Source organism: Somniosus microcephalus, unplaced genomic scaffold (assembly GCF_052327205.1).
Source record: "Somniosus microcephalus isolate GS21.2 unplaced genomic scaffold, FLI_Smic_1.0 unresolved_chr1, whole genome shotgun sequence".
Lineage (NCBI taxonomy): Eukaryota > Metazoa > Chordata > Chondrichthyes > Squaliformes > Somniosidae > Somniosus > Somniosus microcephalus.
Window position 1 is genome coordinate 91671947 of NW_028225179.1, and position 72089 is coordinate 91744035.

At 46.2% G+C, this 72089-nt stretch overlaps 1 pseudogene; it reads left to right on the forward strand.

Annotated features, from left to right (window-relative positions):
* Positions 1–14901: 14901 nt before the first annotated feature.
* LOC147095593 (zinc-binding protein A33-like) lies at positions 14902–44981 on the forward strand (annotated as a pseudogene).
* The last annotated feature ends 27108 nt before the right edge of the window (positions 44982–72089 follow it).

Below are 72089 nucleotides of genomic sequence, written 5' to 3' on the forward strand. Positions count from 1 at the left end.
GGATTGGAGTGAAAGGGTCCCAGTTACTGAGCTAGAAGGGTACAATGGACCGAGTGGCCTCCTGATGTGCTAGAATTTCTTTGAGTTTCTTGTAAGGGAAGAAGTTATGCTGCAGCTATACAGGGCACTGGATAGATCACACCTGGGGCTCTTTGAGCAGTTCTGGGCACCACACCTTAGGAAGGATATAGAGCCCTTGGAGGGAGTGCAGAGTAGATTTACCACAATGATTCCTGGAATCCAAGGGTTAAATTATGAGGAGAGATTACACAATCTTTGGTTGTATTTCTGGAATTTAGAAGGTTCAGGAGTGATTTGATCGAACTTTTCAAGATATTAAGGGGAAGCGAGAGGCAATGTTCCACCTAATTTTTTGGGTGCACGGCCCAGTCTCTGTTTCGCGCACATGCTAAATTTATCACTGAAGAAACCAGTCCCAGGCTGTCGGGACTGAGGGAGCGTTGCTGATCGGGGAGAGAGAGAGAAACCATTTCCATTGCTTGGGGAGGATTTCAGGAGCGAAGTCAGGAAATACTTCGACACACAAAGGGTGGCAGAAGGTTGGAACTCTCTTCCACAAACGGCTATTAATTCTAGATCAATTGTTAAATTTAAATCAGAGATTGACATGGTTTTGTTCACTAAATGTATTATGGGATATTGGCAAAGGCGGGTATATGGAGTTTGGTCACAGATCAGCCAGGATCTCACTCAATGGTGGAACAGGCTCGAGGGGCTAAGTGGCCTCCTCCTGTTCCTATGTTCCGATAATTACACTCTCCCTTGTGGAAATACAATGATTTTAGCCGACACTTATTCTGTACTTCTCAGAAAGTGAAAGGGAGAAAGTGCAGTATTGTGCCTTGAGATTGTGAGCAGTGATATAATCAACTTCATTGGCACAGTTACCACAGCAAAGGAGGCCATTCTAAACATCAAATTACTGAAACCTTAGTGCTTATAGTTGGTTTCACTCTGTAAAAGACAGTTGTGAATCCAGTGAATTCAACAGTTTCCCTCTGGTGTTAATTCACTGGCGTGGCAGCTAACCAAATGTGTCAAATTACATTTCACACACATTACATCTCAAGTGGCTTGCCCAGGGTGGATTTGCTGATGTCGCAACAAACAGCAGGATGAATTAAGCCACTTCGCACAATGTGCATCTGAATCACTTCTCCCCGGTGTGAGTTCGCTGGTGTGCTGTAAAGTGACACGATTGGCTAAACGGCTTCCCACACACCATGCCTTCGAATGGTTTCTCTCTGGTGTGGGTCCACTGGTGCCGCAGGGAGTGCAGACTCCAAAATTACCCCTTATAAATTCTCCCTCCCATCCCCAAACTGTGAGGACCCACTATTCAATGGCCCCCATGTCCACCTCTTGCTTGATACACCTCAGTCTCCCTTCTCTTTATATCAGGCAGTGAGTCTCCCTCCTGCTTCCGTGGTGAGTGGTAGCTTCAGGCAATGGTTTTGGGATATGGCAGGGATATTACAATCCTCTCTGTTCTGAAACCAGTCTATTCCCTGTAATAGGAAGGGGTGTCAGCAGCAATAATCAGTGGTATCATCAGGGGTATCAGGTTCAGGGACCATCGGAGCAATAATTGGAGGGGACATCATGGGTAATAATGGGTTAAAGCTCCCTCTACCCTGCACCATCAAACATTCCCAGACCAGGTACAGCTCAGTTTAGATATAGAGTAGAGCTCTCTCTCAATTGGTTCACCAAGCACAGCCAACTCAGACACAGAATGTGTTAAATGCAGCGCACAGCTCCCTTTACACTACCCAATGAAGCACACCAGCTCAGGTACAGCATGGGATCATTAAGAATAAAAATCCCTCTACACGGAGGTGTCCAGCGCTCCCAGGTGAGGTCTGGGCAAGGTTTTTATACGAGTTGAGCTCCGGTCAACTTCCCGTATCAAAGGCGGAACGGGAATGCAGATGTTGAACAGCTCCCAGTAGCTGGTTAGACTCTAACATTGACAAAATCCTGGACTGATGGGATTCTCAGTTGAGTTCCTTACCTTTCCAATCATTGTTGAAACTTCCCGTTTTATCCCATCTCCAACACTGGGGATCTTGTCCCACCCGATCTGTTCTGTGAACCCAGTGACATTTCTCCAGTCCCAGTTAGTGTGGTGATGATTCGACTTCTCTCTCTCCACCTTCCTGAGGTATTGCTCACTCCAAGAAACTGGTGATATAAAAATGATTAATATTAATTCTAGAATCTGTAACTGGAATACAGTGGGACTGTTTTTGTGACTATGATTAATTCAATATATTTGCAATTAATGACATTTTGCTGAATTACTTATTTTTCTACTAAATTGTTCTTTTCTTTCCTTTCCCTATTTATAGATACTAAATTCACTCTCCATATCTGCTGCCCACTCCAGCTCCTCCCACAGTGACATCCCACTGACGGCGTTTAACCAGGGGCGTAAACCTGTCTCCAGGTGACATCACAAAAGGGCCACAAGCCAATCACAACAGCAGCCAGGAACTATGTCATTTAGCAGCCCAAGCCCCTCCCACTCCAGGTATTACCAGTTCACATGACCAGACACTGCTCCTGCTGTGCAGTCTCACTGGGCATGAGCATAGGTTGTACAATCAGTCCTGTCTCCCAACCCCGCTCCCATGTACTGAGACTCCAGGCAGGGAGCACAGACTCCCAAAATTACCCCTTGCGAGTTCTCCCTCCCATCCTCCAAATATGAGGACCTGTTCCCTCTGGTAGGCGAGTCCACAGCAAGGGGGCATAACCTTAAAGTTAGAGCTAGGCCATTCGGTGGTGATGTCAGGAAGCACTTCATCACAGAAAGGGTAGTAGCAATCTGGAACTCTCTCCCAAAAAGCTGTTGATACTGCAGATCAATTGGAAATTACAAAGCTGAGATTGATAGATTTTTGTTAGTTAAGGATATTAAGGGATACAGAACCAAGGCAGGTAAATGAGGTTAAGATTCAGATTGAAAAAAGGCTGAGGGGTGACCTAATAGTGCTCTTTAAAATTATGAAACTTTTTGATGGAGTGGATACAGAATGTTTCCACTTGTGGTGAAGAGCATAACTAGAGGCCATCAATATAAGACAGTCACCAAGAAATCCAATAGGGAATTCAGAAGAAACTTCTTTACCCAAAGAGTGGTGAGAATATGGAACTCGCTACCACAGGGAGTGGTTGAAGCGAATAGTATAGATGCATTTAAGGGGAGGATAGATTAGCATATGAGGGAGAAAGGAATAGAGGGTTACGCTGATAGATTTAGTTGAGGAAAGACGGGAGGAGGCTCGAGTGGAACATAAACGCAGGCGTGGACTGGTTGGGCCGAATGGCCTGTTTCTGTGCCGTATATCCTATGTAATCCGATGCTCAATCACAGCCTCACCTCCACCTCTGCTGCACTTGTCCCCAATAAAACCATTACTCACACCCTAGTCATTCCCTCTAGTTCGGCCCTCATCTCTGCTCACTTCAGTCCAAGGGACGCAGAGTTGAATGTTTATGACAGAGAACTGGTTCAGATATTCTTTGCCACACGAAGCACGATTGCATCCTGCTCTCCTCTGCCAAAACTGCTCACTATTCCAGGATCATCCGGGAATGCAAATTTAACCTCTGCCTTCTCTTCTTCACTACAAACCGTCTTCTTAAATTCCTCTCCCCAGCCTCCTCCACCCTCACCTCCAATATCAAGTATGAGGAGCTCATGGACTTCTTTGTCACCAAGTTTGAGACCATCCATTCAGCTGCCTCTGCCGCTTCCCTCCCTCCCCCAGTCCACCATGTCAAACTTTCCCTATGGTTCTCCCCTGCTCTTGCCCTGAACTCACATCTTTATCTAGTTTCTCTCCTAACTCCCCTCATGCTCTTTTCGAGCTCATCCTGTCCATGAGACCCACCTCCTGCTTCCTCGACGCTATTCCCAACGAACTGCTGACCATCCAACTTCCCTTCCTGGCTCCAGCTGATATTGTTAATGGTTTCCTCTCCGCAGGTATTGTCCTCCTCCTCTTGAAATCTGCCGTAATCACCACCCTCCTCAAAAAACCCACCCTTGACCCCTCTGTCCTTGAAAACTACTGTCCCATCTCCAAACTCCTTTCCTCTATAAAGTCTTTGAATGTGCTGTCGCCGCTCAAATCAGTGCCCATCTTTCCGGCAACTCTATGTTTGAATCTCTCCAGGTTTCTGCCCCGCCACAGTAGTGAAACGGCCCTTATCAAAATCACAAACAACATCCTATGTGTCTGTGATAAACTATCCCTCATCCTGGTCGACGTGTCTGCAGCCTTTGAGATGGTTGAGCACATCATTCTACTCCAACGCCTCTCCACCATTGTCCAGCTGGCTGTGACTGCACTTGCCTGGTTCCATTCTTACCTATCTAGTCGTAACCAGAGAATCACCTGCAACCTGGAATCGGCTCTGGGGGAGGTGGGACCAGTTCAAACCGGACGGTTTGCACCTGGGCAGGACTGTGACCGATGTCCTAGGGGGGAGAGTTTGCTAGTGCTCTGGGGGAGATTTTATACTAAAATGGCAGGTGGTTGGGAACCTGAGCGGGGAAACAGAGGAAAGGGAAACAAGGATAAAAGCAAAAGGCAGGAAGGAGAAAAACAAAAGTGACAGGCAGAGAAATCAAGGGTTTAAATCAAACATGGCCACAGTAAATAATAATAATAAAAGATCTAAGAGCGTTAAAAAAACAAGCCTGAAGGCTTTGTGTCTTAATGCGAGGAGCATTCATAATAAGGTGGATGAATTAGCTGCGCAAATAGAGATAAACAAATATGATATGATTGGGATTACGGAAACATGGCTCCAGGGTTGCCAAGGCTGGGAAATCAACATCCAGGTGTATTCAATATTCAGGAAAGATAGGCAGAAAGGAAAAGGAGGAGGGGTAGCATTGCTGGTTAAAGAGTGGATTAACACAATTGAAAGGAAGGATATTAGCTCTGATGATGTGGAATCTGTATGGGTAGAACTGAGGAATACCAAGGGACAGAAAACGTTAGTGTGATTGGTATATAGACCTCCAAACAGTTAGCGGAGGTCGGGGATGGCATTAAACGGGAAATTAGAGAAGCGTGCAATAAGGGCACAGCAGTTATCATGGGTGACTTTAATCTACATATAGATTGGACTAACAAAATTAGTAACAATACTGTGGAGGAGGAATTCCTGTATTGTGTACAAAATGGTTTCCTGGACCAATATGTCGAGGAACCAACTAGAGATCAGGCCATCTTAGACTGGGTATTATGTAATGAGAAAGGATTAATTAGCAATCTTGTTGTGTGAGGCCCCTTGGGTCGGAGCGATCATAATATGATAGAATTCTTCATTAAGATGGAGAGTGAAATAGTTGACTCAGAGACTAGGGTCCTGAAATTAAATAAAGGAAACTACGATGGTATGAGGTGCGAGTTGGGTAGGATTGATTGGGGAATGTCACTCAAGGGGTTGACGGTGGATGGGCAATGGCAAACATTCAAAGATCGCATGGATGAACTACAGAACTTGTTCATCCCAGTTTGGCATTAAAATAAAACAAAAAAGGTGACACAACCGTGGCTAACAAGGAAATTAGGGACAGCATAAGATCCAAGGAGAGGACATATAAATTGGCCAGAAAAAGCAGTAAACCTGAGGACTGGGAGCATTTTAGGATCCAACAAAGGAGGACAAAGGAATTAATTAAGAGGGGGAAAATAGAGTATGAGAGTAAGCTTTCAGGTAACATAAAAACTGACTGTAAAAGCTTTTATAGATGCGTGAAGAAAAAAAGATTGGTGAAGTCAAGCGTAGGTCCCTTGCAGTCAGAATCAGGGGAATTTATAATGGGGAACAAAGAAATGGTGGACCAATTAAATACATACTTTGGTTCTCTCTTCACAAAGGAGGACACAAATAACCTCCCAAAGATGTCGGGGAACATAGGGTCTAATGAAAGGGAGGAAATGATAGAAATCAGTATTTGTAGGGAAGTGGTGTTACGGAAATTGAAGGGATTGAGGGCCAATAAATCCCCAGGGCCTGATAATCTACATCCTAGGGTACTTAAGGAAGTGGCCCTAGAAATAGTAGATGCATTGCTGGTCATCTTCCAAAATTCTATATACTCTGGAACAGTACCCATGGATTGAAGGGTAGCTAATGTTACCCCACTGTTCAAAAAGGGTGGTAGAGAAAAACCGGGGAATTACAGACTGGTAAGCCTGACATCGGTAGTGGGGAAAATGCTAGAGTCCATTATAAAGGATGTAATAGCAGAGCACTTGGAAAAAAGTGACCGGATTGGAAAAAGTCAACATGGCTTTACAAAAGGTAAATCGTGCTTGACTAATCTACTGGAATTTTTTAAGGATGTGACTAGTAAAATAGATAAGGGAGAACCAGTGGATGTGGTGTTTTTGGATTTTCAAAAGTCTTTCAATAAGGTCCCGCATAAGAGATTAGCGTGTAACATTAAGGCACATGGGATTGGGGGCAAGGTATTGACTTGGATAGAGAACTGGTTGGCAGACAGAGAGCAAAGAGTTGGAATAAACGGCTTTTTCCGAGTGGCAGGCAGTGACTAGTGGGGTACCGCAGAGATCGGTCCTTGGACCCCAGCTATTCACAATGTATATTAATGATCTGGACGAGGGAACTAGATGTAATATCTCCAAGTTTGCAGACGACACAAAGCTGGGTGGACGTGTGTGCTGTGAGGATGCCGAGAAACTCCAGGATGATTTGGACAGGTTGGGTGATTGGGCAGAAGCATGGCAGATGCAATATAACGTGGATAAATGTGAGGTTATCCACTTTGGTGTCAAAAACGGGAAGGCAGATTATTATCTAAATGGCAATAGATTGGGAGAAGGGGAAGTGCAACGAGACCTGGGTGTCCTTGTGCACCAGTCGCTGAAGGCAAGCATGCAGGTGCAGCAGGCGGTTAAGAAGGAAAATGGTATGTTGGCCTTCGTAGCGAGGGGGTTTGAGTACAGGAATAAGGATGTCTTGCTGCAGTTGTGCAGGGCCTTGGTGAAACCACACCTTGAGTATTGTGTGCAGTTTTGGTCGCCTTATCTGAGGAAGGATGTTTTTGCCATGGAAGGAGTGCAGCGAAGATTCACCAGGCTGATACCTGGGATGGCAGGAGTGATGTATGAGGAGAGATTGGGTCAATTGGGGTTGTACTCGCTGGAGTTTAGAAGAATGAGAGGGGATCTCATTGAAACTTATAAAATTCTAACCGGACTAGACAGACTAGATGCTGGTAGGATGTTCCCGATGGTCGGGGAGTCCAGAACCAGGGGTCACATTCTAAGGTAAGGGGTAAGCCATTTAGGCCAGAGATGAGGAGGAATTTTTTCCCCCAGAGAGTGGTGAACCTGTGGAATTCTCTAATACAGAAGGGAGTAAAGGCCAATTCATTAAATATATTCAAGAAGGAGTTGGATATATTTCTTAAGGCTAAAGGGATCAAGGGATATGGAGAGAAGGCAGGGACAGGGTACTGAATTTGGATGATCAGCCATGATCTCATTGAATGGCAGAGCAGGCTCGAGGGGCCGAATGGCCTACTCTTGCTCCTATCTTCTATGTTTCCATGTTTCTAACAGTTTCTCTTTGCGCTCCCACACTGTTACCTCTGGAGTCGCGTAGGGATCTATCCTTGGCCCTCTTCTATTTCTCATCGACATTCTGCCCCTCAGTGACATCATCTGAAAACACGTAAGGTTCCATAAGTACACTGATAACACCAAGCTCTAGTTCTCTCGACCCCTCCATTGTCTCTAAATTTGTCACGCTGCTTGTCCAACATCCAGTCCTGGAGAAGCAGAAATTTCCTGCAAGTAAATATTGGGAAGACCGAAGCCATTGACTTCAGTCCCTGCCACAAACTAGCTACCGACACTACCCCTCTCCTTGGTCAGTGTCTGAGGCTGAACCAGAAAATTTGCAGGCTTGGTATCATATTTGACCCAAAGATGAGCTTCTGACCACATATCCACTCCATCACCAAGGCCGCCTACATTTACCTCCGTAATATCGCCCGGTTTCGCCCCTGCCTGAACTCAACTACTGCTGAAACCCTCATCCATGCCTTTGTTACCTCTAGACTGGACTATTCCAACGCTCTCCTGGCCGGCCTTCCATCTACCAGCTTCTGTATATTCAAGCTCATCCAAAGCTCTGCTGCCCGTGTCCTATCTCCCACCCGTTAACCCATCGTCCCTGCGCTCGCTGACCTACATTGGCTCGCAGTCCGGCAACGCCTCAATTTAAAAATTCTCATCCATGTTTGCAAATCTCTCCATGGCCTCACCCCTCCCTATCTCTGTAATCTCCTCCAGCCCCACAACCCTCTGAGATCTCTGCGCTCCTCGATTTTAATTGCTCCACCATTGGCGGCCATGCCTTCAGCTGCCTGGGCCCAAGCTCTGGAATTCCCTCCCTAAACCTCTTCGCCTCTCTCCTCAAAACCTGCTTCCTGTCCTAATATCTCCTTCTGTGGCTCGGTGTCAGACTCTGTCTGATATTCGCTCCTGTGAATCACGATGGATGCTTTAGTCGTTTAAAAGCGCTCGAGAAATACAAGTAGTTGTTGTTGGCCGAGCCCGGCCCTCACTGACCCCGAGCCCCACCCTCACTGTGACCCGTCACTGACCCCCGCCCTTCCCTTGTGACCAGACATTTTCCCCGCTCTCACACACCGGGCTCTGGGGGTGAAATCCTCGCCCCTCCCCCAGTCCCGCCTCAGCAGCGCCTGCGCCCTCCGCCCCTTTAAACCCGTGGCAGTGGCTCACGCTCTCACCCCGCGTTGCCCTTTCAAAGGAGGAAAGCCCCCGCCCTGGAGCCGCGCACCACCTCCCGGTCACCATCTTCCCCCGGATCCTTCACCAAGATGGCGGTGAGGCACGTGGCAGCCGTTGATTGGCAGGTGGGCGGGTCCTGGTGTGCGCGGGGCCTCCATCGTCACAGGGCCTGCAGTGGGCGGGGCCTCGAATTTCATCAGGCCTTCAGTGGGCGGGGCCAGTTGCGTCACAGGGCCTGGAGTGGGCGGGGCCTGTATAGTCATTGGGCCCGGGAGTGGGCGGGGCCAGTAGCGTCACAGCGCCAAGACTGGGTCCTCTTCCCCCCAAACACAGGGCAATGTTTGCACCCCATATTGGCACATTTATATAGAAGTGGCGCAATTTGCTGCATCTCAGAACATTTTCACACTCCATGGTTTTTAATCCACATTTTTGAACCAATTTATGCGATTTGCATAGAATCTACAGCAGAGAAACAGGCCATTCGGCCCAACTGGTCCATGCCGGAGTTTATGCTCCACGCGAGACTCCTCGCACCCCTCCTCATCTCACCTCATCAGCATAGTCTTCTATTCCTTTCTCCCTCATACCCATGATAGAATAATCACATCCTGACTTTGGATGGACAGGCTTAATGAGTCAAATGGAATTTTTTCACTCTGGACTTTGAGGCTCTTGATATTTGGTGAGTTCAGACTGGGACTGAGAACAGGAGCAGGAGCCCTTCCTGCCCAAACATACTCAAACCTGCATGGCTGCTGGCCGTTCTACTCACCAATCCAAAACTCTACAGCAGATGCCAACGTGGGCACACAGTCACAGCCAGAGTGCTGTCAAAGCTCAGTGTCTTTACAATGAGTAACTAGGGGGCACCACAGCTATCAAAGTGCAAACACGGGGCCGACTGTTCCTCAGTATGAGACTGGCTAGTAAACTGTAGAGTCTGAATGGCTAATGCCCAGTCCACACTCCGCCCCCCACTCACACCCAATCGATTTGAACCTGCAACTCCTTAACATCTGCCATCTCCCAAACAAAAAAACCTTTCTCCCTGAAAAATAGAAACATAGAAGATAGGAGCAGGAATAGGCCATTCGGCCCCTCGAGCCTGCTCCGCCATTCAATGAGATCATGGCTGATCATCCAAACTCCGTACCCTATCCCTGCCTTCTCCCCATATCCCTCGATCCCTTTAGACTTAAGAAATATATCCAACTCTTTCTTGAATATATTTAATGAATTGGCCTCAACTGCCTTTTGTGGTAAATAATTCCACAGGTTCACCACTCTCTGGGTGAAGAAATTCCTCCTCATCTCTGTCCTGAATGGCTTAGCACTTATCATTAGACTGTGACCCCTGGTTCTGGACTCCCCGACCATCGGGAACATCCTTCCTGCATCTAGTCTGTCCAGTCTTGTTAGAATTTTATAAGTTTCAATGAGATCCCCTCTCATTCTTCTAAACTCCAGCGAGTATAAGCCTAATCGACCCAATCTCTCCTCATACGTCATTCCTGCTATCCCAGGTATCAGTCTGGTGAATACTCGCTGCACTCCCTCCATGGCAAGAACATCCTTCCTCAGATAAGCTGACCAAAACTGCACACAATACTAAAGGTATGGTCTCACCAAGGCCCTGTACTACTGCAGCAAGACATCCTTGTTCCTGTACTCGAACCCTCTCGGTACGAACGCCAACATACCATTTGCCTACTTAACCGCCTGCTGCACTTGCATGCTGACCTTCAGCGACTGCTGCACAAGCACACCCAGGTCTCGTTGCACTTCTTCTCCCAATCTATTGCCGTTCAGATAATAATCTGCCTTCCTGTTTTGGCCACCAAAGTTGATAACCTCGCATTTATCCACATTATACTGCATCTGCCATGCATCTGCCCAATCACCCAACCTGTCCAAATCATACTGGAGTTTCTCGGCATCCTCCTCACAGCACACACGCCCACCCAGCTTTGTGTCATCTGCAAACTTGAAGATATTACATCTAGTTCCATCGTCTAGATCATTAATATATATTGTGAATAGCTGGTGTCCTAGGACCGATCCCTGCGGTACCCCACTAGTCACTGCCCGCCACTCGAAAAAAGATCCGTTTATTCCAACACTTTGCTTCCTGTCTGCCAACCAGTACTCTACTCAAATCAGTACCTTGCCCCCAATCTCATGTGCCTTAACGTTACACGCTAACCTCTTATGCAGGACCTTATCGAAAGCCTTCTGAAAGTCCAAATACACCACATCCACTGGTTCTCCCTTATCTATTCTACCAGTTACATCCTCAAAAAATTCAAGTCGATTATTCAAGCACCATTTACCTTTTGTAACTCCATGTTGACTATGTCCTATCCTGTCACTGTTTTCCAAGTGCTCTGCTATTACATCTTTTATAATGGACTCTAGCATTTTCCCCACTACCGATGTCAGGCTTACTGGTCTATAATTCCCCGTTTTCTCTCTACCACCTTTTTTGAATAGTGGGTTAACATTAGCTACCCTCCAATCCATGGGAACTGTTCCAGAGTCTATAGAATTTTGGAAGATGACCAGCAATGCATCGACTATTGCTAGGGCTACTTCCTTAAGTTCCCTAGAATGTAAATTCTCAGGCCCTGGGGATTTATCGGCCTTCAATCTCGTCAATTTCCCTAACACCGTTTCTCTACAAATACTGCTCTCATTCAATTCCTCCCTCTGATGACATCCTATGTTCCCCAACATCCCTGGGAGGTTACTTTTGTCCTCCTTTGTGAAGACAGAACCACAGTATGTATTTAATCTTTTTCTCTTCACACATCTATAGAAGCTTTTACAGTCAGTTTTTATGTTCCCTGCGAGCTTACTCCCAAAAATCTATTTCCCCCCTCTTAATTAATCCCTTTGTCCTCCTTTGCTGAATCCTAAACTGTTCCAATCCTCAGGTTTGCTGCTTTTTCTGGCCTATTTATATGTGCTCTCCTTGTACCTTATGCTATCCCTAATTTCCCTTGTTAGGCACAGTTGAGTCACCTTCTTTGTTTTATTTTTATGCCAAACAGGGATGAACAAATTCTGTAGTTCCTCCATGCGATCTTTAAATGCTTGCCGTTGCCTATCCACCTTCAACCCTTTGAGTAACATTCCCCAATCCATCCTACCCAACTCGCGCCTCATACCATCGTAGTTTCCTTTATTTAGTTTCAGGACCCTCGTCTCTGAGTCAAATACTTCACTCTCCATCTTAATGAAGAAAATCTTTTGTATGTATTCGTGTTGACCTCAGCAGGTATTGGAAGAATACCTACTAAATAACCGAGTTCGACTTCAGGAGAACAATAAATAAGTTCTTTACTGCAGGAAGCAGACAAAATACAGCAGGTAAGTGAGATGGTTGCAGGAGAACTGTAGAATAGGTCTTTCCCCAGCGGGGGCGCCACGAGGACTGAGTCCGCAGTCCTGTGGATTGCGTGATGATGTCATCACGTTCGCATCGCGACGTCATCATGTTGTCCGCATTTCCCGCGTTTGGGGCATCACATGACTCACGCCGTGACTTTGTCGCGTCTACCTGGCACTGAGGCTGGCCATTGCAGCTGAACTCACGAGCGCGCAAGGCACCCGGCATCGAGGCTGGCGGTTGCGGTGGAAGTCGCGGGAGCTGGAGAGGCACCGGGCACTTTGGCTGGCCGTTGCAACGGTCGAGGGAGCAGACGGCCGAACTCGGCCAGCAGCCGACGCGATTAGGTGAGTCACATGATGCGTGACGTGACGTCAGTGCGTTACTTCACGTTCTTAAAGGGGCAACGTCCCAAACAGGTAAGTTAAAGGGGCAACGGCCCAAACAGGTGAGTTATATACATACATAGTAAAGTTAAAGTGAATTATGTATAATATAAGTAAGGGACACTCGGTAGTACCGCCACATACACCCCCCCAGAATTCACTTTAAAGAAAGTCCAAAGATGAGATGGTCTGACGAGCTGCTGGTCTCGGCAGGCGTGCTGTCTCGACTTGGCGGGCCAAGTCTAAAGATGCTGTTCGTGAGCGGATCATTACACACGTCGTGGTGAATAAAATGTATCCATCAGTTGAAGGACTGTGGAGACGGAGCGAAACAGCAGGCCTTAGCAGAGTGACGGGCATGTTGGGTGGAAGCGGACGATTGCTCTGTTGATGTTGGAACAATTCCTTGTTCTGACAAAATCTGCAGTAACACCGAACGGGCGATCCAGAAGGACTTGACGGGCGATGTCGACAGGTGAGCGAAGTCTTCAGGAGACTGGAACGCACGGAACGGCGCCTGCCGTAGTGCTACGACGGTAACACAACAGAGAGTGAACAGTTGCTGCGTTGATCAGTGATCGGTGAGGACAGCAAATTTCACATGGCCGATCACGGCCGCGGGATGCCCGTTGGACCCATCCTCGATGTTTGCAGCGTCAGTAGATGTTTGCGTTTGTTGAGGGGAAAACTGGCGAAAGGGCGGCAATGGTCCGGGTTGTTGCTGATTTTGGTAGGGGTAAACTGCCTGGAGGGCGGCAACGCTTCTAGTTGTTGTAGATTTCGGTAGAGGAAAACTGCCGAGAAGGCGGCACGCTTCTCTTTCTCTCTGAAAAGTGTGGTAGGTAACACAACCAGCAGGCTGATGGGCTGGTTCATCATCGGCGGGGAATGCGTCTTCGTGTTTCATGAGGGATGGGTCCTCATGGTTCGCGAGGGATGGGTCCTTGTGGTTCATGATGGATGGGTCCTCGTGGGTTGCAAGGAGTGCATCCTCGTGCTTTGTGGGGGTGAATCCTCATGGTATCCCCGCGGGGCGTGCTCCGATCTTGTGTGCCCGAAAGTGCTGTACCCCGCGCTTGGACGGATGTATACTTGCTGTTGCATTGGGAGATGTCGTGGAGGCGGACGATCCTTGTGGCGGCAGAAATGTCGAATACGGAGACCGTAAGCAAGTGCGTCGTCTGCACCACATCGATGTTCTCGGTGAACAGGGCTTCTACCTTTATAAAGCACGATGCCGGTTGTTGCTCCCTGAAGTGTGGTAGCGACAGTGAAATGGCTGATGCTTCCATGGCGTGCTTCTTTTGTGAAAAATGTTCACAAAAATTGGGGGCCGGCTGCGTTTCGTCCATGAAAAACGGAATCACCTCCAGGCTGCGCTTCCTTTGCGAATACGTTCGCAAAGACGGGGTCGCCAATGTAGGAACTGGTGTTGGTCGGCTGTTGTAAGTCAGTCATCTTCCGTGAATGGGCAATAAATGGCAGCCTTGCCAGTTTTGCTCAAAACCCGCGAATGATTTTTAAAAATATACACCCGTTTCTGATAATGATCAACTGTGAGTCAACCGCCTTCCTTCTATGGTTCCCAATGACACGCTTTGAATAAGCACAAGACATTTGGTGATGGCGTATATGGAGCAGATTTTTTCATATACAGCACAGGGGAGGGGAGGGTTAATGAACACTCTGCCTATGTTTATTACACTAGCCACTAAAGTTATACATTAATCACTCATGGTTAATGATGTTCCCGTCGCTTATTTCCTTGGACAAGCAATTCTCGTAGATAATACACAGACACTAAAAGCACAAGATAAGCCAGGCTTGTATCTGTCTATCTTGGAACGCCGGCTGTTCCAAGATACAAGGAAGTTTGATTATTAACCCTTAACTCTCCAGGATGTCCATCATACAACTCTCCAGGATGTTCGCCCGCTTCCTGCAGGTGTACTTTCTCCGGGCCGCAGTAAAGGTGGAACTGGAGGGATTTCTGGCAGGGGAGGGCTGGCGATGACATTCCGCTAGTTTTTGAGGGACATCACCATGGAAGGGTTCACAGCCCAATTCCAGCCCTCACCCAGACTTTCATCCTCAATCCACGCCCCCAGGCCCAAGAATGTTGGTGCCTTTGTGTTTTATATGTTTGACATTCAAAGAAATAAAGATTTGCCAGACAATTTTGCCTGATGACAGTGTCCCTTTAAGAGGACATATTGTGAAGTCAGTTCACAATAAACTGAGGGACATGAAACTGAAAGTAAAGTGAGCGACCGAATAAGGAGCAGCAACTGAGATGGCCGTCAGTAAACAGGTCTTCACCCTGACCGAGGATTTAACCTGCTCCGTCAGCCTGTCTCTGTTTGTGGAGCCAGTGCGACTGGACTGTGAGCACAACTTCTGTAAATCCTGTATCCAGAAGTGTTGGGAAAACCAGGAGCAGTCCGTGTCCTGCCCAGAATGTCGGGTGGTTCTTCCCGGGAGAAGCTACACCAGTAATAGGGTGTTGGCCAATCTCTCCAAGAAAGCGCGGCAGCTGGAGCTGAACCTGAAGCAGGAGATGGGTCGGTCTCACTGTGAGGAACACGGCGAGACGCTGAAACGGGACACGGAGAAGGGCCGGTCTCACTGTGAGGAACATGAGGAGAAGCTGAACCGGGACACGGAAAAGGGGCGGTTTCACTGTGAGGAACATGAGGAGAAGCTGAACTGGGACATGGAGAAGGAGCGGTCTCACTGTGAGGAACACGAGGAGAAGCTGAACCGGGACATGGAGAATAAGCGGTCTCACTGTAAGGAACACGGTGAGAAGTGTAATGATCAATAACGTGTCATTCTGTAGTGGATACTAGGTGGAGCCGTAGAGCTGTGTAGAGCTGTATATAGCTGTATGTATATAAGACTACACTTCCCAGCTTTATAGATATTAAGACTACATTGCCCATGAGGCACTAGGCTACCCACAAGGCAACAGTCAAGATGGCAGCCTGCACACAGGAGCACACATGCTGCATCTCTACAGATAATGTACCTAGAGAACATGTACTTAATAAATGACTAGCTAGATGCTAGCTGTGTTCATAATAAGAATGTCTAGTTATTAATGAACATAAGATGGTACCAGGGTGGTGAAGATATGCTGAAAATTGTGAAAAGCGACATGGAGAATTTGAAGCCACCAGAGTGTTTGAATCTCACAGAAAAAATCGACTACAATTGGCAGACTTTTAAACAACAATTCGAACTCTACATTGCAGCCATCGGATTCGATACGAAGCCAGATGCAAGGAAGATAGCATTGCTGCTTACGGTTGCAGGCCCACAGGCGATAGAGGTATTTAATACATTTGTATTCAATCCAGAGGAGAAGAGAGGAAAATTAGAAGATGTGCTAAAAAAATTTGATGCACATTGCCCTCCCAAAAAGAATGAGACCTATGAAAGATATATCTTCCGTTCTCGGACACAGCAACAAAATGAGACTTTTGATAGCTTTATAATTGACCTGAAACTGAAAGCACAGACATGTAATTTCTCTGAGCAGAAATCATCCATGATTCGTGACCAGATTGTGTTTGGTATTCATGACAAAAAAGTCAGGGAACATCTGTTGAGAGAAACTGAACTAAATTTTGAAAATGCAGTGAAAATATTCCAAGCCAGCGAGCTAGCTCGAAAGCACGCGAAGACTTTCACTGAAATCAATAATGATGCGATTGTAATGAGTGAAAATGCTGCTGTCGGTGCTGTGTCCTACAAGGGGATGAAACGTGGGCAGAACAGAAATGAAAAGCAATCAGAGGATGACATTTTTAATTGTAAACGCTGTGGTTACAAACACCAGTTAAGACAATGCCCAGCGTTTGGAAAATGTGCACAAAGTGTAATGGAAAGAATCACTTTGCCAAACAATGCTTTTCAAAAGTAAAAACTATGAAAGGGCAACGAGTTAATGTAATTGAGGACACTGATTTTAGTGAGACATTTTATGTAGGAATGGTGCCATGTGACAATATCAAAAAGGATACAGAAAATGTGCAGCCCTCAGAAATGGACAATGCTGAACATAAAGTTAATGCAGTAAAAGAGGGCAAATGGATGATCCCACTGCAGGTAAATGGAGCATTAGTTACCTTGAAACTAGACACTGGGGCAAAAGCAAACTTAATCAGTATGAGTGACATTAACAATATGAAAGAAAAGCCCAAAATACAGAAAAAGTCAGTACTACTGAAGGACTATAATGGACAAAAAATAGATAGCTTAGGTGTGTGCAGACTTAAAGTGACAGTCAAAGACAAAGTGCATCATCTCATGTTTTCTGTTGTGGCTGAAAGGCTTGATTCACTGCTGGGTGACAAAACTTGTGAGGACTTAGAACTGGTCAAGAGAGTCTACCGTATAAACCTTGCCATAAGCAGACCAGATGACTCGGTGGATTCTGCAGTGAATAATTTCCAGGATGTGTTCAAAGGATTTGGAGTTCTACCATTCACTTACAAGATCCAGCTAAAGCTGAATGCTCAGCCAATGGTACATGCTCCACGAAGAGTTCAAGCACCTCTGCGTGACCGGCTCAAGAATGAACTGGACAGAATGACCACACTACGAGTCATCAAGAAAGTCGAAGAGCCAACAGACTGGGTTAACTCCATGGTATGTGTAAAGAAAAAGAACAATGATCTAAGAATATGTATGGATCCATAGGACTTAAATGCAAACATAAAACGTGAACACTACCAGATTCCCAAGCGAGAAGAAATCACCAGTGAAATGTCAGGTGCCAGGTATTTTACAAAGCTCGATGCCTCACAAGGATTTTGGCAAATAAAACTGGATGAAGAGAGCACCAAATACTGTACCTTCAACACACCATTTGGCAGGCATTGTTTCCTCAGAACGCCTTTCGGGATAATATCTGCATCTGAAATCTTTCATAGAGCAATGGAACACATAATTGAAGGTCTGGAAGGAGTTCGGGTCTATGTTGATGACATCATCATCTGGGGCTCCACAGTGAAAGAACACAATGAGAGACTGACTAAAGTGCTACAGAGCATACGCTGGAATGGACTGAAGCTCAACAAATCCAAGTGTCAGTTTAGCGCCCAGGAAGTCACTTTCCTAGGAGATAATCCATCTGGTAAAGGAATAGAGCCAGATATGGAAAAAGTAAGCGCCATACTCAAAATGCCCCGACCCACTGAAAAAAAGGAGTGCTACACATCATGGGGATGATAAACTTCATTGGAAAGTTCATTCCTAACTTGTCAGCCAAGACAGCCTGTCTGCGAGACCTGCTACATAAAACAAATGAGTTCGCATGGACAGAAAGACATGAACAAGAGTGGATATACCTCAAAACAGTGCTGACAAGCACACCTGTACTCACCTTCTTTGACCCAACAAAAAGAATCAAAGTGTCAACAGATGCATCAAAAGATGGCCTAGGTGCGGTCTTGCTACAAGCAGAGGGTGAAGATTGGAAGCCTTTTGCCTATGCCTCCAGGTTTATGACTGATACTGAGTGTCGATACGCCCAGATTGAAAAGGAATGTCTAGGCTTGGTAGTTGGACTTGAAAAGTTTCATGGCTACATATATGGACTTCCCACCTTCACAGTTGAGACAGACCACAGCCCTCTGGTTGCCATCCTAAAAAAGAACCTGAATGAGATGTCTCCAAGGATTCAACGACTCATGATGAAGCTGAAAAGATATGACTTTGAACTGATCTACACACCAGGCAAATACATAGTGTTAGCAGATGCACTATCCCGAGCACCCACAATGAGTTATGTGAGCTCTATTGAAGAAGACGTGGATGTTCATGTGAGTATGGTCACTGCTGCGCTGCCCGTGTCAGACACAATATCAAAGCATATAGCAGAAGAAACAGTAAAAGATACAGTATTACAAACAGTAATAGAGAACATTCATCATGGTTGGCCAAAAGGTTCCTGTCCAAAATATTTTCACATAAGGTCAGAATTGAGTGTCGCAAGTGGACTATTACTAAAAGAGAACAGAATAGTCATTCCACAGGCTTTATGTCAAGACATGCTCAAAAGGATTCATGAGGGACACCTCGGAATTCAAAAATGCAAAAGGAGGACAAGAGACACTGTTTATTGGCCTGGCATAAATAAGGACATTGAGAGCATGATAGGCAAATGTGAGACATGTCAGAAACACCAAAACAAACAAGCAAAGGAACCAATGATAGGAGCTGACATACCAACAGCACCATGGCAAAAGGTTGGTATGGACCTTTTTCATTTAAATGGCAAAGACTATCTAATAGTGATTGACTACTACTTTAACTATCCTGAGATGGCGCTGCTCTCAAGCACCACAGCAAGCAGTGTCATAATGCATGTGAAATCCATCTACGCCAGACATGGAATTCCCAGGATTGCCGTTAGCGACAACCGTCCGTGCTTCAACTGTAAGGAGTGGCAACAGTTTGCAGCACATTATGACTTTCAGCACATCACATCCAGTCCTTTGTATGCTCAGTCAAATGGTAAGGCAGAGAAAGGTGTTCAAGTTCTCAAGCAGCTACTGAAGAAAGCGACAGAAAGCAAGTCTGATCCTTATCTCGCCCTGCTGAGCTACCGAGCCTCACATTTAGACTGTGGTTCTTCACCTGCTGAACTACTAATGGGTCACAAGTTGCGCACCACGATACCCTGCTGTGCAAAAGAACAGCAAAGTGAGGAACTGAAACAGACACTTCAACTGTTAAAGCTGAAACAGAAATCATACTATGACATGTCATCCAAAACTCTAAAACCATTGACAAGGGATGATGTTGTCAGGATTGGTGATCCAGATGCATGGAACAGGAAAGCTACAGTTCTTAGGAAGTAGGACCAAAGTCATACACTGTTAGAACTGAGGAAGGACAGATTCTCAGGAGGAACCGCCGTTCCCTCCTAAAAACACAAGAGATTATTCAAGACCAGATTGATGAAAATGCCGCAACTGCATCTTGTCATTCACCGCCAGAACAATCTCATGAAGACACATCAGACTTACCCGTGTTGAGAAGATCCACATGTGAAGTAAAAAAGCCTGATAGACTTAATCTTTGAGTACAATGTAATGCTTTGAAAATGTGTTGACTGTTCTGAAAATGTTTATGTTTATAGAGCACTAACAAAAGTGTTACTGATATTATCTTTATTGTTTTCTTGAAAGTTGATTGATACTGATTTTGTTAAACCTCAAAGAAAGGGGGATGTAATGATCAATAACATGTCATTCTATAGTGGACACTAGGTGGAGCCGTAGAGCTGTGTAGAGCTGTATAAAACTGTAAGTATATAAGACTACACTACCCAGCTGGATAGATATTAAGACTACATTGCCCATGAGGCACTAGGCTACCCACAAGGCAACAGCCAAGATGGCAGCCTGCAAACAGGAGCACACATGCTGCATCTCTACAGATACTGTACCTAGAGAACGTGTACTGAGTAAATGACTAGCTAGAAGCTAGCTGTGTTCATAATAAGAATGTGTAGTTATTAATGAACATAAGAAGAATCTGATGCTGTTCTGTGAGGAGGATGAGACTCTGATCTGTGCCAGTTGTGTAGATTCCCCCGCACATTCAAACCACAGGATGCTGCCGGTCCAGGATGCAGTGAGACGGTATAAGGTAAGGGGACACGGGAGGGGCTGTTCCTCAACAATCACCCTGGAGGCTGTGGTGTGGAGCGTGGGATAGAGGGAGTGGAGAGAGGGGAATCAGTTTCATTACAATATTTAAATAAAATAACTACAGGGCAAGAGATTCATTACAATATTTATATTAAATAACAATAGGGAATCGGTTTAATTACAATATTTAGATTAAATAACTGAAGGGAACCAGTTACATTACAAAATTTGTTATATATAACTATGTGGGAATCATATTGCTGGCAGGTGTTCACACCATTTCCGGTATTCCCAGTGTCGTCTCACCCTATGGGAGCCAAACATTTTCCTCCCAGCCTCAGGAATCTCAGGGATTCGATCTGTAGCTCACACTCTCGCCTTTACACACGCACATTCGTTGTTTACAAAATTACTCAATATAAACTTCATAAGAACATAAGAAATAGGAGCAGGAGGCCATTTGGCCCTTCGAGCCTGCTCCGCCACTCAATAAGATCATGGCTGATCTTCTACCTCATCTCCACTTTCCTGCACTATCCCCATATCCCTTGATTCCCTTAATAGCAATAATCTATCTATCTCTCTTTTGAATATACACAACGACTGAGCCTCCACAGTCCTCTGGGGTAGAGAATTCCAAAGATTCACCACCCTCTGAGTGAATAAATTTCTCCACATCTCAGTTCTAAATGGACGACCCCTTATTCTGAGAATGTAACCCCTGGTTCTAGAATTCCCAGCCGGAGGAAACATCCTCCCAGCATCTACTATGCCAAGCCCTGTAAGAATGTTGGATGTTTCAATGAGAACACTTTTCATTCTTCTAAACACTAGAGAATATAGGCCTAGTCTACTCAATCTCTCCTCATAGGGCAATCCCCCCATCCCAGGAACCAGTCTGGAACACATTCGTTGCACTCCCTCTATGGCAAGTATTTCCATCCTTAGGTAAGGAGACCAAAACTGTACACCATACTCCAGGTGTGCTCTCACCAGGGCCCTATATAATTGCAGTAAGACTCATACTCAAATCCTTTTGTAATAAAGGCCAACATACCACATGCTTTCCTAATTGCTTGCTGCACCTGCATGTTAACTTTCAGTGATTTGTGTACAAGGACACCCAAGTCCCTCTAAACAACAACATTTCCAAATCTCTCACCATTTAAAAAATACTCTGCTTTTCTATTTTTCCTACCAAAGTGGATAACTTCACAGTTCTCCACATTATATTCCATTTGCCATGGTCTTGCCCACTCACTTAGCCTGTCTATCTCCCCTTGAAGCCTCCTTGCTTTCTCCTCACAACTTACATTCCCACCCAGTTATGTATCATCGGCAGACTTGGATATATTACATTTGGTCCCCTCATCCAATTCATTGATGTAGATTGTGAATAGCTGAGGCCCAAGCACTGATCCTTATGGTACTGCACCCGTTACAGCCTGTCAATCCAAAATGACCCATTTATTCCTACTCTCGGTTTTCTGTCTGTTAACCAATTCTCAAACAATGCTAGTATATTACGCCCAATCCCATGAGCCCTAATTTTGTTTGATAACCTCCTGTGAGGCAGCTTATCGAATGCCTTCTGAAAATCTAAATACACCACATCTACTGGTTCCCCCTTATCAATTCTGCTAGTTACAACCTCAAAAAACGCCAACAGATTTGTCAATCATGATTTTCCTTTCATAAATCCGTGTTGACTCTGCTTAATCATATTATTCTTTTCTAAGTGCCCTGTAACCATTTCATTAATCATAAATTCTAGCATTTTCCCTACTACTGATGTCAGGCTAGCTGGACTGTAGTTTCCTCTTTTCTCTCTCCCGCCTTTCTTAAATAGTGGGGTTACATTTGCTACATGCCAATCCATGGAAACCGTTCCAGAATCTATGGAATCTTGGAAAATGACAACCAATGCATCCACTATCTCTATAGGCACCTCTTTCAAAACCGTAGGATGTAGGCCATCAGGTCCAGGGATTTATTGGCTTTCACTCCCAAAAATTTCTCCAGGACTATTTTTTTACCAATACTAATTTCTTTCAATTCCTCATTCTCGCCAGAGCCTTGGTTCGCCACTATTTCTGGGAAGTTTTTTGCATCTTCTTCTGTGAAAACAGACACAAAGTATATGTTTGATTTCCAGCCATTTCCTTATTCCCCATTAGAATTTCTCCTGTTTCAGCCTTTAAGGGACCCACATTTATTTTTGCTAACCTTTACCTTCTATTTTCCATTTCTTTATCAATTTCTTGGTCCTCCTTTGCTGAATTCTAAAATCCTCCAAATCGTCAGGCTTATTACTTTTTTTGGCAACATTATAACTTCTTCCATTCATCTAATACTATCTTTAACTTCTCTTGTTAGCCATGGTTGGACCACTTTTCCTGTGGGGCTTTTGTGCCTTAAAGGAATGTATATTTGTTGTAATTTATGTATTCATTCTTTAAATGCTAGCCATTGTTTGTCTATCATCATACATTTTAATGTACTTTCCCGATCAACCGTAGCCACCTCGCCCCTCATACCTACGTAGTTTGCCTTGCTTAGATATAAGATGCTAGTTTCTAATTTAACAAAGTCACTTTCAAACTCAATATAAAATTCTATCATATTATGTTCACTCTTCTCTGAAGACACCTTTAGTAGAAGTTTATTAATTAACACTTTCTCATTGCACAATACTAGATCTAAAATAGCCTGTTCCCTAGTTGGTACCTCAAAATACTGATCTAGAAAGCTATTTTGCATACATACCATGAATTCATCCTCCACACTATTACTGCAAATTTGGTTTGCCCAGTCTATATGTAGATTAAAGACCCCCATGATAACTGTATTACATTTGTTATATGAGCCTCCAATTTCCATTTTGTTAATTCATTCATGGGATCTGGGCATTGCTGGCAAAGCCAGCATTTATTGCCCATCCCTAATTGCCCTTGAAGAGGTGGTGGTGAGCCGCCATCTTGAACTGCTGATTTATACTCTGCCCTACATTACAACTAATGTTTGGGGGGCATTAAGCAACTCCTCTCAATGTTTTCTGCCCCTTGCATTTGCTTAGCTCCAGCCAAACTGATTCTTCTTCTTGATTGTCAGAGCTAAAATCCTTTCTCTCTGCTTCTTTATCCCATCCTTCATTATCAGGGCTACCCCTCCTCCTTTTCCATTTTGCCTATCTGTTCTAAAGCTGAAGTGTCCTGGACTATTTAATTCCCTACCTTGGCCATTTTATACCAATGTCTCCGTTATGCCAATTAGATCAAACCTGTTAATTTCTATCTGCGCTATTAATTCATCTATTTTGTTGCAAATGCTTAGCATATTCAGATATAGTGCCTTTAGCTTTGACTTATTTCTATTTTTCCCTGATGCCACCTTAGTCACTGATGCCGTATTACCTTTGTTACTCTCTCTGTCCCTTCCTGACCAACTCTACTTATTTTTACCCAAAATTCTACTCTGCTCTAGAGCCTTGCCATTTCTCTCGCTGCTTTTACATTTACTCTTTCCTGAATCCTCCCAGCACCCCTCCCCCACTTCATTAGTTTAAAGCCCTAGTCTACTGCCCTTGTTATTCAGTTCGCCAGGACACATGCCCCAGACCGGTTTAACTGTAGCCTGTCCCAATGGAACAGCTCCCTCTTTCCCCAGTACTGGTGCCAGTGCCCCACCAACTGAAACCCCTTCCTCTCACACCACACTTTGAGCCACGCATTTAAACCTCTGATCTGTTTGTCCCTATGCCAATTTGCGCTTGGCTCAGGTAACAATCCAGAGATTATTACCTTTGAGGTACTGCTTTTTAATTTGGATCCTAGCTCCTCAAACTCCCTCAGCAGAACCTCATTCCTAGTTCTACCTATGTCGTTGGTTCCTACGTGGACCACGACAACTGGATCCTCGCCCTCCCACTCCAAGTTCTTCTCCAGCCACGAGGGCACTGGGCAAGCAACACAACCTCCGGAACTCTCAGTCACGGCTGCAGAGAACAGTATCTATCCTCCTGTCTATACTGTCCCCTACCACAGCTACATTCCCTTTCACTCCCCCCACTTGTCCCCCCACTTGAATGGCCTCCTGCACCGTGGTGCCATGGTGAGCTTGCTCATCTATCCTGCAGGCTATTCCCTCATCCACACAGGCAGCAAGAACCTCATACTTATTGGACAAGGGCAAATGCTGAGGCTCCTCCAGCATTGCACCTGGGGTCACCTGACCTGCCTGATTTGCAGTCACACCCTTCTGTCCCTGACCACTAACCAGACCTGTACCAGTACCTAACATATGGTATGTGACTGGATCAAAGTGTCCAGGTAACTCTCCCCATCCCTAATGCCCCGCAATGTCTGCACCTCAGACTCCTGCTCAAAAACTCTGAGCTGAAGTGCCTCAAGATGCAGGCACTTGCTGCAAACCTGGTTGTCCGGGATCACAATGCTCTCCACAACCTCCCACATGCTGCAGTTGCGGTACTCCACTTGCACTGCCATCCCTATATGACCTTGTTTTATTTAATTAAATTTGTAGTTAGATAACTTAGTTTACAGTGTAGTTTCTTGACTACTTACTTGATCTAGATTGTTAACTGTACTGAAATTAACTATCTACCTGCATCACATAGCAATACAAGTAGTGTAGGCAAAAAGCAGCAACTCCTTCCCACTCTTCTCCGAGTTCCCACTCTTTCCAAATTCCCAAATAAAACACACTGTTCTAGTCCAATTGGTTTAATCCCGCTCTGTGCAAACCTTAATAAAACTTCTGAAATTTCTCCTCTTGCTGTTCTTCAATTCATTTGGAAGATATTCCACCCATTGACCTAACTGATTGATGCTCGCTGTGAAATTGGGTTCACTGCGCTTGCGCAGACCGCACGATCTGCATTCAGCGAACAGACTCAAAGCTCCATTCAAAAATATCAACTCTAAGCACAGGCTTTTGGGAGAGGCTGAGGCCTTCAAATAAAAACTTTAATGAATGCATTTAAAGTTTAAAAAAAGAAAATCAATGGATACATGTAATTATGTTATTGTGAACCATGTTTTTTTTAAATTTGTTTTAAACCTATTTTTGGAAATGAGAAATTTCAGTTACTGAGGGGAATATTGCAGCTAAACATTTTTTCAGAAAGCATTTTGAATGAATTGCCGGGAATAAGATAACCAGCACCATGTGGGGCTTTAACATGAAGCCGTGCCAGGCCACTGTTTAGATTGACATTGGAAGTCCTACTAAAGTGTCACTAAGTGGCTGTTCAGAGTCCCGGCAGTAAGTTTGGTCATTTTAAATATTGGAATTCCCACAGGAACATGTTTCTCTAGCAGTTTTCAGTGGTCTGTGTGATCCACATAAGTAATTTAAGACACTACATAAAGACTAGTGTCTGGTTAAAAGCCTGAATAGCTGTCCCCACAGTTTGGGAATAAACAGCAGACATTGCAATGGGTTGTGGTGAGATCTGATTCCATTTTTAGGACCAGCTGAAATCGGCCTTGGATTCCATGGAGGAGGAAAAGAAAAGTAAAGTGAATTAAAACGGCAGCAGGAGGGGAAGCTTTCAGAACTGGGTGTTAGTATTACTGCTGTTATCTTTAAACACTGCCACCCTTTAACAACCCGCTGCTTAAATGATCTCTCTCACCATCTTAGCAACTCACAGGATCCCTGGAGCAAGACATCTCCGCACAATTTGCCAAAATCCTTCGATATCTTGAAGACAAAGAGAAACATTTAATCGACAAGCTGAAGAGATAAAGGAGGAAGATCTGCAACCAATGGAGAAAAACTTGGAAAGAATTGAAGAGGAACTGATGACACTTGAGGAGAACATACTGAACCTTTGTGCAGACATCGAGCAGCAAGAGAGTATCTCTTTTCTCAAGGTTACCCTTTATAACCCAATCCCCAAACTGTTGGTGTAAGTGTAAACAGCACTTTATAATAGGGCTCAAACCCCATCACAACAATGCACAAAGTGCGGTATAACTGAGGACAAACAGGTATCAGTCAGGATGGAGCACTGGGTGTCGAGCAGGCTGTCCCAGACTGTCAGGCCCTCGCACTGGCTGCAGTATAAGTGGAACCAGAGTGAAGGCAACTTATTAAACCTCTTGCTGTTCCCCTTTATGTTTCCAATGTTTGTAAAGAGCTGAGAGGACAGTCCACTCTTCACAGATATTAAGCACTTCACTGGCACTGAGAACTCGACCAATATCTTTAAATACAGGAACACAGTCCTCGGCTCTCCCAAGCTTGACTGTGGTTTGCAGTCGGCAGTATAACTCAGAGCTGTGTTTACAGATGTTACCAGGGTCACCGTCGTACGTGTCTTCACACTGTTCCCTTTGGGGAACTGTATGAATTGGTGGAAGGATTTCTGGCCACAATTAACGCTCCTTCCGTGACCGTAACCATCTTCGTACCAGCCATTAGGGTGGTTAGTCCTATGGCGGGAAGACTTTACGGGCTCCCACAACCCATACGAGGGGGGGTGGCACCCACACCCACGGACGCAAGTATCCTGCTGGATGTCAACCCAGAATTTAGAGCCGGAGCTCCGACTCCACTTGCCGGGACTGTCTGGAGCGGGGTTCAAAACACTATGCCTTCTGGCCCAGCGGCGGGGATGCTACCGCTACGCCAAAGGCCCACTCCATTACCAGGGTTACAGACCATTACTGCTGAAAATCCCTCTGTGTTGCCCGGCACCAGGTTCTGAGAACCTGAGTGAGGGAGAGATATTGATCTTGGCCTTGTCCAATCAGTCAAACCTTTCACTGTGATTACAAGCCGAACAGTGCATACCAACATTGAGCAATATATCATCAATCGACTCACCATCCGAATATCTCCAATAGGTTACAGACATTTCTTTGCTCAGGATAAAGGGTATCTCCTCTCAGATTTCTTCCTTTCTCACTTGTGCTTATATGAGTGACATGTTGGGGTTCAGGTCAATGGCTGCTGGCCCTGAGAGCAGTGAAATGTTGGGGTTCAGCCCTATGGGTGCTGGCCCTGAGAGCAGTGATATGTTGCGGTTCAGTCCCATGGGTACTGGCCCTGAGAGCAGTGACATGTTGGGGTTCAGCCCTATGGGTGCTGGCCCTGAGAGCAGTGACATGTTGGGGTTCAGTCCCATGGGTGCTGGCCCTGAGAGCAGTGACATGTTGGGGTTCAGTCCCATGGGTGCTGGCCCTGAGAGCAGTGACATGTTGGGGTTCAGTCCCATGGGTGCTGGCCCTGAGAGCAGTGACATGTTGGGGTTCAGTCCCATGGGTGCTGGCCCTGAGAGCAGTGACATGTTGGGGTTCAGGTCCATGGCTGCTGGCCCTGAGAGCAGTGACATGTTGGGGTTCAGCCCTATGTGTGCTTGCCCTTAGAGCAGTGACATGTTGGGTTTCAGTCCCATGGGTACTGGCCCTGAGAGCAGTGACATGTTGGGGTTCAGTCTCATCGGTGCTGGCCCTGAGAGCACTGACATGTTGGTGATCCGCCCCATGCGTGCTGTCCCTGAGAGCAATGACCTGTTGTTGCTCAGTCCCATGGATGCTAGCCCTGAGAGGAGTGACATGTTGGGGTTCAGTTCCATGGTTTCTGGCCCTGAGAGCTGTGACATGTTGGGGTTCAGTCCCATGGGTACCGGCCCTGAGAGCAGTGACATGTTGGAGTTCAGTCCCATGGGAACTGGCCCTGAGAGCAGTCTCATATTGGGGTTCAGTCCCATTGGTGCTCTCTCTCAGAGCAGTGACATGTTGGGGTTCAGCACCATGGTTGCTAGCCTTCAGAGCAGTGACATGTTGGGGGTAAGCCCTAAGGTTGCTAGCCTTGAGAGCAGTGACATGTTGGGGTTCAGTCCCATGGGTGCTGGCCCTGCGAGCAGTGACATGTTGGGGTTGAGTCCCATGTGTGCTGGCCCTGATAGCAGTGACATGTTGGGGTTCAGTCCCATGGGTGCTGGCCCTGAGAGCAGGGATATGTTGGGGTCCAGTCCCATGCGTACTGGCCCTGATAGCAGTGACATGTTGGGGTTCAGTCCCATGGGTGCTAGCCCTGAGAGCAGTGACATGTTGGGGTTCAGGCCCATGGGTGCTGGCCCTGAGAGCAGTGACATGTTGGGGTTCTGTCCCATGGGTGCTGGCCCTGATAGCAGTGACATGTTGGGGTTCAGTCCCATGGGTGCTGGCCCTGAGAGCAGGGACATGTTGGGGTTCAGTCGCATGGGTACTGGCCCTGATAGCAGTGACATGTTGGGGTTCAGTCCCATGGGTGCTCTCTCGCAGAGCAGTGAGATGTTGGCATTCAGTCCCATTGGTGCTCTCTCTCAGAGCAGTGACATGTTGGGGTTCAGCACCATGGTTGCTAGCCTTCAGAGCAGTGACATGTTGGGGGTCAGCCCTAAGGTTGCTAGCCTTGAGAGCAGTGACATGTTGGGGTTCAGTCCCATGGGTGCTGGCCCTGAGAGCAGTGACATGTTGGGGTTGAGTCCCATGGGTGCCGGCCCTGATAGCAGTGACATGTTGTGGTTCAGTCCCATGGGTGCCGGGCCTGAGAGCAGTGACATGTTGCGGTTCAGTCCCATGGGTGCCGGCCCTGAGAGCAGTGACATGTTGGGGTTCTGACCCATGGGTGCTGGCCCTGAGAGCTGTGACATGTTGGGGTTCAGTCCCATGGGTGCTGGACCTGAGAGCAGTGACATGTTGGGGTTCAGTCCCATGGGTGCTGGCCCTGAGAGCAGTGACATGTTGGGGTTCAGTCCCATGGGTGTTGGCCCTGAGAGCAGTGACATGTTGGGGTTCAGTCCCATGGGTGCTGACCCTGAGAGCAGTGACATGTTGGGGTTCAGTCCCATGGGTGCTGGCCCTGAGAGCAGTGACATGTTGTGGTTCAGTCCCATGGGTGCTGGCCCTGAGAGCAGTGACATGTTGGGGTTCAGTCCCATGGGTGCTGGCCCTGAGAGCAGTGACATGTTGGGGTTCAGTCCCATGGGTGCTGGCCCTGAGAGCAGTGACATGTTCGGGTTCAGTCCCATGGGTACTGGCCCTGAGAGCAGTGACATGTTGGGGTTCAGTCCCATGGGTGCTGTCCCTGAGAGCAGTGACATGTTGGGGTTCCGTCTCGTGGGTGCTGGCCCTGAGAGCAGTGACATGTTGGGGTTCAGTCCCATGGGTGCTAGCCCTGAGAGCAGTGACATGTTGGGGTTCAGTCCCATGGGTGCTGGCCCTGAGAGCAGTGACATGTTGGGGTTCAGTCCCATGGGTGCTGGCCCTGAGAGCAGTGACATGTTGGGGTTCAGTCCCATGGGTGCTGGCCCTGAGAGCAGTGACATGTTGGGGATCAGCCCCATGGGCGCTGGCCCTTAGAGCAGTGACATGTTCCGGTTCAGTCCAATGGGCGCTGGCCCTGAGAGCAGTGACATGTTCTGGTTCAGTCCCATGGGTGCTGGCCCTGAGTGCAGTGACATGTTGGGGTTCAGTCCCATGGGCGCTGGCCCTGAGAGCAGTGACATGTTGGGGTTCAGTCCCATGGGTGCTGGCCCTGAGAGCAGTGACATGTTGGGGTTCAGTCCCATGGGTGCTGGCCCTGAGAGCAGTGACATGTTGGGGTTCAGTCCCATGAGTACTGGCCCTGAGAGCAGTGACATGTTGGGGTTCAGTCCAGTGGGTAATGGCCCTGAGAGCTGTGACATGTTGGGTTTCAGTCCCATGGGTGCTGGCCCTGGGAGCTGTGACATGTTGTGGTTCAGTCCCATGGGTGCTGGCCCTGAGGGCAGTGACATGTTGGGGTTCAGTCCCATGGGTACTGGCCCTGAGAGCAGTGACATGTTGGGGTTCAGTCCAGTGGGTACTGGCCCCGAGAGGATTGACATTTTGGGGTTCAGTCCCATGGGTGCTGGCCCTGAGAGCAGTGACATGTTGGGGTTCAGTCCCATGGGTGCTAGCCCTGAGAGCAGTGACATGTTGGGGTTCAGGCCCATGGGTGCTGGCCCTGAGAGCAGTGACATGTTGGGGTTCTGTCCCATGGGTGCTGGCCCTGATAGCAGTGACATGTTGGGGTTCAGTCCCATGGGTGCTGGCCCTGAGAGCAGGGACATGTTGGGGTTCAGTCGCATGGGTACTGGCCCTGATAGCAGTGACATGTTGGGGTTCAGTCCCATGGGTGCTCTCTCGCAGAGCAGTGAGATGTTGGCATTCAGTCCCATTGGTGCTCTCTCTCAGAGCAGTGACATGTTGGGGTTCAGCACCATGGTTGCTAGCCTTCAGAGCAGTGACATGTTGGGGGTCAGCCCTAAGGTTGCTAGCCTTGAGAGCAGTGACATGTTGGGGTTCAGTCCCATGGGTGCTGGCCCTGAGAGCAGTGACATGTTGGGGTTGAGTCCCATGGGTGCCGGCCCTGATAGCAGTGACATGTTGTGGTTCAGTCCCATGGGTGCCGGGCCTGAGAGCAGTGACATGTTGCGGTTCAGTCCCATGGGTGCCGGCCCTGAGAGCAGTGACATGTTGGGGTTCTGACCCATGGGTGCTGGCCCTGAGAGCTGTGACATGTTGGGGTTCAGTCCCATGGGTGCTGGACCTGAGAGCAGTGACATGTTGGGGTTCAGTCCCATGGGTGCTGGCCCTGAGAGCAGTGACATGTTGGGGTTCAGTCCCATGGGTGTTGGCCCTGAGAGCAGTGACATGTTGGGGTTCAGTCCCATGGGTGCTGACCCTGAGAGCAGTGACATGTTGGGGTTCAGTCCCATGGGTGCTGGCCCTGAGAGCAGTGACATGTTGTGGTTCAGTCCCATGGGTGCTGGCCCTGAGAGCAGTGACATGTTGGGGTTCAGTCCCATGGGTGCTGGCCCTGAGAGCAGTGACATGTTGGGGTTCAGTCCCATGGGTGCTGGCCCTGAGAGCAGTGACATGTTCGGGTTCAGTCCCATGGGTACTGGCCCTGAGAGCAGTGACATGTTGGGGTTCAGTCCCATGGGTGCTGGCCCTGAGAGCAGTGACATGTTGGGGTTCCGTCTCGTGGGTGCTGGCCCTGAGAGCAGTGACATGTTGGGGTTCAGTCCCATGGGTGCTAGCCCTGAGAGCAGTGACATGTTGGGGTTCAGTCCCATGGGTGCTGGCCCTGAGAGCAGTGACATGTTGGGGTTCAGTCCCATGGGTGCTGGCCCTGAGAGCAGTGACATGTTGGGGTTCAGTCCCATGGGTGCTGGCCCTGAGAGCAGTGACATGTTGGGGATCAGCCCCATGGGCGCTGGCCCTTAGAGCAGTGACATGTTCCGGTTCAGTCCAATGGGCGCTGGCCCTGAGAGCAGTGACATGTTCTGGTTCAGTCCCATGGGTGCTGGCCCTGAGTGCAGTGACATGTTGGGGTTCAGTCCCATGGGCGCTGGCCCTGAGAGCAGTGACATGTTGGGGTTCAGTCCCATGGGCGCTGGCCCTGAGAGCAGTGACATGTTGGGGTTCAGTCCCATGGGTGCTGGCCCTGAGAGCAGTGACATGTTGGGGTTCAGTCCCATGAGTACTGGCCCTGAGAGCAGTGACATGTTGGGGTTCAGTCCAGTGGGTAATGGCCCTGAGAGCTGTGACATGTTGGGTTTCAGTCCCATGGGTGCTGGCCCTGAGAGCTGTGACATGTTGTGGTTCAGTCCCATGGCTGCTGGCCCTGAGGGCAGTGACATGTTGGGGTTCAGTCCCATGGGTACTGGCCCTGAGAGCAGTGACATGTTGGGGTTCAGTCCAGTGGGTACTGGCCCCGAGAGGATTGACATTTTGGGGTTCAGTCCCATGGGTGCTGGCCCTGAGAGCAGTGACATGTTGGGGTTCAGTCCCATGGGTGCTGGCCCTGAGAGCAGTGACACATTGGGGTTCAGTCCCATGGGTGCTGGCCCTGAGAGCAGTGACATGTTGGGGTTCCGTCCCATGGGTGCTGGCCCTGAGAGCAGTGACATGTTGGGGTTCAGTCCCATGGGTACTGGCCCTGAGAGCAGTGACATGTTGGGGTTCTGTCCCATAGGTACTGGCCCTGAGAGCAGTGACATGTTGGAAAGTATCAGTGAACCTTCAAATTCTTCAGCAGCAGAGGAAACCCTGTCCAGTGTATTCCGGGGGTAACTGACGTGGTTTCACATCACTGGAGCCCGTCAGTGAAAACTCCACCCAGGTCCCTTTACATTTTACTAAAACCACCGATTATACATCATTAAACTGTACTATCTAAACTGTGCCGTATATTTATTAAAATGTTTCTGATTGTCTGTCCTGCAGGAACTGAACAGATTGAGAGAAAGGTGAGTATCCAATCCAAACCCACACGCCGTCTGACACTGTGATCACTGTTTGTATCCTGCACAGAGTGACTGAATCAATCCCATGCAATCAGGTACCTGGACAAAGGTGAGGAAGGTAAAGGTGCAGAGAGAGGTGAAGGTGAAGAGATCCTGGTGTCTGCAAGTCTGAAATACACAGTGTTTCGAGGCCCGTTACTCTATGCAGTGTGGAAGGAAATGAAACAGATCATCGCTCCAGGTGAGAACTCCACAGCTTTGTGTCCACTTTCTGTAGTGTCCTGCTCTCTTCCCCCTCTCCTGAAGGTGTTGCCTGTTGCTGGTACAGATCACTGGGGCAGCATTCTCTGGGGCCTCACTCAAGGGGCCATCCTTTATGATGGACCTTAGATTAAGTGATTTGAGAATGAGGGCATCGGAACATCTTATTGAACATCCAGACACTCGCACTTTCCAGTAGGACTCACTGGGCAGTGATCAGACTAGGACGCCTGGCTGATTTAAAAAAAAAATGTATGCATTGATGGGATGTGGGCGTCGCTGGCTAGACCTGCATTTAGTGCCCATCCCTAATTGCCCTTGAGAAGATGGTGGTGAGCCGCCTTCTTGAACCGCTGCAGTCCATATGGTGTCGGTACACCCACAATGCTGATAGGAAGGGAGTACCAGGATTTTGGCCCAGCGACAGTGAAGGAACGGCGATACAGGTCCAAGTCAGGATGGTGTGTGGCTTGGAGGGGAACTTGTAAGTGGTGATGTTCCCATGTGTCTGCTGTCTTGTCCTTCTAAGTGGTAGAGGTCGCGGGTTTGGAAGGTGCTGTTGAAGGAGCTTTGGTGAGTTGCTGCAGTGCATCATGTAGATGGTACACACTGCAGCCACAGTGCGCCGGTGGTGGAGGGAGTGAATGTTGAAGGTGGTGGATGGAGTGCCAATCAAGCGGGCTGCTTTGTCCTGAATGGTGTCGACCTTCTTGAATGTTGTTGGAGCTGCACTCATCCAGGCAAGTGGAGAGTATTCCATCACACTCCTGACTTGTGCCTTGTAGATGGTGGAAAGGCTTTGGGGTGTCAGGAGGTGAGACACTCGCCGCAGAATTCCCAGCCTCTCGCCTGCTCTGGTAGCCACAGTATTTATATGGCTGGTCCAGTTCAGTTTCTGATCAATGGTAACCCACCAGGATGTTGATAGTGGGGGATTCAGTGATGGTAACGCCATTGAATGTCAAGGGGAGATGGTTGGAGTCTCGCTTGTTGGAGATGGTCATTGCCTGGCACTTGTGTGGTGCGAATGTTACTTGCCACTTTTCAGCCCAAGTCTGAATGTTGTCCAGGTCTTGCTGCATATGGACACAGACTGCGTCAGTATCTGATGAGTCTCGAATGGTGCTGAACAGTGTGCAATCATAAGTGAACATCCCCACTTCTGACCTTATGATGGAGGGAAGGTCATTGATGAAACAGCTGAAGATGGTTGGGCCTAGGACACTGCCCTGAGGAGCTCCTGCAGTGCTGTCATGTGATTGAGATGATTGACCTCCAACAACCACAGCCAACTTCCTTTGTGCTAGGTATAATTCCAACCAAGGGAGAGTTTTCTCCTTGATTCCCATTGATTTCAGTTTTGCTAGGGCTCCTTGATGCCACACTCGATCAAATGCTGCCTTGATGTCAAGGGCAGTCACTCACCTCACCTCTTGAGTTCAGCTCTTTTGTACATGTTTGGACCAAGGCTGTAATGAGGTCAGGAGCTGAGTGGCCCTGGCGGAATCCAAACGGGGCGTCAGTTAGCAGGTTATTGCTGAGTAAGTGCCGCTTGATAGCACTGTCGATGACACCTTCCATCACTTTGCTGATGATTGAGAGTAGACTGATGGGACGGTAATTGTCCGGGTCAGATTTGTCCTGCTTTTTGAAGACAGGACATGCTTGGGCAATTTCCACATTGCCGGGTAGATGCCAGTGTTGTAGCTGTACTGGAACAGCTTGGCTAGGGGCGCAGCTAGTTCTGGAGCAGAAGTCTTCAGTACTATTGCTGGAATGTTGTCAGGGCCCATAGTCTTTGCAGTATCCAGTGTCTTCAGCCGTTTCTTGACATCACGTGGAGTGAATTGAATGGGCTGAAGACTGGCATTTATGATGCTGGGGACCTCAGGAGGAGGCCGAGATGCATCATCCACTCGGCACTTCTGGCTGAAGATAGTTGCAAATGCTTCAGCCTTGTCTTTTGCACTCACGTGCTGGGCTCCCCCATCATTGAGGATGGGGATATTTTTGGAGCCTCCTCCTCCTGTTAACTGTTTAATTGTCCACCACCACTCACGACTGGATGTGGCAGGACTGCAGAGCTTTGATTTGATCCGATGGTTGTGAGATCGCTTAGCTCTGTCTATCGCATGTTGCTTCCGTTGTTTGGCATGCAAGTAGTCCTGTGTTGTAGCCTCACCAGGTTGACACCTCATTTTTCGGTATGCCTGGTGCTTTTCCCGGCATGCTCTCCTGCACTCTTCATTAAACCAGGGTTGATCTCCCGGCTTGATGGTAATGGTAGAATGAGGGATATGCCGGGCCATGAGGTTACAGATTGTGGTTGAATACAATTCTGCTGCTGCTGATGGCCCACAGCGCCTCATGGATGCCCAGTTTTGAGTTGCCAGATCTGTTCGAAATCTGTCCCATTTAGCACGGTGGTAGTGCCACACAAAACGGTGGATGGTATCCTCAACATGAAGACGGGACTTCGTCACCACAAGAACTGTGCGGTGGTCACTTCCACCAATGCTGTCATGGACAGATGCATCTGCAACAGGTAGATTGGTGAGGACGAGATCAAGTCGGTTTTTCCCTCTTGTTGGTTCCCTCACCACCTGTCGCAGACACAGTCAGGCAGCTATGTCCTTCAGGACTCCGCCAGCTCGGTCAGTTGTGGTGCTACCGAGCCACTCTTGGTGATGGACATTGAAGTCCCCCACCCAGAGGACATTTTGTGCCCTTGCTACTCTCAGTGCTTCTTCCAATTGGTGTTCAACATGAAGGAGTACTGATCCATCAGCTGAGGGAGGGCGGTAGGTGGTAATGAGCAGGAGGTTTCCTTGCCCATGTTTGATTTGATGCCATGAGACCTCATGGGGTCCTGAGTCAATGTTGAGGAGTCCCAGGGCTACTCCCCCCCGACTGTATACCACGGTGCCACCACCTCTGGTGGGTCTGTCCTGCCGGTGGGACAGGACATACCCAAGGATGGTGATGGTGGTGTCTGGAACATTGGTTGTAAGGTATGATTCGGTAGTTATGACTAAGTCAGGCTGTTGCTTGACTAGTCTGTGGGACAGCTCTCCCAATTTTGGCACAAGCCCCCAGATGTTGGTAACGAGGACTTTGCAGTGTCGATAGGGCTGGGTTTGCCATTGTCACTGTCGTTTCCGGTGCCAATGTCGATGCCGGGTGGTCCATTCGGTTTTATTCTTATTGCTTTTCGTAGTGGTTGTTTACAACTGAGTGGCTTGCTAGGCCATTTCAGAGGACATTAAGAGTCAACCACATTGCTGTGGGTCTGGAGCCACATGTAGGCCAGACCAGGTAAGGACGGCATATTTCCTTCCCTAAAGGACATTAGTGAACCAGATGGGTTTTTGCAAAAATCGACAATAGTATCATGGTTGCCATTTCTAAGACTAACATTTAATTCTAGAATTAAATTTTTAAATTCCACCAGCTGCTAGGTATGAAGGTATGAGAGTATGAATGTATGAGAGCAGAATTGAGTAGAGTGGATTGGGAAAATAGATTAAAGGGTAAGACGATACATGATCAGTGGTGTACATTTAAGGAGTTATTTTACAACTTGAAAAAAATATATATTCCACTGAGAAGAAAAGGGTGTAAAAGAAAATACAGCCATCCGTGGCTAAGTAAAGAAATTAAGGATAGTATTCAAATAAAAATAAGGGCATATAAGGTAGCCAAATCTAGTGGGAGGATAGAGGATTGGGAAAACATTAAAAGACAGGAAAAAATAAAAAAAGATTGATTAAGAAAGGGAAGATAGATTATGAAAGTAAATTAGCAAAAAATATAAAAACAGATAGTAAGAGTTTCTATAGTTATATAAAAAGAAAAAGGGTGGCTAAATAAATGTTGGTCCCTTAGAGGATGAGACTGGGAAATTAATGGTGGTAAATTTGGAGATGGCAAAAACACTGAATGAATATTTTATATCAGTCTTTACAGTAGAAGACACTAAGAATATCCCAACACTGGACAAACAGGGGGCTATAGGGGGGGAGGAGTTAACACGATCAAAATCACTAAGGAAGTGGTACTCGGTAAAATAATGGGACTCAAGGCGGATAAATCACCTGGACCTGATGGCTTACATCCTAGGGTCTTGAGGGAAGTGGCGGTAGGGATTGTGGATGCATTGGTAATAATTTTCCAAAACTCCCTGGACTCGGCAAAGGTCCCGGCAGACTGGAAAACTGCTTATGTAACACGCTTATTTAAAAAGGGCAGTAGACAGAAGGCTGGAAACTATAGACTGGTTAGCCTAACATCAGTGGTAGGTAAAATTTTGGAGTCCATTATTAAGGAGACAGTATCAGGACATTTGGATAATCATAATTTAATAGGACATAGTCAGCATGGTTTTATGAAGGGGAAGTCATGTTTGACAAATTTGCTGGAGTTCTTTGAGGAAGTAACATATAGGGTGGATAAAGGGGAACCAGTGGACGTAGTGTATTTAGACTTCCAAAAGGCATTTGACAAGGTGCCACACAAAAGATTATTGCTTAAGATAAAATATCACGGGATTGGGGGTAATATTCTGGCATGGATAGAGGATTGGCTATCGAACAGAAGGCAGAGAGTTGGGATAAATGGTTCATTCTCAGACTGGCAATCAGTAACTAGTGGTGTTCTGCAGGGGTCAGTGCTGGATCCCCAACTCTTTACAATCTATATTAATGATTTGGAGGGGGGGGGACCGGGTGTAACATATCAAAGTTTGCAGATGATACTAAGATGGGAGGGAAAGTAGTGAGTGAGGAGGACATAAAAAACCTGCAAGGGGACATAGACAGACTAAGTAAGTGGGCAGAGATTTGGCAGATGGAATACAATACTGGAAAGTGTGAGGTTATGCACTTTGGCAGGAAAAACCGTGGAGCAAGTTATTATCTTAATGGCAAGAATCTGAAAGTACTGAAGTACAAAGGGATCTGGGGGTCCTGGTGCACAAAACTCAAAAGGTTAGTATGCAGGTGCAGCAAGTGATTAAGAAGGCCAATGGAATGTTGGCTTTCATTGCTAGGGGGATAGAATATAAAAATAGTGAGGTATTGCTTCAGTTGTACAAGGTATTGGTGAGACCGCACCTGGAATACTGCGTACAGTTTTGGTGTCCATACTTAAGAAAGGACATGCTTGCTCTCGAGTCAGTACAAAGAAGGTTCACTCGGTTAATCCCGGGGATGAGGGGATGGACATATGAGGAGAGGTTGAGTAGATTAGGACTCTACTCATTGGAGTTCAGAAGAATGAGAGGCGATCTTATTGAAACATATAAGATTGTGAAGGGGCTGGATCGGGTGGATGTGGGGAGGATGTTCCCGATGATGGGGGAAACTAGAACTAGGGGGCATAGTTTTAGAATAAGGGGCTGCTCTTTCAAAACTGAGATGAGGAGGAACTACTTCACTCAGAGGGTGGTAGGTCCATGGAATATGCTGCCCCAAAAAGCTGTAGAAGCTACATCATTTCATAAATTTAAAACAGAAATAGACAGTTTCCTAGAAGTAAAGGGAATTAATGGTTATGGGGAGCGGGCAGGAATTTGGACATGAGTCTAGGTTCGGATCGGTCATGGCCCTGTGGGTAGCGGAGCTGGCCCAGGGGCCGTGTAGCCTGATCCTGCTCCTATCTCGTGTGTCTAATTCTGTTAGATTCAGGAGATGGTTCTCGTGATGGTGGATTGCCTGTTAGGATTAGATCAGCCATGATCTTATTGAATGGCGGAGCAGGCTCGGGGGGCCGATTGGCCTACTCCTGCTCCTATTTCTTATGTTCTTATGCCGTGGTGGGATTTGAATCCATATCCTCAGATCATTGGACTAAGCTTCTGGCTTACATAGTCTAGTGACATAACCACTACGCCACCGAAAGGCATTTAATAAGATGCCACATAAAAGGTTATTATACAAGATTAGTGCTCCTGGGGTTGGGGATAATATAGTAGCATGGGTAGAGGATTGGTTAACAGACAGAAAACAGAGAGTAGGGATAAACAGATCTTCAGGTTGGCAGGCTGTAAATAGCCGGGTACTGCAAGGATTAGTGTTGGGGCCTCAGCTATTTACATTCTATATTAATGACTTAGATGAAGGGACCGAATGTAATTTATCCAAGTCTGCTGATGATGCAAAGCTAGGTGGGTCAGTAAGTTGTGAGGAGAACACAGAGTCTACAAAGGGTTATAGATAGACTCAGTGAGTGGGCAGTAAGGTGGCAGATGGAGTATAATGTAGGGAAAATTGAGGTGATTCACTTCGGTTGGAAGAATAGAAAGACAGAATATTCTTTAAATGGTGAGAAACTTTCAAATGTTGGTGTTCAGAGAGATTTGGGTGTTCTGCTGCAAGAAACACAGAAAGCTAACATGCAGGTACAGCAAGCGACAAGGAAGGCAAATGGCATCTTGGCCTTTATTGCAAGGGGGTGGGAGTATAAGAGCAAGGAAATCTTGTTACAATTGTACAGGGCCTTGCTGAGACCACACCAGGAGTACTGTGCCCAGTTTTGGTCTCCTTTTCTAAGGAAGAATATATTTGCCTTGGAGGTGGTGCAATGAAAGTTCGCTACATTGATTCCTGGGATGAGAGGGCTGTCCTATGAGGTAAGATTGTATAGATTGGGCCGATACTCTCTGGAGTTTAGAAGAGTGAGAGGTGATCTCATTGAAACATACAGAATTCTGAGGGGGATTGACAGGGTAGATGCTGAGAGGTTGTTTCCCCTGGCTGGAATGTCTAGACCTAGAGGGCATAGTCTCAGGATAAGTGGTAGGGCATTTAAGACCAAGATGAGGAGGAATTTCTTCACTCAGAGGGTTGTGAATCTTTGGAATTCTCTGCCCCAGAGGGCTGTAAATGCTGAGTCTTTGTGTATAGTCAAGGCTGAGAAAGACAGATTTTTGAACTCTAGGGGAATCAAGGGATATGGAGATTGGATGGGAAAGTGGAGTTGAGGTCAATGATCAGCCTTGATCTTATTGCCACTTTACAACAGTGACTATACTCCAAAAAAAAGTACTTCCTTGGATGTAAAGCACGTTGAGACGTCCGGTGGTCGTGAAAGGCGCGATACACTTTTTTTCTATTAAATGGCAGAGCAGGTTCGAGGGGCCGTATGGCTTACTCCTGCTCCTATTTATTATGTTCTGCTGTTCTATCTTCTCTGTCTAGACCGCTCATGATTTTGAATACCTCCTCTCAATCTTCTCTGCCCTAAGGAGAACAACCCCAGTTTCTCTCGTCTCTCCACATAACTGAAATCCCTCATCCCTGGAACCATTCTTGTAAATATTTTCTGCACCCTCTCTAAAGCGTTCACATCCTTCTTAAAGTATGGCGTCCAGAATTGGACACAATACCCCAGTTGTGGCCGAACCAGTGCTTTAAAAAGGTTCAGCATAACTTCCTCGCTTTTGTACTCTATGCCTCTATTTATAAAGACCAGGATCCTGTATGCTTTTTTAACCGCTTTCTGAACCTGCCCTGCCACCAGCGATTTGTGCACATATACCCCCAGGTCTCTCTGTTCCTGCAATCCCTTTAGAATTGTATCCTTTGGTTTATATTGCCTCTCCTCGTTCTTCCCTCCAAAAAGCACCACTTCACTCTTTCCTGCGTTAAACTTCAGCTGCCACGGGTCCCCCCATTCCACCAGCCTGTTTATGTCCTCTTGAAGTCTTATCACTGTCCTTCACATTGTTCACTATACTTCCAAGTTTCGTGTCATCTGCAGATTTTGAAATAGTGCCGTGTACACCTGTAATCATTAATATATATATCAAGAAAAGCAGTGGTCTTAGTACCGACCCCTGGGGAACACCACTGTGTACCTTCCTCCAGTCCGAAAAGCAACCGTTCAGCACTACTCTCTGTTTCCTGTCACTTAGCCAATTTCGTATCCATGTTGCCACTGTCCCTTTTATTCCATGGGCTTCAATTTTGCTGGTAAGCCTATTATGTGGCACTTTATCAAAGGCCTTTTCGAAGTCCATGTACACCACATCAACCCTCTCTGTTAGCTCATCAAAAAAAATCAATCAAGTTAGTTAAACACGATTTGCCTTTAACAAACCCATGCTAGCTTCCTTTAATTAATCCAGACTTGCCCAACTGACTGTTAATTTTGTCCCGGATTATCGTGTCTGAAAGCTTCCCCACCGCCGAGGTTAAGCTGACTGGCCTGTAGTTGCTGGGTTTATCCTTACACCGTTTCTTGAACAAGGTTGTAACATTTGCAATTCTCCTGTCCTCTGGCACCACCCGCATATCCAAGGAGGAGTGGAAGATTCTTGCCACTACCTCCGCAATTTCCACCTTAAACTTCCCTCAGCATCCTAGGATGCATCCCATCTGGTCCTCGTGAATTATTTACTTTAAGTACAGCCAGCCTTTCTAGTACCTCCTCCTTATCAATTTTTATCCCATCCAGTATCTCAACTACCTCATCTTTCACTATGACTTTGGCAGCATCTTCTTCCTTGGTAAAGACAGATGCAAAGTACTTATTAAGTACCTCAGCCATGCCCTCAGCCTCCATGTGTAGGTCTCCTTTTTGGTCCCTAATCGGCCCCACCCCTCCTCTTACTACCCATTTAATTTCATATGCCTACAGAAGTCTTTTGGATTCCCTTTTATGTTAGCAGCCAATCTATTCTCATACTCCCTCTTATTTCCTTTTTCATTTCCCCTCTGAACTTTCTGTATTCAGCCTGGCTCTCACTTGTATTCTCAACCTGACATGTCATACGCCCCTTATTTCTGCTTCATCTTTCTCTCGACCTGAGTTTGGTTGCCCTACCTTTCCTCCTCGTGCAAATGTACCTCGACTCTACACGAACCAGCTCCTCTTTAAAGGCAGCCCATTGTTCGATTACAGTTTTTCCTGCCACTCTTTGATTCCAATTTACCCGGACCAACTCCGTTCTCAACCCACTGGAAATGCCCTTCCTCCAGTTAAGTATTTTCTAGATTGCTCTTTGCGCTTTTCCATAGCTAACCTAAGCCTTATGACACTATGATCACTGTTCCTTAAATGTTTCTCTGTTGAAACGTGATCCACCTGATCCACCTCATTCCCCAGATCCAGATCCAGTAATGCCTCCTTCCTCGTTGGGCCAGAAACATAATGATCAAGAAAGTTCTCCTGAACACACTTCAAAAATTCGTCCCTCTCTCTGCCCTTTACACTATTGCTATCCTAGTCTATATTAGGATAATTGAAGTCCCCCATTATCACTACTCAATACTTCTTGCACCTCTCTGTAATTTCCCTGCAAATTTGCTCCTCTGTATCCTTCCCACTGGTAGCTGGCCTATAGAATACACCTAGTAGTGTAATGACACCTCTGTTGTTTCTTAACTCTAACCAAATAGAATCTGTCCTTGACCCCTCCAGGATATCCTCCCTCTCCAGCACTGTAATATTCTCCTTAACCAATACTGCCACCCTACCTCCTTTCTTTCCTTCCCTTTCTTCCCTGAACACCTTATATCCAGGAGTATTTAGTACCCAATCCTTCCTTTTTTGAGCTAGGTCTCCGTTATCACCATGACATCATACTTCCATGTGGCTATTTGCACCTGCAGCTCACCAACCTTATTTACCACACTTCGTGCATTCACACACATGAACTGTAAGCCTATCTTAGACCTTCTTGTATTCTCCCTTAGTCTGACCCCACCGCATACCATACTATCTCTTACTCTAGTGCTATCTGTATCTCCCACACTTCTGTGCACCTTGTTTCTCCTTTCTAATGCTACATCCTGGTGCCCATCCTCCAGCCAAATTAGGATAAACCTTCCCCAACAGCACGAGCAAATCCTCAAAGTGCATATTGTTCCTGGCTCTGCTGAGGTGCAACCCATGCGGCCTGTACAGTCCGAACTCACCCAGAACCAGTCCCAATGTCCCAGGAATCTAAAGCCCTCCCTCCTACACCATCTCTCCAGCCACGCATTCATTTGCTCAATCTTCCTATTTCTATACACACTCGCGCATGGCACTGGGAGTAATCTGGAGATTACTACATTGTAGGTTCTGCTTTTTAATCTCTTTCCCAGCTCCCTAAAAGCTGCCTGCAGGACCTCATCCCTCTTTCTACCTATGTCATTGGTACCGATATGAACCATGACCTCTGGCTGGTCACCATTTCCCCTCAGTATTCTGCAGCCACTCAGTGACATCCTTGACCCTGGCACCAGGGAGGCAACATAACATTCTGGAGTCACGTCTGCGACCGCAGAAACACCTGAATGTTCCCTGAACGATTGAATCCCCTATCACTATTGCTTTCCCGTTCACCGTCCTCCACTGCCATCCCCCCGCCCCCGCCCCCCCCCCGCGACCCATACTGCTGAGCCACCCATGGTGTCATGGACTTGGCTCTGCCTGTACTCTCCAGTGGAACTTTCGCCTTCACCGGTATATACCGGTCAGAGAGCATGATGCACTCAGGGGACTCATGCACTATCTGTCTGCTCCTCCTTTTCTGTCTGGTGGTCACCCATTCCCTCTCTGCCTGCACACTCCTTAACTGTGGAATGACGGCCTCCTGAAATGTGCTATCCACGTAGCTCTCAGCCTCACAGATGTACCGCAGTGACGCCAGCTGCTGCTCAAGCTCAAGCTCCTCCAGCTGACAACACTTCCTGCACATGTGATCAGGGGAAGCGTCCTGGATTTCCCACATGACACTGGATGTGCATTCCACGGGGGTGCCCTGCCATGCCTCTACTTAATAGACTATTAACGAACATAGCAGAAATGAATTTAGAACTTTAAAAAAACACTCACCAACACTTACCAATCAACTACTTGCCTTGTGCTGATGTCATTTTAGGTTTTTACTCGGACGTCACTCTTTCAAATTCTGCCTGTGTTGATTTGTTCCCAGCTCAGGCCCTGCTCAGGTCCACTACCTCTGCTCTTGGGCTCCTCTGCCGCTCCTTTTATCTTGTTCTCGCTCCCAGCTCCGGTCCTGCTCAGGTTCGCTGCCTCCTTGTTCCTCTCTGACCCAGGACTCACTGGACAGTGATCAGACTGGGACCCTGTAATATCTGTTCACTTTACACACTGGAGTCTGGGAATATATCTAACTGTACACAGTACCCAGTCTGTAATTTCTGTTCACTGTACATACTGGAGTCTGGGAATATATCTAACTGTACGCTGTACCCAGTCTGTAATTTCTGTTCACTGTACATACTGGAGTCTGGGAATATATCTAACTGTACACTGTACCCAGTCTGTAATATCTGTTCCCTGTACACAGTGGAGTCTGGGAATATATCTAACTGTACACAGTACCCAGTCTACAGTATTTATTGACACAGAAGTTATGGACTGTGTGCCGAGCCCTGTTCTGCAGACATCACATATTAACCCGTGTCCATCCACCTTCCTCTGTCTAAAATATTTAACATGATTTCATTTTTATTTTCCCATTCCCAGCCTCACTGATCCTGGACCCAAACACAGCGCATCGTGGACTCATCCTGTCTGAGGACCGGACCAGTGTGAGACCCAGTAACAGCGGATTACAGCTTCCTGATAACCCGGAGAGATTCGATACGTGTCTTTGTGTCCTGGGGTCACAGGGATTCACATCAGGGAAATACTACTGGGAGGTGGAGGTCGGGAACAAGACTGAGTGGGACGTGGGTGTGGTTAGAGAGTCAGTTAACAGGACGGGGAAGATAACTGGGGCCTAATCTTGGATACTGGGCTGTGCAGCTGAGAAATAGGAATGAATATGAAGCTGCTGAAATCCCATTAGTCCCACTGACTCCGAGTGTGAACCCCAGGACCATCGGAGTTCAGCTGGTCTATGAGGGAGGACAGGTGTCCTTTTACAATGCTGATGATTTGTCCAATCTCTACACATTCACTGACACATTCACTGAGAAACTCTTTCCTTATTTCTGTCCAGGACGGTATGATGAGCGTGAAAATCCGATTAAACTGCATCATTTGAAACCGTATGTTCCTGAACTGATGTGCCAGAGTACGGAGAGAATGGGTCCAATGCTGGGCGAATATTGCACATCTCAAACAGTAACTTCGAGACACAGCAGCAAACAGCTCTGGGAAAGGGGCTTGGCAACAAATGGTGTGGTTAGAGTGTTGGGCTGGTGAATTGCAAGTGTTCCTTGCGCAGAGCTCTTGGGCTGTGATCAAGGACTGGGACTTGTGTTACTGTGCAGGGTGAAGAGGTCCCAACGTTAGCTCCTGGCCACTCACTCCAGCTGTCCAATCAGGAACACTTCACTCCTGGTCATTCCACCGTGAGAGGCCCTGCTGCTCTTTGTGAATCCGGGGTCCGTGTTACAAATTCCAGCAGTGCCATTCACCATCAGGAAACCAGAGTAACGGGATCCTGGAATCACATTGCATTGTTCACACACACCCAGGGGCTAGTAGAGTAATAATAGTTAAGTAATACAACAGTTATATATAAGTGGGTAAAATTGGTTCCGGAAGGGCTGAAGCAACAAGGGGATCGCTGAGTTACACCTCGTGATTGGGACAAGAGAAGAACAGATCATCATAGGAACTTGCATAACTTGGCTCCAGACCAGCTGAAGATCTCCATAAACTGGCTCCAGACCAGCTGAAGATCTCCATAACCTGGCTCCAGACCAGCTGAAGATCTCCATAACCTGGCCACAGACCAGCTGAAGATGCCCATAACCAGGCTCCAGACCAGCTGAAGATATCCATAACCTGGCTCCAGACCAGCTGAAGATCTCCATAACCTGGCTCCAGACCAGCTGAAGATCTCCATAATCTGGCCACACAGCAGCTGAAGATCTCCATAACCTAGCTCCAGAACAGCTGAAGATCTCCATAACCTGGCTCCAGACCAGCTGAAGATCTCCATAACCTGGCCACAGACCAGCTGAAGATCTCCATAACCAGGCTCCAGACCAGCTGAAGATCTCCATAACAAGGCTCCAGACCAGCTGAAGATTTCCATAACCTGGCACCAGACCAGCTGAAGATCTCCATAACCTGGCTCCAGACAAGCTGAAGATCTCCATAACCTGGCTCCAGACCAGCTGAAGATCTCCATAACCTGGCTCCAGACAAGCTGAAGATCTCCATAACCTGGCTCCAGACCAGCTGAAGATCTCCATAACCTGGCTCCAGACCAGCTGAAGATCTCCATAATCTGGCTCCAGACAAGCTGAAGATCTCCATAACCTGGCTCCAGACCATGTGTTATATCACAACCCGGGTGCACCGAGATATTTAGAGGCCTCGGCAAGTCTGCGCCAACCATGAGTAGATGTATAATTTTCATTAAGGGACTAATCTGGGATAGGCCTTTGTTTTCAGACAAGGGATCGCGTTTTGGGAGTCAGAGGTTTTCTTATTGTTCAAGCATTTCTAAATCATGCATCAATTGTAGATAATGTTTAATTCTAACGTGGTATCTTTCTGCTATATAATAAACTATTGTCTTTATCAAGCCATGGTTTTTGCCAAGGGTTTCTTATTAACTAAAAGAGCCACTAAGTTAAACTTAAAATTTTAATCGTGTGAGAACCAAGATGTATTTCCCCAAATTGAAGAACATCACCTTTTGCCCCTACATATTGCACAGTGATTGGAGCAGGACCCCTGGCCAATCCCCCTCTCTAAAAATGGTTTTAGAATGCATGTACGTAAACACCAAAGTTGTGGTGAATAAGGTTGGTGAGCTACAAGCACAATTAGCCATGTGGCAATATGATGTGGCAATGACGGGAACGTGGCTTAAAAACGGTGAGCACTGGGCACATAATATTCAAGGGTAAAAGGTGTCCAGAAAAGATAGGGAAGGAAATGCGGGAGGTGGGTGGCAGTGCTGATTTAAGTAAGACATTGTAGTATCGGAAAGGGAGGATGTTCTTGAGGGGGCAAGGACAGAATCCATTTGGTTAGAGTTGAGGAGCAAAAGGATGTGATCATGCTATTGCAGGTATTCTATCAGCCTCCAAATAGTGAAAGGGAGGTAGAGGAGAAAATCTGCAGGGAAATCGCAGAGATGTGCAAGAGCTATAGAGTGGTGATATTGGGGGACTTTAATTACCCAAATATCGATTGGGATAATGCTAGAGTGAAGGAAAAGGCGAGGAAGGAATTTATGAAATGTGTTCAGGAGAATTTCCTTGACCTGTATGTTCTTGGCCGAACTAGGAAGGAGGCATTGCTGGATCTGGTGCTGGGGAATGAGGTGGGCTAGGTCGACAAAGTGCCTGTGGGAGAAGACTTGGGTATGAATGATCATCGTAGCATAAGGTTTAGATTAGCAATGGACAGGAGCAAGGAACAATCCAGAGTGGAACTTCTAAACTGGAATAGGGCTAACTTTAATGGGTGCGAAAGGACCTAGCCAGGGTAAAGTGGAACCAAAGACTGACAGGAAAAACTGTAATGGAACAATGGGTGATCTTTAAGGAGATGGTCCAAGTACAGGCTAGTAACATTCCAACAAAAGGCAAGAGTAATTGAACCAGAGCAAGGGCCCCTTGGATGACGAGGGAGATAGTGAAGATGATGAAAAAAAAAGTGGGTTTATGATGCATTTCAGGTGAATTCTTCAGGGGAGAACCAGACCAAATACAATAAGTTGAGAGGGGATGTGAAGATGAAAATAAGATTGGCAAAGAGACAATATGAGAGTAGAATGGTGGTTAACATAAAAGGGAACCCAAAAATCTTCTACCGGCATGTAAACAGTAAGTGGGTAGTAAGAGGCTGGTGGGGTCTATTAAAGACAAAAAAGGTGATATATGCTTAGAAGTGCAGGGCAAGGCTAGAGTACTCAATGCGTACTTTGTATTGGTGTTTACTAAGGTGGATGCTGACAAAATAGTACCATTATTCAAGAAGAGTAGTAGGGATAAACCAGGGAATTACAGGCCAGTGAGCCTAACATCCCCGGTCGGGAAATTATTGGAAAAAATTCTGAGGGACAGAATTAGTCCCCACTTGGAGAGGCAGGGATTAATCAGGGACAGTCAGTATGGCTTTGTCATGGGAAGATCATGTCTGACCAATTTGATTGAATTTTCCGGGTGTTGACTAGGTGTGTGGATGAGGGTAGTGCAGTGGACGTGGTATACATGGATTTCAGTAAGGCTTTCGATAAAGTCCCACATAGGAGACTGATCAAGAAGGTAAGAGCCCATGAGATCCAGGGTGCCTTGGCACATTGGATCCAAAGCTGGCTTAGTGGCAGAAGGCAGAGGGTGATGGTCGAAGGTTGTTTTTGTGACTGGAAGCCTGTGGCCAGTGGGGTACCACAGGGATCGGTGCTGGGTCCTTTGCAGTTTGTGGTCTACATTAATGATTTGGATGTGAATGTAAAAGGTATGATCAGTAAGTTCGCAGATGTCAAGAAAATTGGTCAGGTGGTAAATAGCGAGGAGGGTAGCCTCAGTCTGCAGGACGATATAGATGGGTTGGTCAGATGGGCAGAACAGTGGCAAATGAAATTTAACACTGAAAAGTGTGAGGTGATGCATTTTGGAGGGACTAACAAGGCAAGGAAATACACAATGAATGGTCGGACACTAGGGAAGACAGAGGATCAGAGGGACCTTGGTGTGCATGTACATAGATCCCTGAAGGCAGCAGAACAGGTGGATAAGGTGGTTAAAAAGGGATATGGGATATTTGCCTTCATTAGCCGAGGCATAGAATATAAGAGCAGGGACGAGGCATAGAATATAAGAGCAGGGAGGTTATGATGGAGCTGTACAAAAAGCTGGTTAGGCCACAGCTGGAATACTGTGTGCAGTTCTGGTCACCACACTATAGGAAGGATGTGATTGCTTTGGAGAGGGTGCAGAGGAGATTCACCAGGATGTTACCTGGGCTGGAGCGCTTCAGCTATGAAGAAAGACTGGACAGGCTGGGGTTGTTTTCCTTGGAGCAGAGAAGGCTGAGGGGGGACCTGATTGAGGTGTACAAAACTATGAGGGGCATAGATAGGGTAGATAGAAAGGAACTTTTTCCCTTAATAGTGGGGTCAATAACAAGGGGGCATAGATTCAAGGTAAGGGGCAGGGGGTTGAGAGGGGATTTGAGGAAGAAATTTTTCACCCAGAGGGTGGTTGGACTCTGGAACTCACTGCCTGAATGTGTGGTAGAGGCAGGAACCCTCACAACATTCAAGAAGCATTTGGATGAGCTCTTGAAATGCCATAGCATACAAGGCTATGGACCAAATCCTGGAAAATGGGATTAGATTAGACAGGGATTGATGGCCGGCGCGGACACGATGGGCCGAAGGGCCTCTTTCTGTGCTGTATAACTCTATGACTCTATGACTCTAAAATATCGGTATAAGTGAAAAGTTGGAAGCAATGTAAGAGGTGAAAATTGATAGAAAGGATGTAATAGAAAGGCCGGGTGTGCTTAGAGTGGATAAGTCACCTGGTCCAGATGGCTTGCATCCCAGGTTGCTAAGGGAATTGGGGGAGCAGATGGCGGAAGAGCTCGCCATTATTTTCCAATCTTCCTTAGATGTGGGGGAGGTGCCAGAGAATTGGAAAGTTGCAAATGTGAACAATTGTTCAAGAAAGGGTGCAAGGACCATCCTAGTAACTACAGGCCGGTCAGATTAACATCAGTGGTGGGTAAAGTTTTAGAAAAAATAATGAAGCAAAAACTTAACAGTCACTTGGAGAGGTTTAAGCTAATTAAGGAGAGCCCACACAGATTTGTAAAAGGCAGACCATGTTTGGCTAATCTAATTGTATTTTTTGATGAAGTAACAGGTAGATTCGATGAAGGGAATGCAATGGATGTTGCCTACATGGATTTTCGGAAGGCGTTTGAAAAAGTATCACATAGAAAGGTGGTTAACAAAATTGAGGTGCTTGGAATGGGTGGGCCAGTGGCAGCTTGAATAAGGATTTGGTTAAAGGACAGAACACAGCGAGTTGCGGTAAATGGCTGTCTTTCAGACTGGAGGATGCTAGACAGTGTTATTCCCCAAGGGTCAGTGCTGGGGCCACTGCTTTTTTTGATATATATAAATGACCTGGCAATTGGAATAAAAAATAGAATTTCTAAATTTGCCAATGAATCCAAACATGGGGGTGTGGCAAACAGTGAGGATGATACCAATCGACTGCAACAGGATATAGAAAGGCTAGAAGAATGGGGGCTAGCAGAATGGGCAGACAAGTGGCTGATGGAATTTAATACAGAGAAGTGTGAGATTATGTATTTTGTTAGAAGGAACAGGGAGAGGCAATATACACTTAATGGCACAGTTTTAAAGAGTGTACAGAGACAGCGGGACTTGGGAGTTAATGTGCATAGGTCTCTGAAGGTGACAGGACATATTGAGAGAGTGGTTAGCAAAGCATATGGGATTTTGGGCGTCATAAATAGAGGTATTGAGTACAAAAGTAGAGAAGTTATACTGAATCTTTATAAAGTGTTGGTTTGTCTACAACTGGAGTATTGCATCCAGTTCTGGTCTCAATACTTTAGGATGGAATGAAGGCCCTTGAGAGGGTGCAGAGGAAATTTACCAGAATGGTTCCGGGGATGGGGTTCTTAGCTACAAGGACAGGTTTTAGAAGCTGGATTTCTTTTCATTAGAGCAAAGGAGGTTGAGGGGTGATTTGATAGAGTTGTACATGATTATGACGGGTTTGGATAGGCTAGACGGGGAAAGGCTGTTCCCACTAGTTGATGGTACAAGAACTATGGGACACAGAGTTAAGGTTTTGGCCAAGAGATACAAGGGGGATGTGAGGAAAAACTTTTACGCAGTGAGTGGTGAGGACCTGGAACACACTGCTGACGGAAGTGGTGGAAGCGGACACACTCAATGTTTTCAAGGGGAGACAGGATAGGTACTTGAGGGGAATAAACTTGCAGGGTTATGTAGATAGGGCGGGGGAATGGGACTGACGGAATTGCTCTACATTGAGCCAGATGGGCCGAATGGCCACTTTCTGTGCAGTTATGACTCTATGACCCTGTGCAGCTGCGCCACCCGTGGTGCCATGGACTTGACACTGGCTTCAATGCCCAGAGAAACCATCACCCTCACCAGTACTCAGAAAATAATACTAGTTGGAGAGCGTGATGCGCTCCGGGGACTCATGCACTACCTGCCTGGTCTTCCCCTATTGTCATGGTGATGGACATTGAAGTCCCCCCTGAAGGTACTGCTCAAGGGGCTTCTCCACAAGAGTAAAGCCTCTGGTATTAATGGTAATATTTTGAGCTGGATTGAGAACTGACTGTCAGGACTGCTTCAGGTGGATCTTAATGTGTTGGGACTTTGGCTTCATGACTGGCAAATGAGGTTTAATTTGGATAAGTGCAGCGTTATGCATGTGGGCAGGGTGAATGCTCAACATTCATACAGCCTTCAGGGAAAAGCATTAAATAAGGCCGATAAAGAAAGATCTGGTCATTCTAGAGCATAGATCTCTAAAGGTACATGAGCAATGCCGCGAAACAATAGCTGGAGCAAATAAACTGTTGGGAAGCATGCATAGGACAATTATTTGTTTTAAAATTTGTTCATGGGATGTGGGTGTCCCTGGCAAGGCCAGCTTTTATTGCACATCCCTAATGGCCCTTGAGAAAGTGGTGGTGTGCTGCCTTCTTGAACCGCTGCATTGAGGGTACTCCCACAGTTAGGGAGGGAGTTCCAAGATTTTGACCCAGTGACAGTGAAGGATCGGTGATATACTTTTAAGTCAGGATGGTGTGTGACTTGGAGGGGAACTTGGAGCTGGTGGTGTTCCCATGCACCTGCTGCCCTTGTCCTTCTAGGTGGAAGAGGTCGCGGGTTTGGGAGGTGCAGCCTAAGAAGCCTTGGCGAGCTGCTGCAGTGCATCTTGTAGATGGTACACACTACAGCCACGGTACGCCGGTAGTGGAGGGAGTGAATGTTTAAGGTGGTGGATGGGATGCCAATCACGCAGGCTTCTTTGTCATGGATGGTGTCGAGCTTCTTGAGTGTTTTTGGAGTTGCACTCATCCAGGCAATTGGAGAGTATTCCATCACACTCCATACTTGTGCCTTGTAGATGGTGTAAAGTCTTTGGGGAGTCAGGAGGTGAGACGCCGCAGAATACCTAGCCTCTGGCCTGCTCTTGTTGCCACAGTATTTACGTGGTTTGTCCAGTTAAGGTTCTGGTCAATGGTGACCCCCCAGGATGTTGATGGTGGTGGATTCAGTGATGATAATGCAATTGAATGAAAAGGGGCGGTAGTTAGACTCTCGCTTGTTGGAGGTAGTCATTGCCTGGCACTTGTGTGGTACAAATGTTATCTGCCATTTATCAGCCCAAGCCTGAACATCGTCCAGGTCTTGTTGCATGCGGGCATGAACTGCTTCATTATCTGAGGTGTTGTGAATGGCACTGAACACTGAGAATTCATCAGTGAACATTCCCATTTCTGACCTTATGTTGAAGGGAAGGTCATTGATGAAGCAACAGAAGATGGTTGAGCCTAGGACAGCTCCCTGAGGAACTCCTGCAGTGATGTCCTGGGGCTTTGATGGTTAACCTTCAACCACCACAACCATCTTCCTTTTTGCTAGGTATGACTCCAGCCACTGGAGAGCTTTCCCCCGATTCCCATTGACATCAGTTTAACTCGGGCTCCTTGATGCCACACTCGGTCAAATGCTGCCTTGATGTCAAGGGCAGTCACTCTCACCTCACCTCTGGAATTCAGCTCCTTTTTCCATGTTTCGACCAAGGCTGTAATGAGGTTGTGAGCAGAGGGGTCTTAGAGGAACCCAAACTGGGCATCAGTGAGCAGGTTATTGGTGTTTAAGTGACACTTGATAGCACTGTCGATGACTCCTTCCATCACTTTGCTGATGATTGAGAGTAGACTGATGGGGCAGTAATTGGCCAGATTGGATTTGTCCTGCGTTTTGTGGACAGGACATACCTGGGCAATTCTCCACACTGTAAGATAGATGCCAGTTTTGTAGCTGTACTGGAACAGCATGGCTAGAGGCACGGTTAGTTCTGGAGCATAAGTCATCAGCACGATAGTCGGGATGTTGTCGGGGCCCATAGCCTTTGCCTTATCCAGTGCGCTCAGCCATTTCTTGATATGACGTGGTATGAATCGAATTGGCTGAAGACTGGCTACTATGATGGTGGGGGTGTCAGGAGGAGGCCGATATGGATCATCCACTCGGCACTTCTGGCTGAAGATGGTTGCAAACCCTTCAGCCTTGTCTTTTGCACTCACCTGCTGGGCTGCACCATCATTGAGGATGGGGATATTCATAGAGGCTCCTCTTCCTGTTAGTTGTTTAATTGTCCACCACCTATCACGACTGGATGTGGCAGGACTGCAAAGCTTTGATCTGATCCATTGGTTGTGGGATCTTTTGACCCTGTCAATACATGCTGCTTCCACTTTTTAGCATGCATGTAGTCGTGTGTTGCAGCTTCCCCTGGTTGGCAGCACATTTTTAGGTATGCCTGATGCTGGTCCCGGCATGCTCTTCTGCACTCCTCATTGAACCAGGGTTGGTCCCCTGTCTTGATGGCAATGGTAGAGTGAGGAATATGCCAGGCCATGAGGTTACAGATTGTGGTGGAATATAATTATGCTGCTGCTGATGGCCCACAGTGCCTCATGGATGGCCAGTTTTCAGCTGCTAGATCTGTTCTGAATCTATCCCATTTAGCACAGTGATAGTGGCACACAGCACGATGGAGGGTGTCCTCAGTGTGAAGATGGGACTTCGTCTCCACAATGACTGTGCGTTGGTCACTGCTACCAATACTGGCATGGACAGATGCATCTGCGACAGATAGATTGGAAGATTTTTCCCTCATGTTGGGTATCTCACCACCTGTCGCAGGCCCAGAATGGCAGCGATGTCCTTCAGGACTCGGCCAGCTCGGTCAGTAGTCGTGCGACCGAGACACTTTTGGTGATGGACATTGAAGTCCCCCACCCAGAGTAAATTCTGTGCCCTTGCTACTCTCAGTGGTGTTCAACATGGAGGTGTATTGATTCATCAGCTGAGGGAGGGCAGTAGGTGGTACTCAGCAGGGGGTTTCCTTGCCCATGCTTGACCTGAAGCCATGAGATTCCATGGGGTCTGGAGTCAATGTTAAGGATTCCAGGGCCACTCCTTCCCTACTATATACTACTGTGCCGCTACCCCTGATGGGTCTATCCTGCCGGTGGGGCAGGGCATATCCAGGAATGGTGATGAAGGACTTTGAGACATTGGTTGAAAGGTTTGATTCTGTGAGAATTTAAATAAAGGAAACTACGATGGTCTGAGGAGTGAGTTGGGTAGGATTGATTGGGGAATGGCACCCAAAGTGTTGATGGTGGATAGGCAATGGCAAACTTTCAAAGACCAAATGGATGAGCTACAGAATTTGTTCATCCCAGTTTGGCATAAAAATAAAACAAAAAAGGTGACTCAACCGTGGCTAACAAGGGAAATTAGGGATAGCATAAGATCCAAGGAGACGACATATAAATTGGCCAGAAAAAGCAATAATCCTGAGGATTGGAAACAGTTTAGGATTCAACAAAGGAGGACAAAGGGATTAATTAAGAAAGGGAAAATAGAATATGAGAGTAAGCTTGCGTGGAACATAAAAACTGACTATAATAGCTTTTATAGATGTGTGAAGAGAAAAAGATTGGTGAAGTCAAGCATAGGTCCCTTACAGTCAGAATCAGGGGAATTTATAATGGGAAAAAAAGGAATGGCGGACCAACTAAATTCATACTTTGGTTCAGTCTTCACAAAGGAGGACACAAATAACCTCCCAGGGATGCCGGGGAACATAGGGCCTGATGAATGGGTGGAACTGAAAGAAATCAGTATTTGTAGGGAAATGGTGTTAGGAAAATTGATGGGACTGAAGGCCGATAAATCCCCAGGGCCTGATAATCTACATCCCAGGGTATTTAAGGAAGTGGCCCTCGAAATAGTAGATGCATTGCTGGTCATCTTCCGGAACTCGATAGACTCTGGAACAGTACCCATGGATTGGAGGGTAGCTAATGTTACCCCACTATTCAAAAAAGGTGGTAGAGAAAAAGCGGGGAATTATAGACCGGTAAGCCTGACATCTGTAGTGGGGAAAATGCTAGAATCTATTATAAAAGATGTAAAAGCAGAGCACTTGGTAAGCAGTGACAGGATCGGACAAAGTCAACATGGATTTACGAAAGGTAAATCAGGCTTGACTAATCTACTGGAATTTTTTGAGGATGTAACTGGTGAAATAGATAAGGGAGAACCAGTGGATGTGCTGCATTTGGACTTTCAGATGGTTTTTGATAAGGTCCCATGTAAGAGATTAGCGTGCAAAATTAAGGCACATGGGATTGGGGACAAGGTATTGACTTGGATAGAGAACTGGTTGGCAGACAGAAAGCAAAGAGTTGGAATAAATGGGTCATTTTCCAAGTGGCAGGCAGTGACTAGTGGGGTACCACAAGGATCGGTCCTAGGACCCCAGCTGTCCACAATATATATTAATGATCTGGACGAGGGAATTGGATGTAATATCTCCAAATTTGCAGATGACACAAAGCTGGGTGGGAGGGTAAGCTGTGAGGAGGATGTCGTGAAACTCCAGTACGATTTGGACAGATAGGGTGATTGGGCAGAAACATGGCAAATGCACTATAATGTGGATAAATGTGATGTTATCCACTTTGGTGGCAAAAACAGGAAGGCAGCTTATTATTTGAATGGCAATAGATTGGGAGAAGGGGAAGTGCAAAGAGACCTGCGTGTTCTTGTGCACCAGTCGCTGAAGGTAAGCATGCAGGTGCAGCAGGCAGTTAAGAAGGCAAATGGTATGTTGGCCTTCGTAGCAAGAGGGTTCGAGTACAGGAACAAGGATGTCTTGCTACAGTTGTACAGGGCCTTGGTGAGACCGCACCTTGAGTATTGTGTGCAGTTTTGGTCGCCTTACCTGAGGAAGGATGTTCTTGCCATGGAAGGAGTGCAGCGAAGATTCATCAGGTTGATACCTGGGATGGCAGGAATGACGTATGCGGAGAGATTGTGTCGATTGGGATTATACTCACTGGAGTTTAGAAGATTGAGAGGGGATCTCATCGAAACCAATAAAATTCTGTCAGGCCTGGACAGACTAGATGCTGGAAGGATGTTTATGATGGCCGGGGAGTCCAGAACCAGGGGTCATAATCTAAGGATAAGGGGTCAGCCATTTAGGACTGAAATGAGGAGGAATTTCTTCACCCAGAGAGTGGTGATCCTATGGAATTCTCTGCCACAGAGGGCGGTGGAGGCCAGTTAATTAAATATATTCAAAAAAGAGTTGGATATATTTCTTAAAGCTAAAGGAATCAAGGGATATGGGGAGAAGGCAGGGACAGGGTACTGAATTTCGATGATCAGCCATGATCTCATTGAATGGCGGAGCAGTCTTGAAGGGCCGAATGGCCTACTCCTGCTCCTATCTTCTATGCTTCTATGACGATGTCAGGCTGATGTTGGTGAGGAGGACTTTCTGGGCTGGAGCTGGTGTCCTTTGCTGGAGCTGGTGCCGAGATCGGTGCAGGGTGGTCCATCTCGTTTTATTCTTATTATTTTGTTTCGTAGCAGTTTGTTACAACTGAGTGGCTTGCTAGGCCATTTCAGAGTCAACCACATTGCTGTGGGTCTGGCGTCACATATAGGCCAGACCAGGTAAGGACGGCAAACTTCATTCCCTGAAGGACGTTAGTGAACCAGATGGGTTTTTATGACAATCCGATAGTTTCATGGTCACTATTACTGATACTAGTTTGTTTTTTAATTCCACATGTATTGAATTAACTGAATTTGAACTCCCGTCTCTGGCTCATTCGTCCAGGCCTCTGGATTACTAGCCCAGTAACATTATCACTATGCTACCGTTCCCTCAGATGATGCATTCATATTTTGTCTTTGTACAAGACCATGGCCAGCTCTCACTTCGAATACTATGTCCAGTTTTGGTCTCCTCACATGGTGGGTGATATTGAGGCTTTGGCAAGGGTGCAGAGAAGGGTCACTAGACCAATTCCCTGTCTAAAGCATCTTACTTATCAAGGTCGGCTAAAAGAGTTGGGATTGTACACTTTAGAGCAGTGGAGACTTAGGGGGGATCTGATTGAGGTTTATAAGATGACAAAGGGAATATACTATGCTCCAGTTGACAATTTATTCCAATTAAGTAGGTTAGGGGGGGACCAGGGTTCACAAATTTAAGAGTGTAAGGCCAGATCCAGGTTAGATGTCAGGAGTTGGTTCTTTTCCCAGAGAATAGTTGACCTCTGGAACAGGTAGCTCACTCGTGTGGTGGATGCCGACTCACTGAATTCCTTCAAGTGAGAGCTGGGATTGTTTCTGGTTGGGGCGGACATCAACTCTTACAGAAGGTAGGTACGGCAGGGAATTCAGCGCCAGAGTGATCTCCTGGACTAGTTTCGATCGCCTAGATGGGCTGAAGAGGAATTTCCCAGATGTTCCACGCCCCCCCCCCAATCGGCCTGTCCTTTTATGTTTTTTTTGCCTCTCCCAGGCGATCACATGGTTTAGGGTGGGGTGGGGAATGTACACATTGTGATACACAAGGTACTACAATTGTGTGGGACATGCGGGATGGACCAGAGGATCTTTGCCTGTCCGTCGTTGTTCATATGTTCGTTTAATTTTGAGGTGCTATTTTGGTAGGAAGAATAAGGAGGCCACATACTGCTTGGACAGCAAGGGTCTAAATGGGGTGGAGAAGCAAATGGATCTGGGGGTACAGACACACAAACCACAGGTTAATAAGGCAATTAGAAAGAAGCAACCAAAGGACTGGGGTTCATTTCTAGCGGGATCGAATTGAAAAGTAGAGAAGTAATGTTAAACTTGGAGTACGGTGCACAGTTCTTATCTCCATATTATAAGAAGGCTATAGAGCCACTGAGGAAGGTGCAAAATAGATTTGCAAGGATGATACCAGAACTAAAAGGTTATACCCATCAGAAAAGATTGAACAGGCTGAGGCACTTTTCTCTAGAAAAGAGACGGCTGAGGGGTGACCTGCTAGAGTCTTTAAGATTAAGAAAGGATTTGATAAGATAGATGTAGAGAAGATTTTTCCACTTGTGCGGAGTCCATACATATAAGATAGTCACTAATAAATCTAATAGTGAGTTCAGCAGAAACTTCTTTAGTCAGAGACTGGTTCGAATTTGGATTTCACTGCTACAATGTATAGTTGAGGCGAATGGCATAGATGCATTTCAGGGGAAGCTCGATAAACACATGGGCCAGATAAGAATGGAAGGTTATGCTGATACGGCGAGAAGTGAAGTGCGGGAGGAGGTTCGTGTGGAATTTAACCACCAGTTGGAACGAATGGCCTGTTTCTGTGCTGTACAGTCTATGTAATTACAAATTATTAAAGAGAGTGTACACGGTGTTATTCAACTCTAACAAAACGGAATTGATGTTGGATTTTTACTTTAGCCATTAAAATGAACGGGCGGCAAGACAGTTGTGTAATGATATGTCTGTCGCTACATTTTGGGCCAGTAATTCCTGTCCCAACGCGTGAGTACGGACGGGGTACTCACGCGTGGGCCCGGAGGAATTACCGGCTTTCAGCATGCACAGCGCATGCGGGGAAAACCAGCATTTCCTCTCCTCTGACCCAAGGGGTTAAGAGGTGGAACGCGTGCGAGGTTTCAGGTAGCGCGTGCGCGCTGAACTTGCCTTTTTTTTGAAGAGTTGCCCGTGGGGAAACGACTCCGGTTTTTACACGTGGAAAAAGCAGCCATAAGTACTTACTTTTAACAGGTAAGTGATCTATTAAGTAAAATTGGAAATTTTTTCCACAGGTTCATTGTTTTTGAAGACTTTACAGTAAGGTAAGTCTATTTTTAGCCCCGATTTTTAAAATAATGGCCCAGTAATTCCGGGCACAACGCGTGAGTAAGGACGGGCTACTCATGCGTGTGTCCGGAGGAATTGCCGGTTTTCAGCATGCACAGCGCATGCGCTGAAAACCGGCATTTCCTGTCCTCTAGAACGCGCGCGACCTCACAGGCATCACGTGTGCAGTCAATTTCCTTTTTTATTCAGAGTTGCACGTGTGTAAATGCCTCCGGTCTTTACGCATAGAAAAACCACACTTAAGTACTTAGTTCTTCAGGTAAGTGGGCTTTTAGTACAATTGAGAATTTTTTTTCCCACAGGTTTGTTATTTTTAAAGAATTTACAGTAAGATAAGTTTAGTTTTAGCCCCGATTTAAAAAAACAATTTTTTTTCAATTGTTAAAATTATTGATTAAAATAGTTTTTAAGAGTTCTTTATTGTTCATTTAAGTAGTGCAATGTTTTTTTTAATTTTCTTTCAGGTTTAAGTAGTGTTTTGGGGCCAGGAGTTTTCATGAGTTTGACAGCTCTTTCTGTCAAACTCATGAATGAGTTTCCCCTCCCCTGATTGGCTGCACAGTGCTCATCTGATCCCAGCCGGCACATCGCACTAACTATGCCGTTGGATCAGGTAAGCACATCGCGCGAGCCAGTGACAGGAAATGCGAGCAGGCCCGGGCTTCAGATGTTGGCACGCAGGGTGAGTACGCGCGGCAAGCACCCGATCCTAATTTCAGGGCCAATAATTTTTTTCAAAATTTCAAATTATTGTTTAAAATAGTTTTTTACAGTTATTTATAGTTTATTTAACTAGTGCGATCTTTTTTTAAATTTTCTTTCAAGTTTAAGTAATGTTTTGGGACCAGGAGTTTTCATGAGTTTGACAGTTCTTACTCTGAAACTCATGAATGAACTTTTGCAACATGCCATTGGTTGCCCAGAGCTCCCGTGATCCCAGCCGGCTCCTCACACGCCGCTGGGTCACGCACGCACAGCGCGGCAGGACCTGAAGCGGGCCAGAGACAGGAAATGCAATGCTGGCCAGGATTTAAATGTCAGCGCGCCGGGTAAGTGCACATCGGGGGCTTGCACGCGCGGCAAGCCCCCGATCCTAATTTCTGGCCCAAGTGCCTCTTTAAGTGTGTGCATTTCTTCTCTTTATATCCACATGTAGATCTTTGCATCTAAGTACTTTTGTGTTTCTGTCCCTTTCTGTGTATCCACCTGTCTGTGTTATCTCGATCCACGGTATCTGCCTGTCTCATCTGTCTCTGATATTAATGAAAACTAGTTGCGCTCCCCTAGGGTTGCTCAGGGAGAATGATGTGGCAGGGACCAGTGAAGGTCAATGGGCAAAGACTGTTGAAGAATCATGGATAAATAGAAGTGATCTGAGGTCACTGTGGTATAGGCTGAGTGCGGTATTAACCAGAGGGTGATGAACAATATTACAGAAGAGAGATTTGTTTTTAAATATGAATCTGCTCAAGTGTTACAAAATTGCACAGTTTTACCTTAGGTGCTTCAATACAAAACCTTAAAATGGGTAAAACTGAAATTATAAATGCAGCGAATAAAGTGTGTGATGTGAAAGAAATGGTCGGGATGTGTTTGAATTAGAATGAAGGAACTTGCTACTTACCCGGTCTGTGATTGCATTACTGTGCTGAATTTTCTGAGGCACAGCGCCAGAGGCACTCCCTCGCATGAAGCAGGTAACTTGGAGGAATTGCTGCCGATTTCCTGCCCATTTATGGCAAATTAATGGCAAAAAATCTTGAATAGCACAAATGATAATTTTTGTATGAGCGCCCATTGCATTCCAGACCCACAATTCTTGCGTGGTTTTACTTAATTTAATTTGGAAGCATCAGAGGATACAAATTAAGTCAATGCCTTATGGGCCATCCTGATATTTTATTTCATGGAGAGTACCTTCTCTGGTAATACGCACTGGTAGAGGGGAGCTTTGCCTGATGTACTGAGTATCCACAATTCACGGTGCGATGTTTGAGATTAGCTGCTGGCAGGCGAGGTTCCGCAATCAGTGCCTACTTGGGAAAATAGGAGGGCGGGGAATTAGTTGTGAGCAGGATCGCATGGGCTGCTGGTTATACTCACCGCCCAATATCCAATTCATTGAAGTCAATGGAGCTCAATATCCGGCGCAGTGTATACCTGATGTGATATCACCCGTGTTGCTCTAATACCCAAGCCGGATTTCTACCCCATTGAATTCACAATGATGCAGTAAAGTGATTTGCTAGGACTCACTGCACGAGCATAGTTTGAATTTTATGCCCCTAATGATGATGGGGTGAAATTCGACATCGGTAAGGACGCAGTACAGGTGCTATCAAGTTGCTTGTCTGTTATAGCCCTGAACCCGATTGTGAGGGTGCCAGTCAGTTCCTTCTGTAACCTCTAGATGGCACCTTCACTTGTTTGTTTCTAGCTCTTTGTTAATTGTTCCTAGCCTCCTGTGTTAATTCTTAACGGCCTGTTAGCTGTTCATAGGTTTCACCTGGTTTTCTTGGTATATAAGTTCTGTGGTTTGTTTCCTCTGTGCTCAGTCCTAACGGGGAATCGGGGACTAACCTTCGCTCTGTGGCTGCTGGCTTTGACTAGCTGGCTGCCATGGTTCTCGAGCTCTGTGTTTAAGATGTATCGAAGTCTGTGTTCTTGTTGTTCTTAGTCTTGATAAGGTGCTGGGCTGGACTAGCGTGTTGCCATGTTGGTGCTTGTCTTGAGCTCTGTATTGATAAGCCTGTTACCCCTGTGGCAGCCCCTCATGATAGCTTGTCTCGAGTCTCATCTTGGCAAGCTGGTTGCGCTTGTGGTAAGCTTACCCCAGCTCAGTATGGACAAGTCGGTTGCCTCATGGAAGCTGTCCTGAGTTCCTATCTTGACTAGCCGTTTTGTAACTTGTCTCGAGTTCTATGTATGTTGTCGTGTTCCTTGTATGAATCTAGTTATGTGTGAATCTAGTAAAGTACCTTAAAGATTGTATACCTGCCTCTAGCCTGGTTTCTGCACTTGGGTCCAGAACCTATCTTGCCCGGAGAGCACGGCCCCGTATCTACACGGCCCCGTGGCTCCCCAACCCGTGACAGTAGGACTGAGCCATACATGGACCCAGCAGAGACCTATCAGCTAAGGTTTGAAACTCTCGAGTTAATTTTTTGAGCTGTTTTGGGCAAATATTTGGTCTCCTAGGACGTAGACTCCCCGCTGTGTCGGTGTTTAATTTTGAGTCTCCTAGGAGGAAGACCCCCACTGTGTTAAGTTTTCAAGTGTACTTTCAAGTCTTGTGTTAAATTTTTGAGTGAATTTTCAAGCCTCCAGTGTTAAATGTTCAAGTGAATTTTCAAGTCTCCTGTGTTAAATTTTTGTGTGAACTTTCAAGTCTCCTGGGCCTCTATTGTGTTTGGCCCCCAGGTGAACTCTCAAGTCTCCTGGCCCTTCATTGTGTTTACTTTCTAGTTAACTTTCAAGCTTCCTGGGCCTCTACTGTGTTAAACCCCAAGTAAATTCTCAAGCTTCCTGGGGCTCTACTGTGTTAGATTTTTTGAGTAAATTTTCAAGTCTCCTATGTTAAATTCAAGTGAACTTTCAAGTCTTTTGGTCCTTTATTGTGTTAAGCTTTCAAATTCTCCTACAAAAGAGAGACTTTCAAGTTCTTCTGGGCAAATTAAGTTTTCAAGCTCTCCTGGACAAATTAAACTCTCAAGCTCTCCTGGACAGATTAAACTTTCGAGTTCTTCTGGATCGTAAAGACTCTCGAGTTCTCCTGGATAAGTTGAATTTTTGAGCTGTCCTGGACAAGATAACTTTCGAGCTCTCCTGGATAAGATACTTTTGAGTTCTTCTGGACAAATATAATCCATTGAGCGTGCTAACTCTGGAGAATGATGAATCCGTTGCTTACTAAGATTTTGGTCATATGATTGCCACAACATGTCCTTGCCGCTAGTGGATGAGGAGGATGATTCTGTCTTGAGATTTCTGAACATCTGCAGTTTGTGAACAGTTGGAATGAGAAATATCATTGCTTGAAATGCTAAGAAGATTAGCCCTGTGTATTCGAGCCCTGTGTATTCGAGCCCTGTGTATTCGAGCCCTGTGTATTCGCGCCCTGTGTCTTAGCACCCTGTGCATTAGCGCCCCTGAACTCCTCAGGGATTTTCGCTGTCGCCATCCTGATTGTCCAGAGGGAATGTCAGGAGCCGTTCCTAGGGGAGGGGGTCCTGTGAGGGTGCCAGTCAGTTCCTTCTGTAACCTCTAGATGGCACCTTCACTTGTTTGTTTCTAGCTCTTTGTTAATTGTTCCTAGCCTCCTGTGTTAATTCTTAACGGCCTGTTAGCTGTTCATAGGTTTCACCTGGTTTTCTTGGTATATAAGTTCTGTGGTTTGTTTCCTCTGTGCTCAGTCCTAACGGGGAATCGGGGACTAACCTTCGCTCTGTGGCTGCTGGCTTTGACTAGCTGGCTGCCATGGTTCTCGAGCTCTGTGTTTAAGATGTATCGAAGTCTGTGTTCTTGTTGTTCTTAGTCTTGATAAGGTGCTGGGCTGGACTAGCGTGTTGCCATGTTGGTGCTTGTCTTGAGCTCTGTATTGATAAGCCTGTTACCCCTGTGGCAGCCCCTCATGATAGCTTGTCTCGAGTCTCATCTTGGCAAGCTGGTTGCGCTTGTGGTAAGCTTACCCCAGCTCAGTATGGACAAGTCGGTTGCCTCATGGAAGCTGTCCTGAGTTCCTATCTTGACTAGCCGTTTTGTAACTTGTCTCGAGTTCTATGTATGTTGTCGTGTTCCTTGTATGAATCTAGTTATGTGTGAATCTAGTAAAGTACCTTAAAGATTGTATACCTGCCTCTAGCCTGGTTTCTGCACTTGGGTCCAGAACCTATCTTGCCCGGAGAGCACGGCCCCGTATCTGCACGGCCCCGTGGCTCCCCAACCCGTGACAGTAGGACTGAGCCATACATGGACCCAGCAGAGACCTATCAGCTAAGGTTTGAAACTCTCGAGTTAATTTTTTGAGCTGTTTTGGGCAAATATTTGGTCTCCTAGGACGTAGACTCCCCGCTGTGTCGGTGTTTAATTTTGAGTCTCCTAGGAGGAAGACCCCCACTGTGTTAAGTTTTCAAGTGTACTTTCAAGTCTTGTGTTAAATTTTTGAGTGAATTTTCAAGCCTCCAGTGTTAAATGTTCAAGTGAATTTTCAAGTCTCCTGTGTTAAATTTTTGTGTGAACTTTCAAGTCTCCTGGGCCTCTATTGTGTTTGGCCCCCAGGTGAACTCTCAAGTCTCCTGGCCCTTCATTGTGTTTACTTTCTAGTTAACTTTCAAGCTTCCTGGGCCTCTACTGTGTTAAACCCCAAGTAAATTCTCAAGCTTCCTGCGGCTCTACTGTGTTAGATTTTTTGAGTAAATTTTCAAGTCTCCTATGTTAAATTCAAGTGAACTTTCAAGTCTTTTGGTCCTTTATTGTGTTAAGCTTTCAAATTCTCCTACAAAAGAGAGACTTTCAAGTTCTTCTGGGCAAATTAAGTTTTCAAGCTCTCCTGGACAAATTAAACTCTCAAGCTCTCCTGGACAGATTAAACTTTCGAGTTCTTCTGGATCGTAAAGACTCTCGAGTTCTCCTGGATAAGTTGAATTTTTGAGCTGTCCTGGACAAGATAACTTTCGAGCTCTCCTGGATAAGATACTTTTGAGTTCTTCTGGACAAATATAATCCATTGAGCGTGCTAACTCTGGAGAATGATGAATCCGTTGCTTACTAAGATTTTGGTCATATGATTGCCACAACATGTCCTTGCCGCTAGTGGATGAGGAGGATGATTCTGTCTTGAGATTTCTGAACATCTGCAGTTTGTGAACAGTTGGAATGAGAAATATCATTGCTTGAAATGCTAAGAAGATTAGCCCTGTGTATTCGAGCCCTGTGTATTCGAGCCCTGTGTATTCGAGCCCTGTGTATTCGAGCCCTGTGTATTCGCGCCCTGTGTCTTAGCACCCTGTGCATTAGCGCCCCTGAACTCCTCAGGGATTTTCGCTGTCGCCATCCTGATTGTCCAGAGGGAATGTCAGGAGCCGTTCCTAGGGGAGGGGGTCCTGTGAGGGTGCCAGTCAGTTCCTTCTGTAACCTCTAGATGGCACCTTCACTTGTTTGTTTCTAGCTCTTTGTTAATTGTTCCTAGCCTCCTGTGTTAATTCTTAACGGCCTGTTAGCTGTTCATAGGTTTCACCTGGTTTTCTTTGTATATAAGCTCTGTGGTTTGTTTCCTCTGTGCTCAGTCCTAACCGGGGAATCGGGGACTAGCCTTCGCTCTGTGGCTGCTGGCTTTGACTAGCTGGCTGCCATGGTTCTCGAGCTCTGTGTTTAAGATGTATCTAAGTCTGTGTTCTTGTTGTTCTTAGTCTTGATAAGGTGCTGGGCTGGACTAGCGTGTTGCCATGTTGGCGCTTGTCTTGAGCTCTGTATTGATAAGCCTGTTACCCCTGTGGCAGCCCCTCGTGATAGCTTGTCTCGAGTCTCGTCTTGGCAAGCTGGTTGCGCTTGTGGTAAGCTTATCCCAGCTCAGTATGGACAAGTCGGTTGCCTCATGGAAGCTGTCCTGAGTTCCTATCTTGACTAGCCGTTTTGTAACTTGTCTCGAGTTCTATGTATGTTGTTGTGTTCCTTGTATGAATGTAGTTATGTGTGAATCCAGTAAAGTACCTTAAAGATTGTATACCTGCCTCTAGCCTGGTTTCTGCACTTGGGTCCAGAACCTACCTTGCCCGGAGAGCATGGCCCCGTATCTACACGGCCCCGTGGCTCCCCAACCCGTGACACCGATGTTCAGTTCCATTGACTTAAATAGAACCAAAAATCGGGCGTGTTGTATAACACGCACAAAAGGGGTTTCACCTGTTTTGAGCCCCAAGCCAAGTCTAATTTCACACACGCATGATATAGGGAAATCGAACAATTAGAATTTCAGACACTTTGAGGTAGAAATCCATATTGTGCGATAGGGTGAATTATGAAAGTGGAATTCATACGTTGTAGTCAAAGGGCGGTAGCACAAACTCTGTGGTATCTGATCAGCTGCCTGCTTTAAGTCGTGCCCAATATTCCGCTCAACATTGACTTCAATACAACTGACGATCGGGCAGCCTTATAACAGGCAGCCGCTGTGATACCGACCATTTTGTGAGAACATCAAGATGAATTTTCACCCCCAATGGAATTGAATATCAGGTGGGGTGTGTAATTGGCGGCCAATCAGATACCGCCTGTATTCCACTATCGCCAAGATGAATTTCTATCCCCACGTATGTGAATGAAAGAGATTTATTTATGACTGGATAGTGGTATTTGCCGTTAAATGAGGATGACCAATGTGCAGGATGCAATTACGTTGAGATGTAATAATAGCCGCTGTTTATGCTCATTTGTGTCAAGCGTTTAACTTAGTTCGTTTTATTTCTTGCAAGTTCCAGCGCCACTGATTTTCGACCCAAACACAGCGTCTCCTCGGCTCATCCTGCCTGAGGACCAGACCAGCATAAAACTCAGCGACAGGAAAGCATGGCCTCCTAATATTAATCCAGAGAGATTCGATATGAGTCCCAGTGTGCTGGGATCAGAGGGATTCACATCTGGGAAACATTACTGTGAGGTGGAGGTGGGGGACAAGACTGAGTGGATTGTGGGTGTGACCAGAGTCAGCCAATAGGAAGGGAGTGATCAGTCATCTCCCTGAAAATGGATATTGGACTCTGTCATTGACAAATGGAGATGAGTATGAGGCCGACCAGATTCTTGCATTAAGCGTGAAACCCAAGACCATCGGAGTTTACCTGGACTACGAGGGAGGACAGGTATAATTTTAACAATGCTGCTGATATATCTCATCTCTTTACTTCCATTGACACATTCACTGAGAAACTCTTTCCTTATTTCCCTCCTTATGTGAACCTTTGTTATACAAATGCTGAGCCTCTTAGATTGCACCATTTAGCTTTGTAAAAACTTACACTATTGAAGTGAGAGCCAGGGAAGAGAAATAATCTGGATCTCACCGCTGTGTATATTATATTGTATGCAAATTCCAACAAACTACAACAGAAAATCAGAACTGTGAACATATAGCTAGCGTGCTCTGCACAGCAAGATTGACACAGATTGAAAACCCTTTTAAAGAAAGGGAGTTGTGTTTGTTTCTGTGTCGATTGGTGTAAGGAAAGTGTTAATCAGACTGTCCTGAGGTCTGCTGCTGTCATACTCCCATTGATTTCTCATTATATTGTAGTAATAGTAACCTTTAGCTATTGCCTTTTAAGTGAGGAAGTTTAAGTCAATTTAGATGCAGTTGCGACTGAACTGTTGGATTAAGACTGATATTTAAAGCATTGGCCAGTTTAGACAATAAACTTCATTAAAAGACAGCCCAGTGCATGTATTTCAATCATTTGATAACAAGTTAGTTCTGCAGAAGGAAATATCTGTGAACACATCATCTTTTTTTAGAAGCAGGAGATTGGTATGGAGTGGTACAGATTATTATTTAGAACTTCTACTTGGTAAGATAGCAACAAGATTCAAACTATCGATACAAAGTAGGGGAGTGGTACTCCTCTACAGAAAACTAAATCGTTCAAACTTTACTGATCAGGGATAATGGAATAGACTAGTTAAAATTCACTTTATATAGAGTTGTATTGGGTAATGCAGAAACATATAGATTGTTACGTCGAAGGAGTCATAGAGCCATAACGGCACAGAAGGAGGCCATTCGGCCCATCGAGTCCGAACTGGCTCTCTGTAGAGCAATCCATTCAGTCCCATTCCCCTGCTCTATCACCGTAGCCCTGCAAGTTTATTTCCCTCATGTGCCTATCCGTTCTCCCTTTGAAAACATTGGCCCTGAAATTAGGATCGGGAGCTTGCCGCACGTGCAAGCCCCCGATCTGCACTCACCCTGCGTGCCGACATCTGAAGCCCGGGCCTGCTCGCATTTCCTGTCACTGGCCCGGTTCAGATGTCGGCACGATTTGCTTACCTGATCCAGCGGAGTAGTTAGTGCGATGTGCCGGCTGGGATCAGGTGAGCACTGTGCAGCCAATCGGGGGAGGGGAAACTCATTCATGAGTTTGACAGTAAGAGCTGTCAAACTCATGAAAATTTTGGGCTGCCAAAACACTACTTTAACTTTAAATAAAATTGTAAAAAACATCCGACTGATTATATTAACTATAAATAAGTTTAAATTTTTTTTTAAACAATTAATCAATTTCTTGTAAAATATAATTTTTTAAAAAATAGGGTCTAAAACTAAACTTACCTTACTGTAAATTCTTTAAAAATAACAAACCTGTGGAAAAAAAAATTCTACATTGTACTAAAAGCCCACTTACCTGTAAAACTAAATACTTACGTCTGGTTTTTCCACGCGTAAAGACTGGAGGCCTTAACACTCGGGCAACTCTGGAAAAAAAAAGGAATTTCACAGCGCACGCGCTGCCTGTGCAGTTGCGTGCGTACTGCCTCTTAGCCCCTTGGGTCAGAGGACAGGAAATGCCGGTTTTCAGCGCATGCACTGTGCATGCAGAAAACCGGCAATTACTCTGGGCACACGCGTGAGTACCCCATCCTTACTCACGCGTTGTGCCCGGAATTACTGGGCCATTGAGTGTGTCTGCTTCCACCAGTTCCATCAGCAACGAGTTACAGGTCATCACAACCCCTGTACCTCTTGCCCAAAACATAAATCTGTGTCCCCTACTCCTTGTACTATCAACTAGTGGGAACAGCCTTTCCCCATCTAGCCTATCCAAACCCGTCATAATCTTGTACACATCTATCAAATCACCCCTCAACATCCTTTGCTCTAATGAAAACAAATCCAACTTCTCCAACCTCTCCTTGTAGGTAAGATCCCCCATCCCCGGACCCATTCTGGTGAATCTACTCTGCACCCTCTCAAGTGCCTTCACATCCTTCCTAAAGTGTGCTGACCAGAACTGGAAGCATTACACCAGTTGTTGCCTAACCAGTGCTTTATAAAGGTTCAGCATAACTTCTCTACTTTTGTACTCAATACCTCTATTTTTGAAGCCCAAGATCCCATATGCTTTGCTAACCACTGTCTCAATATGTTATACCACCTTCAGGGACCTTAGCACATTAACTCCCAGGTCCCTCTCTCCCTGCACACTCTTTAAAACGGTGCTATTAAGTGTATATTGCCTCTTCGTTTCCCTTCTGCCAAAATGCATCACCTCACACTTCTCTTTATTTGGTTCCATCTGCCACTTCTCTGCCCATTCTTAGAGGTCAGTAAGGAACGCACACAGCCCATTGTGGCGCTGTAGATGGAGCATTAAGCAAAGTTAATGGATTAAATGCAAATGCTTTATAAGGCACAATTATGTTTTTTGGTAAACGGCGTTTGTGATACATTACAGATGATCACGGAAGTAATTACTTTGTTTAGTTTAACATTGAGAATAAAAGCACGCTGACAAATATTACTGTAATGTGAATACTGACGTATTGGAATTAATGGATGTAGTTTGAACCAAAAGGATTAGTACATTGCACAGTGATGCAGGAGGGGGCGCTCCTCTGAGGTTGGAGCTGAGGAACTTTATTGAGATGGTAGAAGGAAGCTTTGCTCTGCATCCAGCGGCAAATACCTGACTCGCCCACGCTTGTTAATAACACTGGTTATCAGAGGAAGAGTGATTCTGAGGGGGCTTGACAGGGTAGATATTGAGAGGCTGTTTCCCCTGGCTGGAGACTCTAGAACCAGGGGGCACAGTCTCAGGAGAAGGGCTCGGCCATTTAGTGCTGAGATGAGGGGGAATTTCTTCACACAGAGCGTTGTGAATCTTTGGAATTCTCTACCCCAGAGGGCGGTGGATGCTGAGTCTTTGAGTGTATTCAAGGCTGAGATCGATAGATTTTTGGACTCTAGGGGAATCAAGGGATATGCGGATAGGGCGGGACAGTGGAGCTGAGGTCGAATATCAGCCACGATCTTGTTGAATGGTGGAGCAGGCTCGAGGGGTCTTATGGCCTATTCCTGCTCCTAATTCTTATGTTCTTAAGAAGCTTTGCAAATCCGACAGATTTTAGGAGAACAGACGATCATTACAGCACTGGATTTGATGTATCTGGAAGTTCCTGTAGTAGGCTGCCTGATGCGGGTTACAGTTGTTGGGTGTGGGGTTATAGAAAGGTCTTAAGTGCGATTAATATCGCGCTGACATGAAACAAAAGACTGTGTGTTGAGAGTTTAACAGACTGTACAAATACTCGCTTTCACCACACAAGGGAGCTTCCGCCCCAGAACCCGCAGTGACCCCAACGTGAACTGTGTCCAGGACTCCATTTGCTCTTTGTTCTCTAACCCCGAGAAGCAAAGAACAGCTAGAGGTGCGTGTCAGAACAGCAGTAATATCAGCAACTCGAATTTTACACATTGTGGAGAATTTTCTGAAATATTAAAATGCATTGCATTTTTAAAAATCTTAGAGAAACCGTTCTTCAACAATCTGTATGAACCTAATTATAACCCAGGGGCAGATTTCCTCTGTGCATTGTGCACAAGGATATCCCAAACCTACTCTTAAGTGCGGCTTTACCATTTCATTATTTCCTCTCAGTTGGTCAATTATCTATTTCAATGCAAATAAAGGTGAGGTGGAACATTTTGGTAGGAGAAATAAGGAGGGCAGATACTCCTTGGAAAATAAGTGTCCAACTGGGGTAGAGCAGCAAAGTGATCTAGGAATACACGCACACAAATCAATAAATGCAGCAACACTGGTTAATAAGACGATAAAATGCAAAACAAAAGCACTGGGGTTAATTTCGAAGTCAATTCCATTCAAACGCAGGGAAGTTATGTTAAACTTGTATTGAACATTGCTTACACCACATTTAGAGTACCGAGCACAGTTCCGGTCTGCATATTATAAAAAATGTTATAGATGCTTTGGAGAAAGAATTTTTTATACAAGGATGTCACCAGACTGAGAGGTTATAACTATCAGGAAAGATTTAACAGGCTGGGGCTCTTTCCTCTAGAAAAGAGAAGACTGAGGGGTGACCTGATGGAGGCCTTTAAGATCATGAAGGGGTTCGATAGAGTAGGCTTAGAGAAGATGATTCTACTTGTGGGGAGTCCAAAACTAGGCTCCACAAATATAAGATAATCACTAATAAATCAAACAATTAATTCAGGATAAAGGTCTTTACTCAGAGAGTGGTGAGAATGTGGAACTCGCTACCACGTGGAGTGGAGGGGCGAATAACATAGACGCACTTAAGGTGAATCTAGATAAGTACATGAGGGAGAAATGAATCGAAGGATATGTGTATAGGGTGAGATGAAGCAAATAGAGTGGGAAGAGGCTGGTGTGGAGCATAAACACTGGCAGGGGCCAGTTGGGCCGAATGGCCTGTTTCTGTGCTGTAAACTCGATGTAATGCACCACGTGAAAAAATGTTCGGTGTTGTAGTTAGTGACGGGCCCAAAGCGTCCTTTATATAATTCAAGAAACCTAATTTTCAGCTTATATTTCGTTTTCATTGATTTATTTTCTTATTACTAAGCAGAGTGATTTAAAATAAGTAACAGCTTTTTATCTCCAGGTCTGTTTCTCACTATCACCGAATTGAAATGGGCGGTTTGGAGAAGGTTTCTATTGTTTTGGGGCGGGGATGAACTATTTGTTCTCTCCTGTACCAGAGACGGTGACTCACGGTGAAGTGCACAGGAATAAACAGACATCGGATAGCACACCTTTCAGTCTGGGTTTCATGGGGGAGCCCAGGCACTGAGTCTTGGTTTGCTGGTAAAGTTCCTCTCCCGCACAGGGTTCGCACTGGCCATTTATGATGTGATTGGAAGGACTCTTCATACTTGTATTGAACAAGGGATTCCGTCCTTACTCCCTGGCCTCGCACGGTGCCCTGATCGGCAGGCTTCAGGATTAAAACACAGGCGGGGGCGGGAGAAGTGGAGAGGTGTTAGATATACCTGTGAACTTTGAGCTTTCCAGTGAATGAAATACCCCTTCAAATAATATTAAACACACCTTCCGTAAATGGTACAATGTGGCCTAGTTAACAACAAACTTTAATAATGACAAATTTCCTATAAAATCAGAGCTCCAACATTGCTATCAGCCAGGGGGTCATTTAAACCGATCAAAATATCAGATCTGTTGAACACCGTTATCGGGTCCCAGAATCTTTTCAAACTCTGCCTTTATTTTATGTACATATCGGCGCGCCTCCAATTCTGGCTTCTTGCGCTCCCCCGATAGAGGAATGGCGGATCGAAT